We start from the raw sequence: 52232 nt of genomic DNA, 5'->3' as shown, positions 1-52232 counted from the left end.
GTGGCCTAGCATATTTATGTTTGGGAGAAAGTGGATGCAAAACATTATTGCGTTCAAGCAATCTGTTTCCAGTTCAACAACAATTTAGATGGTCAGAAATGGTCAGATACAGAAAATGTTACTGAGAAAAAAAAAGTCTGCCAACATCAAGTTTATCATTCTACAACATCTATAAAAAAAAGTATGTGGACACCCCTTCAAAGTAGTGGATTCGGCTATTTAATACTCCATATTAATGCCCATGATTTTGGAATGAGAAGTTCGACGAGCAGGTGTCCACATACATTTGGTCATGTGGTGTATTTCCTTTGGACACTGTCTTGGCCTAATTCCACTACTTCCAAAGTATACAGCAAATAAGGGCATTATTGTCACCGTAAAATGTGTGTGATGGGTGTTTTTCAGGCGGAGTTATTATGTTCGTTCACGCGTGCACCGTTTTATGACAGATCTGATTTAGTGTTTGCAACAGTTAGAAATGAGGCCCAGGCCTTTGGCTTTCTACAACATGCTGGATGGGTGCATAAACAAAAACAGCTGCCCAATTCGAGTACCAGAGGTAATGTGTTAAACGTACAATCTGCTATATTTACTTAATTCTAATAGTATTTCAATATGGATATATAATCCATTGATTCTGGAAGACTATGACTTATAAATGCCGAATGAGCTTAGTACAACTGTCTTACCCCATCATATCCCAAAAATCTGAGGTTGTTTTTCTCCGTTACTTGTAGGGGAGAGTGGGGTAAGTTGAGCCAAAGGGGTAAGCTGAGCCATCCTTGTTTCATGGAAACCATAAACAAAATGTAACATTTGACCAAATATTTCAGAAGAGGTCTTCATTTCATGGCGTCTTTGAAGGAAGAAACCACAAAAAGAGTGGTAAGAAAGTTAGGTAAAAAAAAAGGATATTCACCAAGTCAAATTAATTTGTTTAAGAGGTTTCAAGATGCTTTTATCTAAACCAAAGTGGATAATTTTAAGATTGTTCTATATGTTATTTCGGTTCTCTTATTTTTTTTAAATTGTATATAACTAGGCAAGCCCGTTAAGAACAATTTTTTATTTACAATGACAGCCTACTCTGGCTGGGCCAATTGTGTGCCGCCCTATGGGACTCCCAATCACGGCCGGTTGTGATACAGCCTGGAATTGAACCAGGGTCTGTAGTGACACCTCTAGCACTGAGATGTAGTTGCTTAGAACGCTGCGCCACTCGGGAGCGCGGGAGTCTCTATGAGCCTCTAAACCTAGCATGAAAGATAATTCTTTATTTTCTGTAGTTAAATAGGAAACAGCACGTTAATGTGCAGGGCTTAATGATGCTGATAGTTGTCGATGGTAAAATATGTAGCATGAAAACAACTGTGTTAGCAGTGGGCCTATGTGACCATTACATTGTTGCATGCTAGCTAACACACTTAAATACAGCAATCATATACCAAAGCACATCCCAGAAAGCCCCTCAATCCCTAACAGGTACCATATACCCACACATGTATAAATCAGCAACGTACAGCAAACTTGTACACATTGTAAAATATAAAAATAGAATACAGTATTCAGAACGTGACCTACCTCTTGCGTCACATTTTCATACTGGGGAGACCTGACGTTCGTGATCTCCCCGATCTGTAAGCGGGGCCAATAACAACACGCCTTATTGTCATCGGAATTGACCCAACCAATAAGAATGCTTGAACATTAAATACACATTTCTTTAGAGGCAAGTGGAAACATAACCCACCCTGTTACACATGCAACTTATTATACATTTTCTGTACACTCCTTTAGGGGTTTCCATATGGAAGTGCTATGAATGTTTTATGAAAACTATATGTAAAGTGGAGCCCTTGGGTTGTGTCCCAAATGCCACCTATTCCCATTTTAGTGCACTACTTTCGACTAGGGCCCATATGGGGCCTAAACCGATTTGGAATGCAACCTTGCCTTACTCTACAGTTTGTAATCGGTACTCCTGGGAGATAACCGAGCTGAAACTGTATTTACCCAGCATGTCTGTCAAAACTGGTGCCATCAAAACCACTTGGATTCTTAATACGGGAGACGTGTGCAGAATTTTAACAGTATGATTGCTCCCACCCACGATAGGCAGTGTACAGTTGCCAACGTGACTGACAGATCGCTGTGTCGAAACACACAAGCGATCCTACAAGCGATGATACAGGAGTTTGAATGCACACACACATACATACAAACACAGGAGAAGAATGGCACAGGAGGACGTGTGAGATATGAGATATATTGTTTCACACGTTGCCGAGCCTTTGAAGCTCTTGCTCCAGGCACTGTTGCATGCTGGGAGGATGGAGACATTCCTAAAAATCATCAGAGGGGGTCTCCCAGGGAGTCAGCGCTTGTTTGGTTGGTGTGTGTCACTGTGTGTGTGTGTGTGTGTGTGTGTGTGTGTGTGTGTGTGTGTGTGTGTGTGTGTGTGTGTGTGTGTGTGTGTGTGTGTGTGTGTGTGTGTGTGTGTGTGTGTGTGTGTTTTGAGGCAGTCCACCACCTTGCAATTTACAAAACCAACTCTACAGTAATCATTTGCTTAGTTTTAATAAGGAATGGAAATTGTAACCTGCTTAGGGGATGGCTGCCAATTCTGTCACCAAGGTCCAGAGCATTATCCAGTACCTTCCCCTCACCCCTACCTCCCTCCCAGAATCTCTCCTAATCCACTAAATTCTTTCCTCAGCTCACCCTTCCTAACCCAACATGTAATAATTACTCATTTCTACCCACCCCTCTTATGCAACGCATATTGAATTTAAGCCCGTCTTCAAACCTCCCTCTCCCTCAACCCTAAAGACCATCATTTAGGAGCCTGCTGAGTCATTAATTGGATTGTGTAGGGGTCTCCGAGCAAATTAGACTGTACCAACCCGCCACAGTTATAAAATGGCCAACCGCGTGACAGGACATGCTCTCAGCCAATCTCCATTGGAGCGTGGCTAATGGGATGTGTGCATTGATTTTGCTGTGTCGTGGTCGTTGCCTCAATACATTACGGTGATGAGCGTATCAGCACTGATCAAACATTCATCTAGAATATTTAGGATATTATGGCAATCACCACCATTTCAGAAGCCAATAGCGCCCATTTGACCAGGAAGGATGGAGAACATTGGATGGATGTTTGTTTTAGCTATGCACGGTATTGTCAATAGGGCCAGAGTAATGGAAGGTTAAGTCAGATGGATGACATCGATACTAACATCAATACTTTTTAAAGAGATACTTGCTGTCAAGGAATTGAACACACACCATAAAAATGAATTCCATTCCAAATTAAGAGCATGTTGACCTTGACCCCTTTTGATTGGTAGAAAAAGTCAGTTCATAGTTCATATTCTGCCCATGGTATAAAACGACTATTCCCAGACCAAAAATGGTTAACTATGAACTAGTACGGTGTCAATATTAGGAGGCATTCATAGGCAACTCCTGCTGAGAATGAAAGAACTTAGACTGAGACGTTCCTAATATGGAGACGGTAGTGGAGGATTCTCACACATTGTCTTGCTGACAGTCAGCTAGGCCCTACAGGACGTTAAGCCCTTTGGACCAGCTGGCAAACTCACTCAGCTCACCAGCCCTCTAGCACTAACGGACCTCCAGGGAAGCTCAATGTCAGCCGGAGGTCGCAATCATTGTTCAATACTACTGTATATAAAGTAGTATTTCCTTCCACATTTTGTGCCACATTTCTGCGGACTCCATCATTAACTTGTTCCAGGAACCAGCAGAACCTTTCAATATCTGAAAAGTATGCAATGCAGAGTAGCCCACTGTGTTACTGTAACTACAGATCTTCGAGATTAGATTATCCCACCCACACGATCTAACCATTACAAGATTGATAAAATATCTGATCCTATGTCAGTTGTTGGGGGGGGGGGGGGGGAGTGTCAATTGTTGCACAACACTACCTGAATGACATGCGGGGGAAAAGATTCCTCTGCATGTTCAGCCATACGTCCGGGCCAATCCTTGAAGTGCATTTATTTTACTCAAGCTCAGAATATTTGATACATTTTAAGACTTCAGAACTTGATAGACCAAATGAAATTGCTAATTTGCTACAAAATAATAACATTAAAAGGAGCCCCACTATCTTTAACCACGGATTGTAACAAAATGACTGATTCATGTTGCAAATTCAAATAATGAAACTTTAAATTATTAAGGCTTTTAGATGGTTGTGTTATATTTTTTCATCAGGATTTTCTAAAAACTCTACCCCTCTCTAACTTTGTGTTCTTGCCATGACATGCTTTCGTCCGTTGTCGTCTGACCCAGTGGGGAGTAAGTTAAAGTTGCCCCTGGAATCTGATCTAAGGTCAGTTTAGCTTATTTCCTGACAATGGTTAAGGTTAGGATTTGGGGAGGGTAAGCCGATTCTAGATCTGTGCCAAAAGGGAACTTCTACCTGGAGCCCCAGTAGTTAGGCTACTACCTCGATGCCCCCTTCCCTGGCAGAAGTAAGTCAAGTCTGAAACGGAAGGCCATGTACACTCTTAGCTATATTCTTAGAAAAAGGTGCTATCTAGAACCTAAAAGGGTTCTTCGGATGTCCCCATAGCAGAACCCTTTGAAGAACCCTTTTTGGTTCCAGGTAGAACCCTTTTGGTGCAGGTATAACCCTTTTGGGTTCCATGTAGAGCCCTTTCCACAAAGGGTCCTGCCTGAAACCACAAAGGGTTCTCCTATGTGGACAGCCGAAGAACCCTTTTAGAACCCTTTTTTGTAAGAGTGTACAACAGCTTATAACTCTGTTATCACATGCTTATGACTGCGTTACCCCCGTCTCACCAAGAAGGTTAAGGTAATGTTTTCCCACAACAGCAGATGGATCTGAGTAGAATGAGGCTCTCTCACATCTCATCTTCACAGTCTAAACACGAAGCCAATCCAAACACAATTAAAACCACGTAGTGTCAAGGGCCGTCCGCATCCATTAAAGTAACCTGTGCAGACTGCGAGGAAACGGACGGAAACGAAGGGTCCCATGCACCGTGCAAGGGTTTTCAGATGACCTGTGCAGCTGCGGGAAAAGCGCAGGCAGGCAAAACTCACTGAAGCGTGAAGAAGAAGGATGTCATCTTTTGGAGCCGAGAGGCAATTACCCGCCTTGCTCCAGAACACCGGAACTGTCCTTCTTACCTGGTTGTGTGCTCAGAGTTTCATGCTGTATATACACACACTTTTTCAGATGAGAGTCCAAAGCACTTCCTACGGGGAAGACCTGGTACATACAGAAAGCTTTTTGACAACCGGAAGGCCAAGGAGTTGATGGAGGTGGCCATTTTTTTTAAGCCAGCAGCATACCACCCTGCATACCACTGCTGGCTTGCTTCTGAAGCTAAGCAGGGTTGGTCCTGGTCAGTCCCTGGATGGGAGACCAGATGCTGCTGGAAGTGGTATTGGAGGGCCAGTAGGAGGCACTCTTTCCTCTGGTCTAATAAAATATCCCAATACCCCAGGGCAGTGATTGGGGACACTGCCCTGTGTAGGGTGCCGTCTTTCGGATGGGACGTTAAACGGGTGTCCTGACTCTCTGAGGTCATTAAAGATCCCATGGCACTTATCGTAAGAGTAGGGGTGTTAACCCCGGTGTCCTGGCTAAATTCCCAATCTGGCCCTCAAACCATCATGGTCACCTAATAATCCCCAGTTTACAATTGGCTCATTCATCCCCCTCCTCTCCCCTGTAACTATTCCCCAGGTCGTTGCTGCAAATGAGAACGTGTTCTCAGTCAACTTACCTGGTAAAATAACGGTAAAATAAAATAAAAAATAAATAAAAATTTTGGTTTGAAGATAAAAGATAAACAGACTTGTTAAAGTTATCAAAGCTGACTGAATTGTCCAGAGCAATGTCATACTTAGTGTAATTGAGTGTTGTGTCCACAGTCTTCCGACATTTGTGTAAATTGTTTGATATTTCATTGTCCCTGATACGTGTTCCAGAAATGCCAGACAAAATGTTTATACTGTATTTGAAATCCCTGTATATTAAATCCTTGTATAATAAATAAACTCAACAACATCATGATGCTGAAGAGGCAGAGAAGAGTCTCTCCACATCAGAACACCTCAAACACCAGCGGAGACCCACCGGGAAGAAATCTCACCACTACTCTGACTGTGGGAAGAGATTCACCTCTTCAACAGACCTTAAAAGACATCTGAGAATCAATACTGGAGAGAAATCTAATAAATAAATTGAGTTGATTTATTCTGACCACTATTGGGGCTGTTCTTTTGAAAGGTAAAGCGACCGTAATTTAAAATTTTAATTATTGACTCCTCCTCCTAATTTGTGTGGATGTGTGAAAAATTGGTAACGTAAACCTGTTTATGGCCTACAACAACTTTAAATAGTGTCAGTAACATAATAAACTGGAACACATCAGTTAGCAAATCCCCAAAGACTGTATCCTCACTGTGCTTGTAGCATTACTCACACACACACACACACACACACACACACACACACACACACACACACACACACACACACACACACACACACACACACACACACACACACACACACACATTTGACAAAAATCTAGAGGGGATTTACATTGGTCAAAGGATAGATACTGTAACTGTAACGATTGTTCTCCTCCTCCTCCTCCTCCCCGAAGAGGAGGAGTAGGGATTGGACCAAAGCGCAGCGTTGTTATATGACATACTGAAGTTTATTTTAAGTAAGACAAAACACAAAACACTTTAACAGACTACAAAACAAATAAACGATGTAGACAGACCTGGACTTGAGAACTTACAAAATGACGAAGAACGCACGAACAGGAACAGACTACATATACGAAACGACAAACGAAACAGTCCCGTGTGGTAGACATACAGACACGGAAGACAACCACCCACAACAAACAATGTGAAACAACCTACCTATATATGGTTCTCAATTAGAGGAAAACGTAAAACACCTGCCTCTGATTGAGAGCCATACAAGGTCAATTAAACCTGACACTTAACATAGAACAAACAACACAGACTGCCCACCCAGCTCACGTCCTGACCCACTAAACACAACTATACAAAAGGAAAACAAGGTCAGGAACGTGACAGTAACATCAAACACTAATCGTTTTACCGCTAAAGATACCCACATTTTATGGAGATTGAAATTGATTTCTTAGCCCAGATGCAAGGGACGAGACAAAGAAAGTAACCGATTTGTTTTGTGTGAAAAAAATGTCAGGTTTTACACACTTCTTTCGGTTTATTGCTGATTTACAGTTACGAACTCAAAGATGTAAATAATAGAGGGATAGTGCCTTTTGGGCAAAGACAATGTGTGAGTTACTGGAACATTCATGGGTTTATAATGAGTTCTATTAGCTCTTTGACTTCTGCAGTGTTTCAGCAGATGGGGGTTAGAGAGGGAATTGAAACATAACATTCATCTTACATGTGTTTAAGAATGAAAAGACAGAAAGCCCCATTCTGTTTTACTCTGTTCAGCTTGAAGGGCTGATCTAGGACTTCCATACCCATGTAACCTTTTTTCATTGTGATCTAAAAGGCCCTTAAATAACATTCCTACAAAACTTGTATACAAAATGTGGGGGAGAAAAATCAGGCAAGGGTTTTGGGGGACCACCCCCATTGCTATTCAAATCTCTTTTGCCAAATTGCCATTCAAAGCTAATTTCATACATTTCTACAGTATCTAATTGGGCAATAAACTATGACATCACTCGACAAAAGTGTTGGGGAGAAACATTTAACATTGAAATGTATGTGTGTGTGTCCCTAGACCCACGCAGACCTGGATTTAAATCATATTTGAAGTCATTTCAGATACTTTATCATCACGTCTCTGGATATGAATCAGATGCAGACACAGGAGGATAGTTCAATTCTCAGAATATTTATTATCACAAAGGGGCAAGCTAAAGGCAGGTCGAGGGCAGGCAGAGGTTCGTAAACCAGGTCAGAGTCAGGCAGGTACAGGACGGCAGGCAGGTTCAGGGTTGCCAGAATGGTCAGAACCGGGTAGACTAGAAAACAAAAACTTGAGAACAGTCGAAATGGGAAACATGCTGGTAAGACCTGACAAAACAAGTCGCACTGGCAACAGAAACAGAAAACAAAGGTATAAATACACAGGGGATAATAAGGGAAATGGGACACACCTGGTGGGGGGTGTAGACAAGCACAAGACAGGTGAAACAGTTCAGGGTGTGACACTTAATACGTGCATGACTGAGCTTGTCTGGCTTAATGGACCAATAGAATAGTCACAAAGCTGCAAACCCCACCCATCTAACACTCCAGGCTGACTAGGGAAAATGCTCAAAGTATTTGAGAGATGTCAAATAGTATTTGAACCCAGTTCTAGTCCCTAGTGGAAATTACGCCCATGCATCTCTCCCAATGAGAAGTATTTAATCCAACAGCTGCCACAAATTAGGGTGCATCTGCAGGTATGTAAATATATGCTAATGTGGGCCTCTTTCCTCTCCCGCTGCTTTGAAGTAAGCTAGAGCAAGTGGATGGCTGAGAGTTTGGACTAGTTAGCATCAGGAAGCATGTGCCTGGAGGCTGATGCAGGCACTGTCCCTCGAGTCCTAATGAGACAGATTTATATAATCAGTAATTCACATATACACTCAGTTAACAATATAAATAGCCCCCTTATATTTAATTCATGAAGCCAATCAATGAATAATTGTTATATGTTGCTTAAATTAGGTACATTTCCTATTAAGTACGTTTTTTACCAAAACGGATGATCATTTAAAACTTAATAAGACTTGTTTGTTGTCCCACAAGGCTTTGAGAATTGTTTGGGGAGTTATGTAGTACGTTTAATTCAATTTTAATTTAATTATGTGAAGTTTATCTCCAGGATTATAGTCTTATAGTCTGCATTTGATTTGGAGTTGAAGAAAACAGATACCTCCCTCAGTAGAGAAAGAGTAAGCATCTCACGCCAAGTACACAAGGAGAGAAAATGCCAGAAAAATGTGGACAAGTTTTATATCATGTGACAGCGTGAAATGCAAAGAACTGTGGGAAGATGTGTGTCCGCAGTGTAAATGCCTTTGGGTGCCAGATGCAATTTTACACTCATGAGTGGAATACTGAGGATTTTGGATGTGTGTGTGTGTGTGTGTTTGTGTTTGTGTGTGAGTATGTGTGTCTGTGTGCATCTACATGACCTCTTTGCAAAATAAACACCCACACACTATGAAATATAAGCTGAAGACATAAGAGTGGACATTCAAAGTAAAGGAAACCATGCTGAGAGAAACATATACGTAGGTAACGCTTCAGGCACGCTACTGTGAATATAAACCATGTAACACATTCATAAACAGCTTAAGACATACGAAGCACCAATAGAGTTTCAGTTTTGTTTTCGCAAAATAGATGCAAGGGCAGGCTTGCAAAACATGTTCTATATCTGATTTCCCCTATATGAATGACATTAAATAGCACAATCAAATGTCTGAACACATTACAAACACTCCCAAATCTAAATCCTATTACAACAGTATAACCCTTGAAAACATGATATATATTTTTATAAGTCCCCTTGTGACCTCTGATGGGTGAGAGGAAAGGATTGTGATATCGGGGTACATCTCAATAGTCTAAAGTGGCTTCCTCTTCTCATCTCCTTTCCTTCATCTGCACTGACGTGAAATAACTTAAAGGACAAAAAAGCACATTCCTGGTGGCAACCACAACATTGCTCCGATCTATCCTGTGTTTTGAGGTCAGTACCGAAAAAGGAGAGGAGGCCAGTTTTTAGATGCACCGCATGTTTCCACGTCACTGCTGGCACCTATTTAGTCCAGACCCATTGGGCCAAGTTGGAAAGGAAACTAGGGAAAGAACTACACTATAAGAATATTTGGACCTAGACATTGGTTTTGGGTGTGCTTCTGAGGATATCTATAGCGGAGTAAATTGGGCTAATTTGATTCATCCGTTTGCATTTCCAGAGCATTTTTTTTCATGACTTTTTAATGTTTCCATCCCATCTAAAACTTCTAAAAATAACACATTTGTGGGTCAGATGATACATTTGTAAGACTTCTGGTGTCTGGGAATCTTGGTCTGATTACTGACTCACGTGGTCTTTAAAATGAAAAATGAAGATTCTGATGACTAACTGTGTCACAGTTGTGCCAAGTTGGCTGGATGTCCATTCTTGATACACAGGGGAAACTGTTGAGCGTGAAAGTTTTGCCGTGCCTGACACAAACCAGTGCGCCTGGCACCGGCTAGCATACCCCGTTCAAAGCCACATACACAATTGACGGCTCAATTGTCTCAAATCCTTCTTTAACCTGTCTCCTCCCCTTCATCTACACTGATTGAAGTGGATTCAACAAGTGACATCATTAAGGGATCATAACTTTCACCTGGATTCACCCGGACAATATATGTCATGGAAAGAGCAGGCGTTCTTAATGTTTTATATACTCAGTGTACAATTTACAAATGAGCAAGTTTATTTCTGTAGCGTAGGAACTTTGAATGTTTGAATGAACACCTTTAATCCATATGAATACTTTACACTTAATCACAACAAAAGAATAATGGGATCGCAATATTGGCTTGTTGGCACTAGCCAACACCAAACACCTGCACAATGTTTGGTAATACACAGGTACAGTATTTGGCTGTGTATCATCGATTCTGTTTGATGCTCATCAACAGATGGACTTGTTCACATGTGTATGTTCCAACAATGGACCCATAGTAATGCATGCACGTTTGTGAGTCAAGCCAATCTGTCAATTAAGAAAAACAAAGCCTTCGAAAAACCCTGCCTGCTGGTAAGTCAGTGTTTACCAAAATGGGCTTGCAAAGCTTGGTCATGCTGCTCTTTGCACACAAAAAAAGCTATGATCATTTCTCTTCCATGTGCCTCAGAAATTGTGCTGGTAGGCCTCTTTCTTCGGTTCAAAAACATACATGTAAAGGGATTTTTTATAAAACGTAAGGGCTACATTTCCTATAGTCAAGCAAATGTGACTCGCTAACCAATATGGTAGTTAACTGTAGTACAGCAGGCTACATTAAACATCATTTTTCTTTCGGTGTTCTTTCTGTGAAGAAAAAGGTGACATGAACCATAGTGGTTACATGTTATAAATAACCACCAATGTTCCCAAGAAAAGAACCCCCCCCCCCCCCCCCCCCGCCACAACACTTTCACAAGCCACAGGTGATTACGGAAAGGAAAAAATATTATCTTCAAAGCGGAGAAATTTACGATGGGACTTGAAGTGCCCTTAAACATAAATGGCCATCGTCAGTAATGGACGGCCTCTCTCCATGGGGTTCACTCTGGGGTTGCTTCTCAAATAGCACCCTTTTCCCTACGGGCCCTAGTGAGAAGTATTGCCCTACATAGGGCATAGGGTTTCATTTGGGACACAGCCTGGGTATCTGCTGCAGCTCTCTACTTCTGTGCTCCTGACTGCCTTCTGTGCCCCCGAGTGGCTCATGCGAGTCCAGATAAACAAATTAGGCACGTGGTATAGCGTGTGGATTATACCACCAATACACATTTGACAGGACATATATATCCTTCTTATGTATACAAACACATGCAGACGCAAATATTTATCACAGAAAACAGGTAGCACAATTTTCTAGATGTTAGATGTTATATCAGCATCCACGACCACAGCACGGCAGATGGATACGGTACGCTTTTCTGACCGACCGTGACCATGGCCATTACTCTTGGTGGCACGGGACCCGGGCTCGCACCAGCTGGAAAATGGGCTTTTGGTTGGAGGCAGGCAGGGCCTTTAAAAGTAAGCCACATGGAGGGGAAATGAGGCACCAGTAACAGCTCTCCAGCTGGCAGGACCAATTTTTCACGGTAAAGGAAGAAATAGGTCAGAGCCAAGTAGTCGCCGATCTGTTGCTAAGAATATCTCTGGCCCCAGTGGACATTTTAGGACTCTTAGGTACTTTCTCTCCACAAGGTACAGGTGACTACTCTGTTGTGAGTTTCCAGTGTTTGCCCAGCCAATAAGACAGCCTAATGCTCACAAATAGGTGGAATTGGGAAAAGTCACCTTGAGTACTGTAATTGTCACAAAAAAACAAAAACTGTTGCATGTCAAAATGATTTCCATACACCGTACGTGTTGGACACATTCCAATTCTACCCCTACTCACAAAAGTTGTCACTGGGAAGATATGATTCATAGACTTATGATGTGCAATTTGAGCTGTTTCAGGTATCAGATATGTTGTGTTTGGATGGTGTTGAGTGCAATGTTGCACAAATTAACACCTTCAATTCTGTTGATATAATTACGCGAGCAAGAGAAATTCCAACCTTGTATCAAACAGTCATTAAAAGACTCCAAAATCCTCCAAAGGTATTTTTTCTCATTTTTCTCTCATTATTTCACCCAATTTATTGGAGGGTGAAGTCATATGTGTAATGCATGTTGTTGGCTGCTGTGGAACTGTCATATCGCCCTCGTAGTTTATTGCCTCTTTGAGATAATATGATTTGAGAACCTCACAATTTGCATTTGCGTCTCCCGTTTCATTACGGTAATGGAGTTAGCTCCACTTTGTGCACTTTGTGCATTGAAGAGAAGAAAGGGGTCTGGTGCCAGTTGCAATTAAAGGAAGTTAGACACAATTGGAAATGAGAAGCCACTCCTTGGAGTTTCCATAGCAATAACCAACGGCATAAGGCATTGCCGTTATAATCACTTGGAAATGAAATACAAACAAGCTGTTATTCCTTTTGATATGTTCTAACATCCCTAGTCCCATTATCCCTGTTAAAATATAATGACATTGTCAGTCAGAAAGCACTTTAGCTCTCGCTGAAAGCTTTCACAGAGTCATTGTGACTGATTATACATAATTGTATATTTTGAAGTGGTTTCGGCTGTGATGATGTTGCCCATGAGAAAAGCCATAAGAATATATCCAAACAAGTCTTAACGAAACATGTAATGGAACCAAAGTGTTATTTTTATTAGTGATTAAAATGATTTTTATTGTTATGGCACAGTCAAATTGACAGATTAAACAACACATTAAAACATTTAAGAGATACAATTAAGAGTTTACTAATGAAAAATAAGTGGTCACCTCAGTCAAACACCAATCCTGATTTCAGGGAGTATTTCTTAGAAAAAGGAAACTACAGTTAAGGTAAAAAGGGACTAAATGATTTCCCTGCAGAGAGAGAGAGAGAGAGAGAGAGAGGCTACAAAGCACAATTAACACACGTATCTACTTGGTGGAAAACACTTTCCATTTCTACTCGGATACAGACAGTGCATCACTACAGTGGGTATGGACGATAGGCTGTCTCTGCTTCACTGGTGTTTAGATAGTGTAATATAAGCATTCACGACAGGGAAAGTGGCTGGAGCCAATGACACGCGATCCAATAAACTGATGGCCGGTGGCAGTGGCTTTACTGACACCCCCCTCCAACCCCACTCAAGCCCCCCGCCTGTGCGCTCATATTTGGGAGTAATGCATCACATAACCTGTCCCCTGTGGGGTGTCTTAACAGTCTGATGTTAGGATTTATGCCAAGCGATCAAACATGCCTTATTAGCCTAGCGTAGCCTAGCGCTGGGGCTACGCTCCCCCACACCGGCTCAAAGACCTAGTGTGGCGCTAGCCCTCCCTCTCTCCTTCCCCATTTATTATTACATGCTTAATTATCCTAGCGAAGCGCTGGGGCTAGGCAGCTAGCTCCTTCACACACTGCTAGCCCTCCCTCTTGCCCATTTATTATTTACGCTTGACGATCCCTCTGTTAATTCTGGAAAAGAGGAGTCTTTCATCAATTATGAAATAGCCTGTCTGTCCAAAAGGAGAGATTGTGATGTTGAGGTTCAGGTAAAGGCTTGTAATGAGTCGGCATGAATTATCAGGCATAGAAATAGGATTTCTGGAACAGGCATCCTCATTTAAGTAAATGGTCATGTTAATGTTCCATGATTCTATTTCTAAGTTATTGATGACTCTATTTCTATGCTCCCCTATCGCTATTGTTATAAATTGTGTATAATTGCACCCACATTTTGTAGGGATGGTGGTATATTAAGTGCTCTGAGTATCTCGTCTCTCACCACTGTGATTCAGTGTTCCCTTAAAGAAATCAGTGCAAAGGTTCTGAAAGAGCAGCCAAGGCTTAGCCTTCCCCTTCTCCTCTCACACACATACGCATGCACACACACACAGGGAGCCGCTGGGGACGTGTGGATCACTCATTACGCTGGAGTGTGTGTGGGGGTGTGTGTTACTCGTCTCAGTGGAGTGTGTATGTGATTTGTATGTCTTTGAATCCCCCCCCCCAGAGCGTCTTTGCCCTCCCCTGATAAAAGGAGGATCTCAACATCTGAGGGGTTGGGTGGACTTCACAGCAGGGATCAGTCACTCTGAAGAAGAGGGACGGAGGGATTTAAAGAGCATGGGCCAGGAGTGGAAAAGAAGGGATGAAAAAAGAGAAGAGAACTTGATGTCAGGAGGCAGCTCACACATGACCATCACCATCGCTCCCTTACATCCTTGTCTCTCCTTCCCTCACTCTCTCTCTCTCCTCCTGCAGCTGTGGCTTTCTGAGCATGCCTCTTCGACATCCAACGGCTGAGCACACACGAGTGGGGGAAGGAAGAGAAGCAAGAGAGGGGCGAAAAGAGATTCCAGCAGACCTAGTTTGGGAAGGCACATACAAACAGCACCTCAAGTAGGAGCAAGGAGGGCAAATATTTAGAGATTTTCACATTAAAGGACATTTGAAACTGGGAGAGTTGACAATGCTGTGACAAAGTGATGGCCATTCGCAAGTCCTTTTCGGAGGGGGAAAGAAGATGAGAAAGGAGTGAAAAGAGCTTTTCGTTGATGGCTGTGTTTCTCAATGGGCAGTGGGGCACGTCCGGCATTCGATGGTTGACCGCACTCCGGTGGACATTCTAGGACACTCACCTAGAACGGATCGTCGATCAAAGGGACACATTCTTTTTATTGTTCCACCTGAATCTCCGCATTAGGAGCTTTCGGTCGTCAAGAGGAGAGCATCTTTGAAGTGAGAGCACTTGTTATTGAAGAAGACAAGAGGCGTGTTGTTTTTCAGGGATTCAACTTCAAAGATAAACTTTTCCACGTCCTTTCTTTTTGAGGTTGCACACACAGGTCCCTGTTCCCTTCTATGACTCAAAAGGGGTGTGCGGGGGATGATTTTGTGGGTCAACAGAAACATAGCGTTGGAATCGCAGTTGTTCGTTTCCTTTTGTCAACACAATATATTGGGAATATCACAGTGTTGGGAACGTGCGAGGATTACAATGGAGACGAAACCTATAATTTGTTGCAGTGGATATCCAATACTCACATAATGAACCCTATCCATCATGTTTTTTCCCTCCATGCCACTGTATGGAATTAGTGCTGGGGTTGGCAATTCCACATTGGCATCAAACCGGAAATGTAATGCTGCGAATCATTATGATTGATTATGACTGGAGACGTAAGTGTAAGTGCATTGCTGAATCCATTGCGCTTTTTGTTACTGCTTGGAAGAGCTCCGGGATAATTTTTTATGCGGCAACTTATCTACAATGTCCAACATCTAAAATGATATCAACCACTGACAGGATTACAAGAACATTAAAGTAATAAAAGATCAATTCCAAGTTACTGCAGACACTAAAGGACTACAAATCGATGATGTGGAGGCATTGTGTTTAGAATGTAGAGTTATAGAGTTAGGGCTAAAAATATTATATTTCGATTTTTATTAGGATCCCTAGGCAGCAATGCAGTTTCAAATTTAATCTGCTTGACTGTATCCCTGCTTCTTGAGTACTGAATTGAGGTTGAAGGATAACTATTCATATTTATGAGGGTGTTTTGGGGGAACTGATGGCAGGTCATGCAAGTGGACCTGACTTTGTACAAACAGGCATCTGATGGGACTACAACTATCTGAACCAAATGGTGGTATATACCTGATTCAACCAACAGGACTAAAATGAGCTGATGAACAGAGAGAGTTACCACAAATTTATTATAATACCCAACCCTCTTTGAACCCAGGCTTTTGCTTTGACGCACAACTTTCATTTATTTATTAACTTGTTTTTCTTGGACCTATATCTTTTTCTTGGAACTTCATTTTTGTTTGACCTTTGTTTCGTCTTTTGTCTTGGATCTTGGTTTCCCTCTTTTCCTGGACGTTCACCACCTGGTCAGTATGGTGCCACCACCACCCGCCAACAAGCTTCATGTGTGCTTGTCGGCTGTCTTGATCATGGGCAGCATGGCGCTGATGGACGCCTACTTGGTGGAGCAGAACCAGGGGCCCAGGAAGATCGGTGTGTGCATCATGGTCCTCGTGGGGGACATCTGCTTCCTCATCGTCCTACGCTACGTGGCTGTGTGGGTGGGTTCTGAGGTGCGAACCTCCAAGCGTGGCTACGCCATGATCCTATGGTTCTTCTACGTCTTTGTCCTGGAGATCAAGGTCTACTTCGTCTACCAGAACTACAAGGCCGAGGACGGAAAGGGGAGAAGTTTGGACGGTTGGACTGGCGGCGGCGGCGTGGATGGTGTGGCACGGAAAGCGCTGACATTGCTTCTGTCCATTTGCGTGCCCGTGGTCTACGTCACGTTGGTGGCCATCGACCACATGGAGTACGTGCGGCCGCAGAGGAAGAAGGAGGAGATCCGGTGTCGACTCTTCTGGGTGGTGGTGGACTTGCTCGATGTCCTGGACGTGCAGGCCAACCTATGGGAGCCTCAGAGGAGAGGGCTCCCCCTATGGGTGGAGGGACTCATGTTCTTCTACTGCTACATCCTGCTGCTGGTGCTGCCGTGCGTGTCGCTGAGCGAGATCAGCATGCAAGGGGTGAACATCGTGCCCCATAAGATGATGCTCTATCCGATTCTCAGCCTGGTGACTATTAACATCATCACTCTCTTCATTCGAGGTGGGAACATGATTTTCTATAGGGACTCCAGGGTGTCTGGGATACTGATGGGTAAAAATGTGATCGCCATTGTTCTCAAGACATGCAGTTTCGTCCAGTATCGGAGGCATCTCGGCGAGGTCCCGTCTCCCGCCCTTGGGGTTGAGATGCAGAAGAATTGCATTGTCCACGGCCCAAAAGTGACTATGCCTGTGCCCATGCCAATGCCCATGCCACCCCAAGTAGTGATTCAAGACTTCACAACGTTTCCCGAAGAGATGGTGTGTGTGAGTGACAGAGAGGTTGAGCAAACGTGACACAGGTCTGGGTGAGAAAGTAATAAAGATACATAACACATTATAAGCTTAATTATAGCACATTATAAAATACTCATTCATGCGTATAACAAGTTATTAAGCATGATGCCTGCAGGGTTTTAGTAAAGTGTCACTAGAACAGTTGACACAAGGAAGCAGTGTAGAGTCACGACAAGTAGGGTCACAAACATTTCCTTGGACCAGGGAGGAAATTACTATAGGGAGAAGTGAATGTGCCCCTCCCAATAATGATGATCTAATGAAGAACAAAAAACAAAAATGAAAGGTTAAAGGGATACTTATACTTGTTTAAGATATTGTGCAGAACAAAGTATGATGTACCTTTTAATTTGAGGATGATTTTTGTCTCTTTGTGTACCTGTAAAACTACCTAAAAATATAAATGTGAGGTGCTGGATACAGTAAATGAAAGATATTCCGCACACTCTACTGATCATTGCTGTGTTTATTATTCATTTTAGTATTGTAAAGAGGCAGTTCAATGAACAGTAGAGTACCTTCACTCTGACCGGTCCGCCTTTCCAAATTGTTTTCGTTCTCTAATGCTGTTTGAGTGTCAATGTGAACCATTTCTATTGAATGACTTGTCTTTGATAAATGAGCCCTGTATTGAAAGAGTTCAGGTTGTGGTTGTTATGTATTTTGCATTCGATTAACTTCTCTAGGATATGTGGGACGCTAATGTCCCACTTGGCCAAAAGCCAGTAAAAATGCAGAGCGCCAAATTCAAATATATTACTATAAAAATCAAACTTTCATGAAATCACACATGAAAGACACCAAATTACAGCTACACTTGTTGTGAATCCAGCCAACATGTCAGAATTCAAATAGGCTTTTCGGCAAAAGCAAATGATGCTATTATCTGAGGATAGCACAATAGTAAGCAAAGACAGAGAAGCATATTTCAACCATGCAGGCGCGACACAAAAGGCAGAAATAAAAATATAATTCATGCCTTACCTTTGACAAGCTTCTGTTGTTGGCACTCCAATATGTCCCATAAACATCACAAATGGTCCTTTTGTTCGATTAATTCCGTCGATATATATCCAAAATGTCCATTTATTTGGCACGTTTGATCCAGAAAAACACCGGTTCCAACTTGCTCAAACGTGACTACAAAATATCTCAAAGGTTACCTGTAAACTTTGCCAAAAAATGTCAAACTACTTTTGTAATACAACTTTAGGTATTTTTTAACGTTAATAATCGATACAATTGAAGACGGGATGATCTGTGTTCAATACAGGATTAAAACCAACTATAGCTAGCTTTCTGGTCACGCGCTTCTATCTAACAGGACACTTCATGTGACTCTTGTTCAAGATGGCCGTACTTCTTCATTACACAAAGGAATAACCTCAACCAATTTCTCAAGACTGTTGACATCCAGTGGAAGTGGTAGGAACTGCAAGCAGGTCCCTTAGAAATCTGGTTTCCCAATTAACTCTAATTGAAAAGAGAGTGACTTCAAAAAAAATAATTCTGAATGGTTTGTCCTCTGGGTTTCAACTGCTAAATAAGTTCTGTTATACTCACAGACATGATTCAAACAGTTTTAGAAACGTCAGAGTGTTTTCTATCCAACTCTACTAACAATATGCATATCTTCTGGGGATGAGTAGCTGGCAGTTGAATTTGGGTATGCTTTTCATCCAAATGTGAAAATGCCGCCCCCTATCCTAGAGAAGTTAAGCGATATGCGTAACACTGAAGAGCTTTAAAAGAAAAAATAGCAATTTAAAGCATTTCTTTTCCAATAATTTTGCTAAGTAAAGTTGCCTTTTTTCTTACACAATTTCTTACTGTTCACTGTGGTCAACAAAATAAGATTGAAGAACATACTTAAATGCGACTGGAATATGTGTGCTCAAAAATAGGCCTTTATCAAATATGTACTGAATATGAAAATGAGAGACGTCTGCTAACTTGTTCTGACATGCGCTTATGACGCTGAGCTTTTTAGGTAAGCTGTACGTGTATGATCGCAAAGACAGATATTTGTGTTGAAAGAAGACGTTTTATCAAAAGAGAGAGATTCTACACACATTCGTGTTCAGACAGAGAAATCACAAGACAACTTCTGTCCTGTGAAAACGACATATTTTTTAAAATAATTGAGGCATGGCTGTTCTCTTCACTTCATTCACCCTCAGAAGATGCGTTGACCTTTTTCAAAAGTAGAATTTCAGTATACATAAGAAAAACTATATCGAGTGCATAATTAACCCAAAGAGATTGGATTTGGCAATCAGTGCTCCCTCAAAAAATAAGGGCATGACGCCTCTGCATTCAGTGTTGGTCGAGAATATATTCCGACTCACAGTATGAGCTCCATGTTTGAGAAATGTAACTAATACACAATATCAAAATTCTGCTTACAGTTTTCTCAGAAAGACCATGCTGCATAATTGGTGTGGTATCCATGGCTACCAAATACCTTATGATGACTGTGATATCTGCAGTATGAGGAAGATAAGTTAACAATTACTTAAGTGTCACTAGCTAGATCATTACATTTCCTTCTGTATTGTTCTCTGATGTTGTTTTACAAATCAATTCAAATCAAATCTTATTTGTCACATACACATGGTTAGCAGATGTTAATGCGAGTGTAGCGAAGTGCTTGTGCTTCTAGTTCCGACAATGCAGTAATAACCAACAAGTAATCTAACCTAACAATTCCACAAGTACTACCTTATACACACAAGTGTAAAGGGATAAAGAATATGTACATAAAGATATATGAATGAGTGATGGTACAGAACGGCATAGGCAAGATGCAGTAGATGGTATAGAGTACAGTATATACATATGAGATGAGTAATGTAGGGTATATAAACATAAAGTGGCATAGTTTAAAGTGGCTAGTGATACATGTATTACATAAAGATGGCAAGATGCAGTAGATGATATAGAGTACAGTATATATATATACATATGAGATGAGTAATGTAGGGTATGTAAACATTATATTAAGTGGCATTGTTTAAAGTGGCTAGTGATACATTTTTACATAATTTCCATCAATTCCCATTATTAAAGTGGCTGGAGTTGAGTCAGTATGTTGGCAGCGGCCACTAAATGTTAGTGGTGGCTGTTTAACAGTCTGATGGCCTTGAGATAGAAGCTGTTTTTCAGTCTCTCGGTCCCTGCTTTGATGCACCTGTACTGACCTCGCCTTCTGGATGATAGCGGGGTGAACAGGCAGTGGCTCGGGTGGTTGTTGTCCTTGATGATCTTTATGGCCTTCCTGTGACATCGGGTGGTGCAGGTGTCCTGGAGGGCAGGTAGTTTGCCCCCGGTGATGCGTTGTGCAGGGCTCACTACCCTCTGGAGAGCCTTACGGTTGTGGGCGGAGCAGTTTCCGTACCAGGCGGTGATACAGCCCGACAGGATGCTCTCGATTGTGCATCTGTAGAAGTTTGTGAGTGGTTTTGGTGACAAGCCGAATTTCTTCAACTTCATGATGCTGCGGCTTCTTCACAACGCTGTCTGTGTGGGTGGACCAATTCAGTTTGTCCGTGATGTGTACACCAAGGAACTTAAAGCTTTCCACCTTCTCCACTACTGTCCCGTCGATGTGGATAGGGGGATGCTCCCTCTGCTGTTTCCTGAAGTCCACATTCATCTCCTTTGATTTGTTGACGTTGAGTGTGAGGTTATATTCCTGACACCATACTCTGAAGGGCCCTCACCTCCTCCCTGTAGGCCGTCTTGTCGTTGTTGGTAATCAAGCCTACCACTGTAGTGTCGTCCGCAAACTTGATGATTGAGTTGGAGGCGTGCATGGCCAAACAGTCGTGGGTGAACAGGGAGTACAGGGGAGGGCTCAGAACGCACCCTTGTGGGGCCCCAGTGTTGAGGATCCGCGGGGTGGAGATGTTGTTACCTACCCTCACCACCTGGGGGCGGCCCGTCAGGAAGTCCAGGTCCCAGTTGCACAGGGCAGGTTCGAAACCCAGGGTCTCGAGCTTGATGACGAGTTTAGAGGGTACAATGGTGTTAAATGCTGAGCTGTAGTCGATGAACAGCCTTCTCACATAGGTATTCCTCTTGCATAGATGGGTTAGGGCAGTGTGCAGTTTGGTTGCGATTGCGTCGTCTGTGGACCTATTGGGTCGGTAAGCAAATTGGAGTGGGTCTAGGGTGTCAGGTAGGGTGGAGGTGATATGGTCCTTGACTAGTCTCTCAAAGCACTTCATGATGACGGAAGTGAGTGCTACGGGGCGGTAGTCATTTAGCTCAGTTACCTTAGCTTTCTTGGGAACAGGAACAATGGTGGCCCTCTTGAAGCATGTGGGAACAGCAGACTGGGATAAGAATTGATTGAATATGTCCTTAAACACACCAGCCAGCTGGTCTGCGCATGCTCTGAGGACGTGGCTGGGAATGCCGTCTGGGCCTGCAGCCTTGCGAGGGTTAACACGTTTAAATGTTTTACTCACCTCGGCTGCAGTGAAGGAGAGCCCGCAGGTTTTGGTAGCGGGCCGTGTCAGTGGCACTGTATTGTCCTCAAAGCGAGCAAAAAAGTTATTTAGTCTGTCTGGGAGCAAGACATCGTGGTCCGCGACAGGGCTGGTTTTCTTTTTGTAATCCGTGATTGACTGTAGACCCTGCCACATACCTCTTGTATTACAATGCCTTTACATCAGCACTCTTCATTTACGGTTAGGCTTTGAACCCTTAAAAGCACATTATTTATAGAGTAAGTATTACAGTATGCAGGCAATGTTCAAACGAAATATTCCATCTCACAATTTATTCCTCACTTTTTGGACCCTAAGGGAAAATAATAAAATACAATAAACTTCATTTAAATATGATCAAGGACACAATGTACACTGCTGCTGGGCAGTTATTCCTGTTGTAGGAGGTGTCTGTTGCTGAGGTTGTCTATAAGGAATGGGTAAGTGAAATGGAATTCATTGAAAGTACATCAACCATTAATACAACGTAATTATGGAATGCAGTTAATATAGAGTGCAGTGGTCTTAAGGTCCTCTGATGGGTCAAATTCTGCACAGCATAGTGCTTCTCCCTGATGCTGCATACTCAATGTTAAAAAGGAAATGGACCCCTATTGCCACTCCCAATCCCATGGAGATGTCCTCCTGCTCTTCAGTGAGTAGCTCCTCTCTGTCCAGGAAGAGTTGGATGTGGCTTAGAGGGATTCCCCTCTATTGGTACGGTAGGTGATGGGAACTTAAAACACGGTAAGCCAACTTGGATCTTCTAAGAGGAGGTAGGGAAGGATCCAAATGGCCCGCAGTGACATTGAGACCTTAAAATGGAGGGGGTGTAATAAAGACGCTAGATTAGAATAAATACAATGAGAACGGCTGCATACTGTAAAGGGTACATAAGGATTGTCATGACGGATCATTGGGACCGAGGTTAAAGGAGCAGACCTAGTCAGTTGCATAATTAGAGACGGTCCTGTTATACTGCTGGAAATGTGATGGAATAACAATGTGAGAAAAGCATATACCAGCCTGCACATTATGGTCTGGGCAGGCACAATGATGCCCACCCTGTCTGGTCTCAACGAGGGGTACTTTTGAATGAGCGCTGTGCACACATCCACGTATTGCCGGGTAGTGGAGTACCTAAAGCATAAGAGAAACGTACAAGATTACATTTGGACTAACAATTCAAATGACATTGATTGTTGGTGTTGATTATCATCAAGTAAAAGTGTAGTATTTGCTATGCTATTAGCTGCAGTGATTATGACAAGATAATATAGAGAGGGAGAGTTTGGCGGACAGGTGTAACAGAACACACAATAATCACACTGTAAATACATTCATTCACCATTCAGTTACAAGTGGGGAAGATAAATAACAAAGAAGACACAATAATCACACTGCAAATACATCCAAATTCTTTATAGAGGCTAACCTGTTTGTAGATCCATAGTGTGCTATTTTTCACATTGTCTTGCTTTAATCTGAAATACAGAGGACAGTCCCAATACACCAGTGTGAAAGACATACATTAAACACATAAACATGAGTAACATTAGTTGATATCAAATGTAACATCTAATCGGTTTTCTTTTTCAATTTCTTTCTCAAGTTTAACATAACCTAGATTGGGAAATCTCTCTCTCTCTCTCTCTTACCTGTTTGTGGAGGCTGTGGAAAGATCGATGCTGTAGACGAGAAGCAGGTACAGGGAGTGAACATGAATAACGGGCCGGCCGAGGCATGGGCGTGGTAGCCTGACGATCCGCTTGAGGTGTGAAAGCCTGACGATCCTGCTGAGGCGTGTGAGCCCGACGAGCCGGCTGAAGCGTTGGAGCCTGATGGGCCAGATGAGGCATGACGTGGGATTGGAGCCCGATAAGCTGGCTGAGGCGTAGGAGCCAGGCGAGACGGCTGAGGCATGACGTGGGATGGGAGCCTGCCGACCCAACCGGGACAAGGAAACCTCTCGAGCCAGCTAAGGAACCCCCGGTTCCATTGGTGGCGGCATCCGGACCCGACATCACCAACAAAACAAAAAACAAAAACCTCCCTGATCCTTCGTATAGTGGTGTCAGCATTCTGTAAAGATCGACGCTGGAGACGAGAAGCAGGTACAGGGAGTGAACATTTAATAACCACGGACAGGAACCGAATACGTGTCTGGACAGGGGAAACGGAAACGACAATTAGGTTGACACACGGATGAAACAGACAGATATAGGAAAGGCAATCAAAACGTGAAGGAGTTCAGGTGAGTCCAATGAGCACAGATGCGCGTAATGATGGTGACATATGTGCGTAATGCAAGGCCGCCTGGCGCCCTCGAGCTCCAGAGAGGGAGAGCGGGAGCAGGCGTGACAGGCTGAGTTTCTCACTACGTCACAAATAGCACCGAAGCAGCCAGAGTAATTACAGACACCAACGTGAAATACCTAAATACTCATCATAAAACATTTCTGAAAAATACATGGTGTACAGCAAATGAAAGACAAGAATCTTGTGAATCCAGCCAATATTTCCGATTTCTTAAGTGTTTTACAGCGAAAACACAATATAGCATTATATTAGCTTACCACAATAGCCCGAAACACAAGCCATTTACCAGCAGCAAAAGTAACGATCGTAACAAACCAGCAAAAGATATATAATTTTTGACTAACCTTGATAAGCTTCATCAGATGACAGTCCTATAACATCAGGTTATACATACACTTATGTTTTGTTCGAAAATGTGCATATTTAAAGCTGAAATCAGTGGTTATACATTGTGCTATCGTAGCATCTTGTTCCCAGAACGTCCGGATATTTTTCTGACACTCACATATTCTGACCAAATAACTATTCATAAACATTACTAAAACATACATGTTGTATAGGAAATGATAGATACACTAGTTCTTAATGCAATCGCCGCGTTAGAATTCTAAAAATAACTTCATTACGACATGCAGTTTACGTTATGGCGAGAGAGTGCCCAAAATCTGGGTGCAAACTATTAGTAAACATGTTCTGACAGATATATGAAATATCATCATAAATGGGTCCTACTTTTGTTGAGCTTCCATCAGAATGTTGTACAAGGGGTCCTTTGTCGGGAACAATCGTTGTTTAGTTTTAGAATGGCATTTTTCCCTCTCAAATGAGCAAGCAAAACTAGCTAAGTGGCGCTAAGCTCTCCTTCGTCACCAAACGCAAAGAACGCAACACGTCTAAACGCAACACGTCTATTTTATCAAATAAAATCAAAGCCGGAGATATAAGACGTCTATAACGATTGCTTTTCAGAAGCCAATACTGGTGACCTTTATGCGCTTCCTGAACAAACAAATTCTGGGGTCATGTCATTCCAAGCTGCCCATAGAAAGAGATTGAGACCCCATTTCACCTCTCACAGCCTATTGACATCTAGTGGAAGGCGTATGAAGTGCATGTATTGTCATAAATCTCAAGCGAAATGATAGGGAGGGCCTGGAACAGAGCCTCGATTTTAGATTTTTCACTTTCTGACAGTAAGTTTGCTGCAAAATCAGTTCTGTTTTACTCACAGATATAATTCAAACGGTTTTAGAAACTTGAGAGTGTTTTCTATCCAATAGTAATAATAATATGCATATTGTACGAGCAAGAATAGAGTACGAGGCCGTTTAAATTGGGCACGATTTTCCCCCAAAGTGTAAATAGCGCCCTCTATCCTCAACAGGTTAAATGAGGACTAACATTTCTCAATAACAAAAGTTAGCTAACGTTAAATAAACTTGAACTAGCTAGTTAGTTAGCTAATGTTAGCTAAAACGTACCAACAATTATATAACAATTACCAGTTAACATAAACTAGCTTGGCTAGCTGATGGAAACCTTTTAGCCAGACATTGGCACACATTTCAGCAAATAAACGCTGGTTTCAAATAAACACCGGGTCTAAATGAATTACCATGAATTGGTTATGGGGTTTAATGTTTGATTTGTTACATTAAATAATTCAGTAATGACAACAAAAACAATAATGGCAATCATCCGTTTTCTTTTCTGATCTTTGCTTCTTAGTCAGATTTTTGATATGCTTCCAGACACCCAGGTACATATATTGAGAAACAAGCTCAATTTGGGCTCCATTTATAGTTAAAATATGCAGGTCCTCAGGGTCAACATTTTGTGACCTAGAGAACAGCATGAGCTTGGTTTAACTTGTATTCAACACTAATTTAAGATCTGTAAGTGATTTCTGAATTGAATCAAAGTGCTGAAGTTCACGAATGGCCTGCTACACTGAGGTGGCACAGGAATACAAAACTGTGTAATCAGCATAGAGATGAATGCTAGACAAATTAACAGTGTTTCCTATGTCATTAATATACAAATTGAACAATAATGGACCCAGAATCGAACACTGAGGAACACCTTTTTGAATTTCAAGAAATTCTGATTTAACCCCATCTATCAAGATGGCCTGAGTTCTGTCGCTAAGATCATTCTGAAACCATAAACAGGCTGTATATCCCATGGCCTACTCTTGATCATTTCTTCAGCAAAACAGAATGATCAACAATGTTGAATGCCTTTGACAGGTCAATAAACAAAGCAGCACAGCTCTTTTTAGCATCCAAGGCATTAACAAGATCATTAACAACTAGTGTGGTTGCTGTGGTAGTACTATGCCCAGGCCTAAATCCTAATCGGTTTATATTAAGAATAAAATTATCAGATAAAAAGGAACAAAGTTGTACATTAACCAAGGATTGAAGAATTTTAACTAAAGAAGGTAGACTTGAAATGGGGCAATTGTCACGTTCTGACCATAGTTCTTGTGTGTTTTCCTTGTTTTAGTGTTGGTCAGGACGTGAGCTGGGTGGGCATTCTATGTTTTGTGTTTCTATGTGGGGATTGTCAATTGGCCTGATATGATTCTCAATCAGAGGCAGGTGTTTGTCATTGTCTCTGATTGGGAACCATATTAAGGTAGCATGTTTTGTGTTGGGATTTGTGGGTGGTTGTCTTCTGTCTTTGTGTTCTCTGCACCAGATAGGACTGTTTTCGGTTTGCCACGTTTGTTATTTTGTATTTTTGTAAGTGTTCACGGTTTCGTCTATTAAACATGTTGAGCACTGGCTACGCTGCGTGTTGGTCCGATCCCTGCTACACCTCCTCTTCTCGTGAAGAGGAGGAAGGCTGCCGTTACAGCAATAGTTGTCAAGATCATTTGTATCCCCACCCTTATGGAGTGGCAGCACATATGCGGATTTCCAAGCTTTTGGAATACTTCCTGATAACAATGTTAAACAAAAATAAAAATGTGGGCTACTGAGCCAGCAATAAGGGGTGCTGCACACTTAAGCAGACCAGGATCCAAATGATCAGCCTCTGTGGATTGTTTTTGTCTAATGTTATTAACAAAGCATCCAGGACTTCTTTATCAGTACATTTCCAGAAAGAAAACTCCTGACAAGCATTTTCAGTATCATTCAATAGATTTTCACCATCTACATCCAAACTACTCTTTTCAAGAGCTGACTTTGAAATACATTCAAATATAAAGCCTGCAGAGATAAAATGGTGATTACTGTAAATGCATTAATGATATCAATTTTGTCAGTAATAAGGCCAGAATCTAAATTCATTTATTGGGGAGAAAAGATGATACAACCCTTCAGTGATTTAACAGCTTTCCAAAATTTAGCTGGGTTCCCTGTACATTCAGATATTGTATCAACATAATAATCAGATTGAGCTTTTTTAACTAGTTTTACACACAGATTTCTCAACCGTTTAAATGGTCCGCCCTGTTTTGATTTCAGTTTAGGTGTCATGAAGAAACGTATAACATTCTTCCAACAGAATTCTCTCCATGACCTTGAGTTGGTGGAGCTTTGTTGAGTCTCTAATATGTTCAACCATGTTTCATCAGTTATTTCAATGTTAAGTTCCTCCTCCCATTTATTTTTAATATAGTTTGTAGAATGTTTCTTTGAGGATTGAATACCCAAGTAGAGATTTTCTTTTTTTTTTTGTTACTCCCCAAGTTGTATGCATTAGTGAATACTTGGATTAAGTTAGGAGGTGCCCAATGGGTCAGTCACTTTTATCTCCCTTAAGAAATAATGTCGAACTTGTAGGTATCTGTAAAAATCTTGTTTATCCAAGCCATGTTATTTACTTAGGTCCTGGAAGTTATCTAGAGCCCCATTCCTTATAATTGTACTGAATGATGTGACGCCTTTCTGCGTCCATTGTTTAAATCTGCTGTCCTGAGTTGCAGGGATGAAGCTGGGGTCATATGCGGGCCAACTCAGCAGTTTGATCTCTCTGTCTAAATTATTTTTCTTAACTACCCTAAACCATGTCTTCAGAGAGAAATTAATCCACTGATTTTGTCTGTTGTATATTTTTATTACCATGTCCTTATTTCCCAAAACTGACTGTATGGGTATCTCTGTCAAAGTAGTCTCGATGTCTTTCCATTTGGATTCGTATTCTGAATTGCACCAACAAACCAGGGGTCTCAATTGGGCTGACACATAATAATCTTTTAGGTTTGGTAAGGCCATACCCCCACAGTTTTTTGGTAATTGTAATGTTGTATATCTAGTTCTTGGTCTCTTACTGTTCCAGATAAACCTTGATATCCGTTTATCCCATTCCCTAAACTGTTTAGGTGGGATTTCTATGGGCAGTGATTGGAACAAATACAATAACCTCGGCAGGATGTTCATTTTGATTGTTTCAATTCTACTACTAAGATCTAAGGGAAGTGAGTTCCACCTGTCTAGGTCATCATATATTTTCTTGTTGATGTGATCGTAATTCATGCAATAAAGTTTGGGTGTATCTTTTGGTAGATATACTCCAATATATTTAATGGATGAAGAGGTCCAGTGGAAGGTATACCTACTCCTCAGCTCTTCCTGTGAGGTATAATTATATACTATGGCTTGGATCTTGTGTACGTTAAGCACATTACCTGCATATGTTCCAAATGTTTGTAAAACATCCATCAATCTAGGTGCACTTGAGCCTGGGTCTTTAAGGAATAACATAACGTCATCAGCATGCATGAATATCTTATGTTCACTGCCTCTTATTGTTATTCCCTCTAAGGTTGGGTCCTGTCTTATTGCCTGTGCTAATGGTTCAAGGTACAAGGAGAAGAGCGTGGGTGAAAGATTACAGCGTTGTCTTGCCCCTCGCTCTAATTTTATTGTTCGTGTCAAATGTCCATTCATCTTTATTCTAGCGGTCGGACATGAATACAGTGTTTTGATGCACTGTATCACTTCTTTGTTGAAACCAAATCTTTCCATAACTTGGAATAGGTAATCCCATCCCACTGAATCAAATGCTTTTTCTGCATCTAGACTGATTAATATTACACTTGTCTTATTCTGAGTAATGTGGTCCATGACATGTAGTGTTCTCCTTATATTGTCCTGTGTCTGCCTATTTTGTATGAAACCAGTTGGATCTCCGTCAATCAATTCTGGGATTATGTTCTCCATTCCTTTGGCTATTATTGATGCATATAGTTCATAATCTGTTTTGAGAATTGTGATAGGTCTATATGAACTGCATTCCTTCTTATCTTTACCCTCTTTTGGGATTACAGATATGATGGCCTCTCTCCATGACGGTGGGAGACCCCCTTCCCGCAGAGTCCAGTTAAAACAGGCCTTAAGTAGAGGTGTTAGTTGTTCTCTGAAGGACTTGAACCATTCTGAAGGGAAGCCATCAGTGCCTGGAGACTTGTTGACTTTTTATATTGCTTTATTAATTTCTTCGGTGGATATTTCTAAAGTTAGTCTATCATTTTGCTCTCTCCCAATTGAGGGGAGATCAAGTGAGTTCAAAAAGTGCTCTATTGTCTGTGCATCTGCCTTCTCTGGTTGCTTGTACAGATTTGTGTAATATGATTCAAATGCATTCTGTATTTCATCTAATTTGCATGTGATCTTCTTTGTTCTGGGGTCTTTTATTCTGAAAATGGTATTCTGTGCTTGTTGTTTCCTGAGTCTCCATGCTAGTAATTTGGTTGCCTTTGAGCCTGCTTCATAATATCGTTGTTTCAGGAACCTAAGCTTTTTCTCTACTTCGTCTCTATAAATCTGGTCAATTTCCTGTTTTACCTTTTGAATCTCTCGTGATATACAGTAAGAGGGTCTTTGTATTGACTATGAGATCGTTCTAAGTTCCTTAGGGTTTCCTGTAATTTCAGGAGTTTCTGTGCTTTAATCTTTTTCTTGAGAGATGATGTGGCTATGATCTTTCCTCTTTCCTTAGCTGCATCCCACAATGTAGCAGGAGATACTTCCCCGTTATCATTATTCTCCAGATAGATACTTAATTCTGTCTTTATTGATTCGTTGAATGCTGGGTCATTCAGCATGCTTGTATTAAGTCTCCATATAGTATTTCATGGTTTGCTATCAAGGTGTAGAGTTAGGTAAACTCCATTATGATCTGATAAGTCGCTCTGCCCGATCCTACAATCCTTAAGCCTGTGTCTATCTGCACTGTACATAAAAAAGTAGTCTAACCTGGAGTATTCAGTGTGGCGGGCTGAGTAAAAAGTATATTCCTTATCGGTCTTGTGGGTGTCACGCCATACATCGAGCAGTCCTAGATCCTGCAGTATCCTATTGATCTTTTTAGCAACTAGACTAATTTTCCTATTTTGATTTGTGCTGTCCAATTTTGAGTTTAGAACTGTGTTAAAATCCCCTCCACAGATAAGAGTGCCAGTGGTTTCTGTGGCAATTAAATCAAACACCTTCCTATAGAAGACCATGTCACACCCTGGGGGTGCGTATACATTAAATAATGTAACTTCCTTGTTATCCAGTTTACATTTAACAAGTATAAATCTACCCTCCTTGTCTTTTATTTCTGACATAAACTCAAAATTAACTGAATTTGGGATCAAGATTGCAACTCCCCTTCTACGCATTTTGTAAGAAGAACAAAAAGTGTTCCTATATCCCATTTTCTTGAGTTTCTCGTGTTCAGGTGTGGATAAGTGAGTTTCCTGACAGAATAGTATGTCAACTCTCTCCCGTTTCATCTTTGCTATTACCTTACTTCTCTTGATGGCACTCCCCAGTCCGTTGACATTGAGACTTATGACCTCAAATTCCCGATGATGCATCGATTATAAATAAAAAAAACTGTGCACCATATCTGCCTGCTTATCATGAGCCTAAAAATGAACAAAAAATCAAGAACGATAATAAAGTAAACCAAAGTGGGAAAATACTTTGGTATTTGGACTCCCATGTCAGAGGACTGTCTCTTGCCTCTGGGGTTTGGGCCCCTCACTCAGATATGAAAATGCGTGACGTAGTCACAACAAGACCTGGTGGAACCGAAAATAATAAGGGCGCCTGTTTCGTCGCTTATATACATCGGTTAATTACAAGTGAAAACTATATCGGTCATGCGTGCATATCCTGAATCCTCCCCTTGATATGCCCTTCTGTCGCCCCGTTGTCAATGTGTCATTAATCCTTAGCTAATATATATGTTATTAATGTGACGCTACTTAGTGTGTTCATAAAGAACACATACTTTTGGCTACTCACCCTTGTTCAGCATAGGGGATAATAGGGGAGATATTTTACCTATTGCAATGTCAACCGTAACAACCCAAAGTCTTAATACACTAAGAATTATTCCTTCAAAGTATGGATTTTGTGGTAACAAATTGTGGTAGTACATTCCTTCTAATTGGGTAATAAGATGTAGATAATAACTATTGTAATTACCAGTAGTTACCATTTACAAGACAATTACCTTATTACAAGTATAGGCAACTCTGCAATTTCACACATTTTTTAATGAAAGATGCAATAAAGTGGTGTCACAGCTGGAAAATGCTATTACCTGTTTCCATTTTGTTCTACTGTTGTATCCTGTCCTAATCTCACAACTTAATAAGAACATGGCTTGTTACCCAGAAAGAGTTTGTATATGCACAACATTTCATAAGCTTTACATTTCAAAAGGAGGAATCAAGACGTTTCTGACAGAATCGTTTCGCTAACAACCTCCTTTTAACCAAATTCTGGAAGTTCTAGTCAACTTAATGTTAAAGCCTTGCGACCTTGATGTTAAAACTCCATTGACTGTCTTGCAATGTTAGAAGACAAACCAGCGCAGAGCCTGTGGTCTAGTGGTAACTCCAAGACACTACTAAACATGTGTAACTCTTGATACTTTTTTGTTCTCACTGTTACTTTTTCACTGTTATAATTTGCATGAGTTATGTTACGGGTCTCGTTGCCACCCCCCCTAGACTGTCGAGCCAAAGGGATTCGTAACAATCACAATACAACATGTCAACCATACAACATTGCTACCATAAATTCTGATCATCATCATTTATCCACTATCTTGACCAATAATTTATCCTGTATCAGGACTTAAAATATCAGGACAAAGTATATATTTATGAATAAAACACATATTCTTCAGAATGTGGATGAGTTCTTCTCAGTACCAAAGTGTCAATCATTGATACGTGGATGATGGATTGATTGAAGTAATGTTAGCAATTACATCAGAGGGGATAGCTGATTCCATATGAAGATCCGTGCATCTCTATTCTGGTCTACTCCTCACCCAAATATATGTGGATTAAATTTAGTTTAAAAAATGCTTTATGGAAAATATATTTGCCAAAAACCTTTTCAATAAAGATCCCAATTATAAGTGACTACCTTATAAAAACCTATTGTTGTAAGACCAGTATTTGCCTACCACAATTACGAATAAATGAATATAAATATTTCTGGTCCAAGTCTGAACCATAATGCTAATCAACAGGAGAGATGGAGTTTGCCATGTTGCACCCTCTGCCATCACCCTCTACTAACCTCCCCCTTTCACTCTACTGAAGTTCAGACAGAGACAGACAAGGAGAGGTTGGAGCAGGGGGCTGCCACACTGGGTGTCCGTGGAACAATTGTTGTGGGGGTTAAGTGCCTTGCTCAAGGGCACAACAGCAGGCAGCTCACTTCCAGATTTTTCCCATCAGACCCAGGATTTGAACTGGGAACTCTCCGGTTGCTTGCTCGCCCTTTCAAACTGCTAGGCTACCTGTCACCCTAGACAGAAAGCTTGTTGTATCCCCATTAATTTCAATGGAGGAATGCAGGCTTCAACTGTCTAAACAAAATTATTTTGAGAGATAAAAACACATTTTAAGGCTTATGCTACGTTGAAGATACCCATTATGATGCTATAGTACTCACTCAAGCCTACTGTACTAGCCCACTTTAACCAACTATAATAACTCCACACCTACAAACCACCCCCAAATAATTCACTTTAATTAACTAACCCATAGCCTATGACAACCCTATTCCTACCTTTACTACTGCAGTCACTACCACTACTATTTCACAACCATAAATACTTCAAAACTAGCGAGCACACATATTTTCTTTAGGAAATTTCATTTTCTAGTATTTAATAATTTTTTAAAATAATTTTTGTTTACTTGTATGTGCTGTTCAGCTTCTCGCTTTTAGCTGCCAAATACAGCCTATCACAGATATTCAAGGTTTAAAAAGGTTTCTAAAGTTTGTAATGGCCACTTAAAAATGTCAGGCTTGATTTGCCCTAACTAAAAATGTATCAACCGCTACAAAGATGTTCATAAATTATAATCCACATTTTCTGTTACTGCAGGATTATTTTCCTGCTGTGAGAAAATTGACAAATTAAGACCCTGCATCTGTACATGTAATAATAATAATAATAAACTACTCCAACAACATACTAATAAGTTATCAAATACTACTAAGTGGCCAACACAAAGCAAAAAAGTCCCAAAACTCTTTATTTTCCCCAAAAACATTAGGCATTGAATAATGTAATTTTTAAAATGTACCATATGTATTTAAAGTATACTATAAAAGTGTATTTTGATGCACTTCTTAAGGTTTCACCGACTACTGCCCAACTTCCCATTGAAATGAATAGACCCCTTAGCACAATCTGCACCTCTTCTATAAATGGGTGTATGTGTGCCTTATACCACAGAGTTTTCTTCTACTCATACCCAGATTGTGTTGAATAGTCTACCAGCTGGACACACCAAATTATTCCAATGTGAAACACTTGGTAATATTTGGTTGAGACTTTGATCATGGAGATTACAACCTACACTGAACAAACAACATGTAAAGTGTTGGTCCCATGTTTCATGAGCTGAAATACAGTGGCAAGAAAAAGTATGTGAACCCTTTGGAAATTCCTGGATTTCTGCATAAATTGGTCATCAAATTTGATCTGATCTTCATCTAGGTCACAACAATGGACAAACACAATCTGCTTAAACTAATAACACACAAACAATAATATGTTTATGTCTTAATTGAACACATTGTGTAAACATTCACAGTGCAGGGTGGAAAAAATATGTGAACCTTTGGATTTAATGACTGGTTGACCCTCCTTTGGCAGCAATAAACTCAACCAAATGTTTTCTGTAGTTGAGGATCAGACCTGTACACCGATCAGGAGGAATTTTGGGCCATTCCTCTTTACAAAACTGTTTCAGTTCAGCAATAATCTTGGGATGTCTGGTGTGAACTGCTCTCTTGAGGTCATGCCACAGCATCTCAATCGGGTTAAGGCCAGAAGGAGTATTTTCTTCTGTTGAAGCCATTCTGTTGTTGATTTACTTCGGTGTTTTGGGTCGTTGTCCTGTTGTGTCACCCAACTTCTGCTGAGCTTCAATTGGTGGACAGATAGCCTTACACCTCCTGCAAAATGTCTTGATAAACTTGGGAATTCATTTTTCCGTCAATGATAGCAAGCTGTCCAGGCCCTGAGGCAGCAAAGCAGCCCCAAACCATGATGCTCCCTCCACCATACTTTACAGTTGGGATGAGGTTTTGATGTTGGTGTGCTGTGCCTTTTTTTTCTACATAATGTTGTGTGTTCCTTCCAAACAACTCAACTGTAGTTTCATCTGTCCACAGAATATTTTGTCAGAAGCGCTGTGGAACATCCAGGTGCTCTTTTGCGAACTTCAGACACGTAGCAATGTTATTTTTGGACAGCAGTGGCTTCTTCTGTGGTGTCCTCCCATGAACACCATTCTTGTTTAGTGTTTTACGTATCGTAGACTCGTCAACAGAGATGTTAGCGTGTTCCAGAGATTTCTGTAAGTTTTTAGCTGACACTCTAGGATTCTTCTTAACCTCATTGAGCATTCTGCACTGTGCTCTTGCAGTCATCTTTGCAGGACGGCCTCTCCTAGGGAGAAAGCAACAATGCTTTTTGGTAGACAATTTCTCTTACCGTGGACAGATGAACATCAAGACTTTTAGAGATACTTTTGTAACCCTTTCCAGCTTCATGCAAGTCAACAATTCTTCATCTTAGGTGCTCTGAGATGTCTTTTTTTCGAGGCATGGTTCACATCAGGCAATGCTTCTTGTGAATAGCAAACTCAAATTTTGTGAGTGTTTTTTTATAGGGCAAGGCAACATCTCCAATAAACAACATCTCCAATCTCGTCTCATTGATTGGACTCCAGGTTAGCTGACTCCAATAAGGTTTTGGAGAAGTCATTAGCCTAGGGGTTCACATACTTTTTCCAACCTACACTGAATGTTTAAATTATGTATGTCTTCAATATAGATAAGAAAAATTCAATTATTTATGTGTGTCACACCCTGGCCTGAGTTATCTTTGTTTTCATTATTATTTTAGTTAGGTCAGGGTGTGACATGGGGAAGTTTGTGTGTTTTTGTATTGTCTAGGGTGTTGTATGTTTTAGGGGGTTTAGTAGAGTAGATGGTTTAGTGTTCAGTGTAGGTATCTAGGAAAGTCTATGGTTGCCTGAATTGGGTCTCAATTAGAGACAGCTGGTTATTGTTGTCTCTGATTGGGAGCCATATTTAAGGCAACCATAGGCTTTAGCTGTTTTGTGGGGAATTGTCTATGTCTAAGTTGAATGTAAGTAGTTTGTGTGTGCACTTGCGTTTGTAGCTTCACGGTCGTTTGTTATTTTGTTAGTTTGTATAAGTGTTACGTCTTCGTATAAAAAAGATGTATTCATATCATGCTGCGCCTTGGTCCTATCTCTCATATCAAGACGAACGTGACGATGTGCTATTAGTTTAAGCACACTTTGTTTTTCTATTGTTGTGACTTAGATGATCAGATCAAATTTTATGAACAATTTATGCAGAAATCCAGGTAATTCCGAAGGGTGCACATACTTTTTCTTGCCACTGTAAAAGATCCCAGAATTGTTTCATATGCACAAAAAGCTTATTTTGCTCAAATGTAAATGCTGTGCGCAAATTTGTTTACATCCCTGTTAGTGAGCATTTCTCCTTTGCCAAGATAATCCATCCACCTGACAGGTGTGGCATATCAAGAAGCTGATTATACAGCATGATCCTCACACAGGTGCATTTTGTGCTGGGGACAATAAAAACCCATTCTGAAAGGTACATTTTTATCAACACAATGCCACATTCCCACCAGACCTGTTGCCAGATAATTGAATTTTCATTTCTCTCCCAAAAGCCACCACCAACGTCGTTTTAGAGAATTTGTCAGTGTGTTCAACTGGCCTCACAACCGCAGACCACTTGTATGGCTTTGTGTGGGCGAGTGATTTGCTGATGTCAACATTGAAACAGAGTGTCCATGGTGGCTATGGGGTTATGGTATGGGCCTGCATAAGCTACGGACAACGAACATAATTGCATTTTATCAATGGCAATTTGATTGCTCAGAGATACCGTAATGAGATCCTGAGGAGTTCTACGGCGCAGTCGCATGGACGATGAGGAGGGAGGGTGGTGGCTTGCCTCTTACTGAAGGCCTCCCGGAGGCTTGGTCTGTTATTCCTGGCCGGATCCTATGGTGCGTCCATCGAGGGCTTGAATCTGCAGAGGGATGGGAAATTTCACACAGGGGATTTGTAATTCTCCGGTGAAGTATTGATCAATTAAATTATCCACGAAGGCTTGAATCTGGTGCTGACGGTTGTCCCAGTGTAGGGTTGCAGGTAGTGACAGACGGTGACTGGGTAGCCGGCGGTGACTGCACAGCTCGTCAGGTTCTTCCCTTGTCCTGGCGAGCCCTTCCGTTTCCCGTCAGCTCTGGGCATGTCATAAGCTTCATTATTTTGAGCCATTGCTCTTTTAGCTCTGCCATTCGATCTGAAACTAATTTACAAAGAACTGTTCAGCAGCTCAGAAGCAAGTAATGTTGCTACTGTCAGTTTAGTTTCCCCCCAGATAATAACACCCTTTCCATCCCATGGGGAGGAAAATGTAGCCATTACCCCCACAAATCCAGACATGATCCGGAGGTGTCTCCATGCCTTTGCCTATATTTGACATATTTACCCTAGTTATCAATTGTTGCCCATCCAGTACATCAAAACTACTGGTATCTGTTTTTAGGCCTGTGTAAGACAGGCAATTAGTGGTGTTTCCTACATCCACATTCCCTGAGTTGCAGATACAAACAGGGGGAGTTATTGTGGGTTTTAATTCTGTCAACACAACATCTCCCTTATTATTTAGGGGCTTTATGGATGTGGAGCTGGGTTCATGGAAAATCATTACCCGTGTGCCACATGTGTTCCCCCTCGCCTGTAATCCCATGTATGTCACTGCTTTCACCCATGTATTATTCTCCACATCCCCATCCACAAAGGGAACGGGTAGGATTTGGAGAGCAATAAATACCCTGCATATGGTTTTCCATGGTTGACATTTTGTTGTTTCACAACCATAGTGTGTGTGTATGATGGTTTCCTCGACATCTGATGACTCTTCAGGTTCTTTGGCTGAACCCTCTGTTGGTTCTTCTGGCCTTTGGTCTCGGCCTGCTCCTGTCCTTTGGCTCGGGCCTTCTTCCTCCTTCAGATGTTCTCGGGGCCCTGCTCTCCCTCCAGTCGCTCATCCATGGCTTCCACTCTGGGAGATTCTTACAGTGGGAGAGATGATGCCTGCCAGACCTCTCCGCTACCCGCATCCTTTTGGTCTTTTGGGTAACCACATCTCCTATGAGATGGGTCCCATTGTCTGCAGAAAAACCTCAGGCACTCCGAACCTGAGTATAAATTCCCTAACTAGCAATTTTGCAACTGTTCGCGAATCACAGTTGGTAGTGGGATGGTTCCACCCACCTGGTAAACCTGTCAATTATCACCAGGCAGTATCTCTTTCTTTCTTTTCGCTCTACCATGTCTATGAAATGCATAACTAGGTGGACAAAAGATCCTTTTGGAGTGGGGAACTTCCCTGGCTGCAGAGTTCCCTTGTCTATGTTAAATAACAAACATGCCGTGCAACGATAAATGCACTGTTTTACGCGCTGATTCAAATTTTGGGTCAAATTTTCAAACATTCTCCTCCTCCTCCATTCTCCTCTCATATCCCCCTTTGACGAATGGCTCACTTCATGAGCCAATCTGCAAATATTATAGAACATGGTTGATGGTGAACAGGGCATGCCAGACAAAAGATGTAGCCATAAGCCAGACCCAGGACAGAGAGCACACCCTCTCTCCCTACACACTGATTGATTGAGAATATCAGCCTGCTGCTGTTTCTCAAGATCAGTAGTTTCAGATGACGCAAACGACAAAAAAATAAAAAATGCATGTGTGTGACAACGGGAAACAGCCAATTTGGCCGCCTCATCAGCTATGCTGTTACCAATTCTAGCATAATCACACCAACCCGTGCATGCCTCAACCTTAACCTTAACCTTAACCTTAACAATAGCCAATGTGTTAGGTTATCACATAGCTTCAATCAACTGTTCAACATAAGGTCTGTTTTTAATAGGTGAGCCTGTGGTATTAGTAAACTCTCTTGCTCTCCAAATCCCACACCGTGACAAACAAACCCCAATACCATACGCTGAGTAGCCAGTAAAGGCCTTCCCTTCCCCCAATTCACAAGCTGTGGTCAGAACTAATAAATCTGTATGTTGCGTTGATAAATGGTCTGGTAGGGGTCATATAACCTCAATATCAGCTCCCACATCTACGACATCAAATCCTACATGTTTCTTCCCTGTGCTTTGATCTATATAGGCAGAACCATCAACGAACAGCACCATGTCAGAGTCAAGCAGAGGTTCATCAAACAGGTCTTTGTCCGGTACACATTCCTGGGCTGTCCAGATGTCCCTGTTATTGTTACTGATGATTTTCTCAGGGAAGCTCCAACAACTCGTCCAGGATGGCATGCACCAACTACCCACGGGTCCAGCATTGAGTGTTTGTCCAGTCACGAGGGGCTCTGGTGGGCCCATATCCTCTTCCAGTCCATGGTTGTGGGTCTGTGGTTGTGGTGAGCCTGTAGAAACAACTGTCCAGACATGCCATTTCTCAAAAGTGAATGGAAATTCCACAGCAGGAAACTTCTCTTGCATATATTCAACAGGCGTGACAGGCTTCATTGCTCCTATCTCCTCATTCTGGTTTGACTGTGCTATGGTGCTCCGGCTTTTTATTTAGATAGTCTGCATGTAATGTGTTTTCCAATTTCTATAAGGTTATCCTAAAGTGTGTGTAATATGTAGGAATATGCCTATATAATTTCTCCTCTATCTCCTTTCAGTGTGTGTTAAATAACAGTGGGTGATACTGTAATCCTAATTCTACTCTCACTTAATCCAGGCAATAGTAAATGGTTCTACTAAACTCAAAATATATTTCACACACGGGCCTCAGAGACAATCACATGCTAGACTTCAGTTCCTAATATTATATCTTAAGGGTGTGGAGTAACAGTAATACTTTATACACCAGTGCCCCCTGGTGGTCATAGAATCACAAAATAACTTTTTATGAAAATGTCTCCAAGACTGTCCTATGTGTAGGAGTGTGTCACTAACAAATACGTTCAACCTTTTATTCAAATAATTTCTTTCCTACTCCAAATTTTTATTCCACCATTGGGCCATTACCCAAACCCCGCCATAATCCACAGACAAACAAACAATGAAACATACAACGCACTATTCATAAACAACTCAACTCGTTATAAAATAACTAGGAAACGGGTACCTCTAAGAAATAAAAATCATCAAGCTTTCCTTTCATTCATCCTATACCTAGGGGTCTTATAACCCCTCCCCTTCTATTAATACAACACAAACATAATGAATTATTCTAATACATCAAACATTTGGTACAGCCCCAATCATGACCCCTAGGTGAACCTCTAACGCCAGGTATCAATTGATACAATATAAAGTAATGCATAGACTTCACTACTCCAAAACCTAACTATATATATATAACTGCATTTTTGTAAATGTTCGGTGGGAGGCAGATACCTGGCCTAGAGTGTTTTCTCTGCCAAGATAAGCCAATATTATGAGTTCCCATTAAGCGGACCTTCTAATCCTGAAACGACAGTTACACCTGAACTGGCGCTCCAGGCCAGAACACCTCGTTTTTAAAATGTTGTTTTGCGATCCATCTGTGTGTGTGAAAGCCCTTACAGTGTTGTGGTCTTTGTGATTACAGAGGTTGTGGTCAGACGGTTGTGGACTTCAAAGGCCCATTGGGAACATTGTCAAATTTAAACAGTGGTGAAGTTAATTCATTTATATATTTACCACTTTCTTTATCTTACAAAGTTTTTGGTTTACTGGGAAGTAATGAATGATATTGGCTTACTTTGTTTGAGAACTCACTGCAGGCCTGACATTAGTTACACCAGGTTTTCCGGGCCAGAATACGCTCTAGGCCAGGTGTATCATTTGCATCATACTTCAGATCCCCCTTCCTCTGGGTATTGGCTCTCTGGGGTAAGTAAATATAATTATTTTCTAAGAAATTCCAAGGACTATTTAGTCAGTGGCATCCTTCTGAATTACAAGATGAATTACTCTATACACACTAAGGATTAATACCAGAAACTGTGATCCTAAGATTTACTGACCAAGTTCCCTCCCATTTCCTGTAAAAAAGAATTTCTAACAAAATGGCTAATTGAGGAAATAGATATTCACAAAAAGCAAGATCAAGGGCTTACCATGTGTATTTGTGGTCTCTAAGTCAAGTGAAAGGTGCAATGTGTAACATTTAAGTAATTTCCCCTCAACGTTTTAATCTGATTTACAGTGTTAATGCCTTTCTGAGTTAAGTAGGGGTGACCAGGGCTAATCGTAACACTTTGAATTTCTCCAAACATAAGCAAGCAAAAGTGATAAATCTCACTCAGTACATGGCTATTTAGGTTCTCTCACTGCTTGAAAGGTTTCAAAAAGTTTTCAAATATCTCTCTATTTGCTTGTTTCATGGACAAATGTTTTTTTAAGGGTGAAAGTAGTTTTTTTTACACCAGCTGTATATACAGTGGGGAGAACAAGTATTTGATACACTGCCGATTTAGCAGGTTTTCCTACTTAAAAGCATGTCGAGGTCTGTAATTTTTATCATAGGTACACTTCAACTGTGAGAGACGGAATCTAAAACAAATCCAGAAAATCACATTGTATGATTTTTAAGTAATGAATTTGCATTTTATTGCATGACATAAGTATTTGATACATCAGAAAAGCAGAACTTAATATTTGGTACAGAAACCTTTGTTTGCAATTACAGAGATCATACGTTTCCTGTAGTTCTTGACCAGGTTTGCACACACTGCAGCAGGGATTTTGGCCCACTCCTCCATACAGACCTTCTCCAGATCCTTCAGGTTTCGGGGCCGTCGCTGGGCAATACGGACTTTCAGCTCCCTCCAAAGATGTTCTATTGGGTTCAGTTCTGGAGACTGGCTAGGCCACTCCAGGACCTTGAGATGCTTCTTACGGAGCCACTCCGTAGTTGCCCTAGCTGTGTGTTTTGGGTCGTTGTCATGCTGGAAGACCCAGCCACGACCCATCTTCAATGCTCTTACTGAGGGAAGGAGGTTGTTGGCCAAGATCTCGCGATACATGGCCCCATCCATCCTCCCCTCAATACGGTGCAGTCGTCCTGTCCCCTTTGCAGAAAAGCATTCCCAAAGAATGATGTTTCCACCTCCATGCTTCATGGTTGGGATGGTGTTCTTGGGGTTGTACTCATCCTTCTTCTTCCTCCAAACATGGCGAGTGGAGTTTAGACCTAAAAGCTCTATTTTTGTCTCATCAGACCACATGACCTTCTCCCATTCCTCCTCTGGATCATGCAGATGGTCATTGGCAAACTTCAGACGGGCCTGGACATGCGCTGGCTTGAGCAGGGGGACCTTGCGTGCGCTGCAGGATTTTAATCCATGACAGCGTAGTGTGTTACTAATGGTTTTCTTTGAGACTGTGGTCCCAGCTCTCTTCAGGTCATTGACCAGGTCCTGCCGTGTAGTTCTGGGCTGTTCCCTCACCTTCCTCATGAGCATTGATGCCCCACAAGGTGAGATCTTGCATGGAGCCCCAGACCGAGGGTGATTGACCGTCATCTTGAACTTCTTCCATTTTCTAATAATTGCGCCAACAGTTGTTGCCTTCTCACCAAGCTGCTTGCCTATTGTCCTGTAGCCCATCCCAGCCTTGTGCAGGTCTACAATTTTATCCCTGATGTCCTTACACAGCTCTCCGGTCTTGGCCATTGTGGAGAGGTTGGAGTCTGTTTGATTGAGTGTGTGGACAGGTGTCTTTTATACAGGTAACGAGTTCAAACAGGTGCAGTTAATACAGGTAATGAGTGGAGAACAGGAGGGCTTCTTAAAGAAAAACTAACAGGTCTGTGAGAGCCGGAATTCTTACTGGTTGGTAGGTGATCAAATACTTATGTCATGCAATAAAATGCAAATTAATTACTTAAAAATCATACAATGTGATTTTCTGGATTTTTGTTTTAGATTCTGTCTCTCACAGTTGAAATGTACCTATGATAAAAATTACAGACCTCTACATGCTTTGTAAGTAGGAAAACCTGCTAAATCGGCAGTGTATCAAATACTTGTTCTCCCCACTGTATATTATACTGTCCTCAGCATTAATGTCCAAGAATTCCAACTAGCATAATTTTTATCACTATATTTTGGCTAAACATTGGCATGATTGACATATCATATCAAAGGTCAAGAGCCGAGCGCCTCCGAAACACGACCCTGCCAAGCCACACTGCTCGCTTAACCAGCCGCACCAATGTGTTGGAGAAAACACTGTACAGTTGTTGAGCAAATTCAGCGTGCATGTGCCTGGTCCGCCACAAGGAATTGCTGGAGCGCAACGGCACAAGCACATCCCATACGGCCAAACCCTCCCGTAACCAGGACGACACTGGGTCAATTGTTGCGCCGCCTCAAGTGTCTCCCGATCATGACACAGCCTGGGATCAAACCCGGGTCTGTAGTGATGCCTCTAACACTGTAATGCAGTGCCTTAGACCGCTGCACCATTTGGGAGGCCCACAAATACTAACTTTAAATAGCCTTGGGGTCGTACTTAAGAAGTTGTAACAAAATATGATCTGGGCACCATCAGACTATTCAAGATGTTTTGAGAGGAACCGAATGCCCAATTCACTGTACATGGTTACGTACATAAATACTAATATTTCTTGGAAAGTCATTAAATATATCTAATAATTTAATCATTAATTTGTTAAGTTAACGGAGTTCATTATTTAAATTGTTTTGATGTTAAATTTGACCCCAGCTACTGTTACAATTGCCCCTGGCACAGTGGCATGTGTAAGGTCAAGACCTTTTGGATTAAATCAATATTAGTTGATAGTAGTTCCTATGAAGGATTAAGAGACAGATGTAAGTTTCTTATTTTAAATTACTGGCCTACTTTCTAGAGGTCTCTGAGCAACAGAGTAAAAGACAAAAAAAGTACAATTGTCTCCGGTCTCCCATACAGCTGTACAACTACATCATCTTAACGCTAAAAGTAAGGACCTATGGTACCATTGTTTATGTTTTTGTTGTGATTTGATACTTTGTGTGTAAACAAATGCATTTAGGTAACAATTTGGGACCATACCTGTGAACTTTTACTTAGACCATGGTTTAAACCATTGGTTTAAAATGGCTAGTCGCTAGCTTTTCTCATAAGCCAACCTGACCAACTTAGCCACGATGCTGAGGATGGCCAGCTGAGCAGATAAGTATATCCGGTAACAAAATAACAAATCAACCTATCAGAGACTAAACGGTAGAGCCACCATCCAATTCTACATGTGTAACACGGTTATATTGGTGATTCCCCTTGCCACTTTATTGTTAAGCCAATGGGTTTTTGGTTTTAGTTTTGTCTTGCCTTCATCTACTCAACATGGCATCTTATTGGCTGGTTTGCGTAGCTTACTTACGAGGGAGGATGTGTCACGCTCTGGCCTTAGTATTCTTTGTTTTCTTTATGTTTTTTAGTTAGGTCAGGGTATGACATGGGGAATGTATGTGTTTTTGTAGTGTCTAGTGTAGTTGTCTAGTTATGTCTATGGCTGCCTAGATTGGTTCTCAATTAGAGGCAGCTGTGCTTCATTGTCTCTGAGAGCCATATTTAAGGCAGTCATAGGCATTGGGGTTTTGTGGGTAATTGTCTGTGTCTAGGTTGCATGTTTGCACTTAGTCTTTGATAGCTTCACGGTCGTCTGTTTGTTGTTTTGTTTCCTTCTAATAAAGAGAAGATGTATTTTTCACACGCTGCGCCTTGGTCCTCTCTCTCTCTCCCATAGAAGTTTGTGACAGGATGTTTCAGTTAGAATCGTCCCAGTGAACAAGCACCAAACCAGCGGTAAGTTGTTGGTTGCAAAGCTCTGTAGGTCAAAAGTAATTTTTATACTTATTTAAATGTACAATTTATATCAATTTGTTTGTAAATGTTATTCACACAAGATGCAGCGTTTTTTGGTGAATATTTGCTGTGCATTTTGTTGTAGTAAATTCCAGCTAATACTAGCTAGAAACTTACTGTGTCTGGTGGGGGGGTTCGTATATTTTGTACAGTGCATGAGTGCAGATCTGGATGGTGAGCCGTGCATTGCATGCCATGAATTTTGTGCTGTTCCTATCAGAATAAAGCTCCATGACTGGTGCTACAAGTTGGAGTTCGTGTCGATGATTGATTGTACACAACGCAAGAAGAGTACTGTTACACATGTTCAACAGGTCAATTTGACAACCAGAGGCAGAATGTTAAACCATCCAACAGCTTGGTTTAATTTGTTCCCCGTGGTCTAAGTGGAGTGTGCTAGTATATTTGAGTATGATGCTTCCTTTACTAGGCCACTGATGTCATTCACTGATGTACTTTCCCTAATAAAAGTAGGAGGATTATATAACACAACTTTGTATTCAAACATAATAAAAGTCAAAGTTGAAGACTCTCGTGGTTGTCAAATATCAGTAATTAACCCACTATTGCTATCCTGGATTTGTGGTGTGATCCATTAAAGTGACCTACTCCACTATCGGCATATGGTGGCTGTGAGTTCGAAACCCACTCAGGGCAAGATTCTTTTAAAGGAGAAAACCCTCCACTGCTTGTCCTCAAGTGAAATAGCACAAATTTCACAGAGTAGCCGATTTATCAAAATGCTTATAAAACCGTGTACACATCTGTAATTTCACCTATATTCATTGTAGTGACAAATATTTCTGTATTAGGCCTGTCTTATATCCTGTATTTTGGTCTGAGTGACTCTAAGATGCTTGTTTCATATTATTCATTTACCGCTTCCGAGTGGCGCAGCAGTGTAAGGTATTGCATCTCAGTGCAAGAGGTGTCCTCCAGTCCTTGGTTTGATTCCAGGCTGTATCACATCTGTCTGTGATTGGGAGGCACACAATTGGCCCAGTGTCGTCCGAGTTAAAGTAGGATTTGGATAGGGGTTTTACTTGACTCATCGCACTGTAGCGACTCTTTGTGGTGGGCCAGGCGCCTGCAGGCTGACCTCTGTTGTCAGGTGAACGGTGTTTACTCTGACACATTGGTGCCAGCGGGTGGGTGTTAAGAAGCACGGTTTGGTGGGTCTTGTTTCGTAGGATGCATGACTCTACCTTCGCCTCCTGGGCCCGTTGGAGCGTTACATTGCAGCGATGAGACAAAGGGGTAAAATAAAAAAAATGAGAACTCACTTTTTGCAAATCTATCCAACTAGCCATTTTGATGCAACATGATTACATTGATAAAGTCAGTTAAATTACGAGGAAACGCTAATGTTGATTCAGCCTTTTTTTTGCCTGGAGGGAGAGAATACACTCCAGGGTGTGTAACTGTGGTTATTGTCATGGCTGCAGTGTAATTTTGTTTGATATTCAACTGTGAGAGGTGTGGCAGTAAGCAGCATAAAGAGTATAAGACAGCACTTCAAGGGGTAGAGAGACACTCAAGGGGTAGAGGTCCAGAAGACGTCAAGACAACCAGGTATCAATCAGTCAGCATATTCCTACTATCAGAGGTACGTTTGCTTTTTAAAAATTTTTTTTTTTGTTGTCATTTAGCAGACGCTCTTATCCAGAGCGACTTACAGTAGAGTGCTTTCACTGAGCATATTCTCAGATGTATATAGGTGTATACGGGTGGACAGGAGTGTATACAGGTGTGTGTGGCTGGACTGGTTGTTGCATACAAGAGTATATTGGTGGACAACTGTATAATGTGACATGCTAAAAACACGGTTTATCTCATTTTCTAGAGGATGATGATCAGTGTGTGTGTGTGTGTGTTAACATGTCGTGCTCTATGTGCCTTAGTAAAGGATGAAGATCCAGAGTATGTTACTGCTGTTCGCTCTAGTGGGTGTCCTGTTAGCAAGCTCCCTCAATGAAGATAACTCTGAGGAAGGTATGTCTATTGTGTGCATGTGTATGTGTGTACTACTAATCCTGGTTTTAATCTGAAATAATTTCATATGTTGACAAATCTTCCCCAAGAGGATAGTGCCATGGAGAAGGTGGAGAATGGACTGGTGAATGCCATTGCAGAAGATGAAGCACAACGTATGTACATATAGCTGCTATCTACTGTGTGTATCTTTCTATCTCTGAGCCCATCTATCTGAACATCATGCATGCCAAGGAGAAGTTACTAGAGGTTTATAAAAAGGCTAATTCCATGTCTCCTGTTGATTTAGCATCATGGTTCAGTCATCATCATGGATGATGAGGTACCAGAATGGGGTCACGGACGATTCTTTCCTGGTCTCCATATGGAATCAACATAACTAACATTACTCTACAAAGCCCTACATTCATCCATTCATGATGGCAATGTTGTATTGTGATCCTCCAATAAAATAGGCCTTTCACACATACATGTCTGGCAGTGTTTTTCATTCAGTGTTACAATGTTAACATGACCATACAATTCGGGTTGAGGTCAAGGTGATTATGGGGGCCAGGTCATCTGATGCAGCACTCCATCACTCTCCTTTGTCAAATAGCCCTTACCCAGCCCGGAGGTGGGTTTTGGGTAATTGTCCTGTTGAAAAACAAATGACAGTCCCCTTAACCTCAAACCAGATGGGATGGCGTGTCACTGCAGAATGCTGTGGTAGCCATGCTGGTTAAGTGTGCCTTGAATTCTAAATAAATCACTATCAGTGTCACCAGCAAAGCACCATCACACCTCCTCCTCCATACTTTACATGTGTGTATTTTTTATTTATTTAACTAGGCAGGTAAGTTGAGAACAAATTCTTACTTTCAATGACGGCCTAGGAACAGTGGGTTAACTGCCTTGCTCAGGGGCAGAACGGCAGATTTTTACCTTGTCAGCTCAGGGATTCGATTGTGCAACCTATCGGTTACTTGTCCAACACTCTAACCAGTAGGCTACCTGCCGTCCCATTACATATGTAATCATGTAGTAACCAAAGTGTTAAACAAATCAAAATATATTTTAAATTTGAGATTCTTCTAAGCCACCCTTTGCCTTGATGACAGCTTTGCACACTTTTGGCTTTCTCTCAACGAGCTTCCTGAGGAAGGCATTTCAATTAACAGGTAAGCCTTGCTAAGAGTTCATTTGTGGAATTTCTGGACAGTCAATGCGGAAAATGTCAAGAACATTGAACGTTTCTGCAAGTGCAGTCGCCAGCAGAGGAAAGGCAGACCCAGAGTTACCTCCACTGCAGAGGATAAGTTCATTAGAGTTACCGACCTCAGAAATTGCAGCCCAAATAAATGCTTCACAGAGTTCAAGTAACAGACACATCTCAACATCAACTGTTCAGAGAATAATGTGTGAATCAGGCCTTCATGGTCAAACTGCTGCAAAAGAAAACACTACTAAAGGACACCAATAAGAAGAAGAGACTTGCTTGCGCCAGGAAATACGAGCAATGGACATTAGACCGGTGGAAATCTGTCCTTTGGTCAGATGAGTCCAAATTTGAGAGTTTTGGTTCCATCCTCCGTATCTTTGTGAGACGCAGAGTAGGTGAACGGATGATCTCCGCATGTGTGGTTCCCACCCGAGTGGCGCTACGGTCTAAGGCACTGCATCTCAGTGCTAGAGGCGTCACTACAGACACCCTGGTTTGATTCCAGGCCGTATCACAACCAAGCTGTGATTAGGAGTCCCATAAGGCGGTGCACAATTGGCCTAGCATCGTCCGGGTTTGGCCGGGGTAGGCCGTCATTGAAAATAACAATTTGTTCTTAACTGACTTGCCTAGTTAAATAAAGGTACAATTAATGTGTGATTTCATAGTTTTGATGTCTTCACTACTATTTTACAATGTAGAAAATAGCAAAAATAAAGAAAAACCCTTGAATGAGTAGGTGTGTCCAAACTTTTGACTGGTACTGTGTACATATTTTATAGTAATTCAATTGCTGAGAAATTTTGTTTTACAAGTAATACTTATTGGCACCCCTGTTTTCAATAATGAAACTGAGCCTTTTTCTAAAATGTTTTGAGATTGTATAACACATTGGAAAGAATCTTAGAACATTCCTTTGTCTGCGCTTATCCAGTATAATAAAGAGATGCTCTGCCTTCTTAACAACACTATCAACAAGACAGGTCCTACAGGCCCAAGTTTTGTCGCACCTTGACTACTGTTCAGTTGTATTGTCAGGTGCCACAGAAAAGGACTTAAGAAAATTGCAATTGGCTCAGAACAGGGCAGCACGACTGGCCCTTGGATGAAGATATCCCTCTATAGTGGTGTGGGGGCTGTGCTTTGGCAAACTGGGTGGGGTTATATCCTGCCTGTTTGGTCCTGTCCGGGGGTATTGTCGGACGGGGCCACCCCTGGATTACTGAACTCTGCCTGTCCCTGAGCCTGCCTACCATCCTGTACCTTTGCTCCTACTCTGGATTATCAACCCCTGCCTGCCTTGACCTGTCGTTTGCTTGCCCCTGTTATAATAAACATTGTTACTTCACTCAGACTGCACTTAGGTCTTACCTTGATCCCTGATATGAGGTACCTATTATTGGAGCTAAAGCACAGAGAGAGAATCTGGCCGCACATTTTAATTCACGGGCAATAAAGATAAAACACCAGGTAAAAAACACAGGTGTCATTTTAGATTCTGATCTCCAATAGATTAACACCTGAGGAACATTGCCAAGGTACAGACATTTCTATCTCAGGCTGATACAGAGAGACTCATGCTTTTATTTCAATTCAATCTGGTCTACTCAAGAAAGCCATTGAAAGCCAACTGCAAAACATACAGAATGCTGCAATACGGGTACTGACCAAGACCAGACGGAGAGCACATATTACATCCGTTTTAAAGTCTCTGCACTGGCTGCCTGTGAGTTTTAGATTACATTTTTTAATTATTCTATTCGTTTTTAAATGAATCCACAATTGTTCACCCCAATGAATGTCAAACTTGCTTTTGAGTTATGCACCCAGTAGGTCCCGCAGGCCATCTGGAACTGGCCTTTCAAACTATCCCAAAGCCTAGGACCAAGAGTCACAGAGAGGCAGCCTTTAGTTACTATGCCCCCAGCCTATGGAATAGCCTGCCAGAGAACCTGAGGGGGCTGAAACTGTGAACATATTTAAAAGAGATCTTTAAACACACCTTTGTAGCTTTGCTTTTCCTTAGGGTGCTTTTTTAGTCTCAGTTTTATTGTTATTCTTTTTCTTTATCCTCTTATGTTTGTTTTGTAAGAATTTCTGTTTTTATTTTCATGGTTTTTATTTGTTATTTTTTCTGTGAATTGCGTTGCATTCATATCTGAAATGTGCCATATAAATCAAGCTTGATTTGATTTGGTTAGACACATCCAGATACTCATCCAGATGACTTTTTTAGGGATGGGAGAGATTCTCAGAATATTGTGGACAGGTTATTGGGACAGTATTACACCCAGTCTGAAATAATTGGGTAACAAAGGTAGGCTGTAATGATGAGAGTATACGACTATTGACTATAAAAGTGTGCTGTTTTCTGTTGATTTATACAGCTTGTGTCATAAGGGGAGGTTCAAGGCAGTTTGGATTAATTTGCATACAAGGATGAGCCCAGGAATCTGGTGACAATGTGGAGGCAGTGGGCAGATAAGAAACATATTTTATGACCATGTGTAGACACAACAAATCCCAATCAAATAGTGATGACGACAACCACATGTTTATGGAAGGTTTAACCATTGCTTCTGTGCTCTCTGCTGTACTTTTTGGCATGTTAGGACATTACGTATGTCACTGTCCTTCAATAATCCAAAATGTAAATAATGATCTATGTGTTTAATATTCATTAACATATCACATGTTTTTTTTCTCCAATAAATGTAAAGAAATACAGCGTATTAATAGACACATAGAGGACATTCGTATGGGTTGGGAGTGATCATTCAGTGATCAAAGAGCATTGTCTTCTTCAAAATGGTTTGCAAATGGCTAAGGGCAACATCGCCGGCATCCACTGGTCACAATGAATGACACCAAATATTTGAGTCCGCATATGAAGACCATGACCAGACCGAGACCAGTTTAAATAGAGAAAAACAAGATCTAGACCGAGACACAGACCAACCAAAGACTAAGGTCTTGTCTGAGATTCTGAGCCAAGACTAATATTTAAATCAGGACATTGGTCCCAAGATCCAGACCCAGTGAGTTGAGACCATGATGAGTTGAAGACAGAATATATGTGGTCTCGAGTGGTCTCAGTTCCACCAGAGCAATAGTTCTCTTGAGTATAGTATAGTTCAGTACAGTATAGTTTAGTTCAGTACAGTATTTTACATTTAATTAGGATCCCCATTAGCTGACGCCTTGATGTCACATCTTCCTGGGGTCCAACACAGCACTAAAAAGACATTACAAACAATTACAATTTACATGACCAAAATCGGTAACCTTTTACAGTAAGTTGCCCCTATTTCTATGTAACCACACAGTAAACAATTGTAATAACAACATAGCAGTTATAGCTATTACTACATAATTACATAGCAATAGGGTTGTAGCGGTATCAGCTATTACACAATTGGAAAAAGCAAAGTAATTACACATCCACTTGCTGAAGGTTATTCCACATGTGTAACTCCTGACGTTATTACACATTCTCTTGTTTCACCATGTAACTAATGTTCTCTTTCAATTATTCGTTTCGATAGCTCACATGTGGGGGTTTGCTAGGACTGCTTATTCTCTCGGAAATAGCTATAAAATGTGTCTGTTGGAGACAGACAGGTAGAGTGTCGAATGAGTTGAGACCCTCACTTTCATAAAAGAAGCTACTCTCCCACCCTCTGGTTATTCTCACTTCTCTTCTTCACCAAGAGTATCACTACTCTACCTCTCCTCATATCGACTGGATACCGGTTTTCCTGCTTACGTGCTTACAAGTGAACTATGGAGGATATCGCTGTCGATAATAGGTCTTCAGGCCCTGTTGAGAGATTGAGTACTAACCGGAAGGTTTTTGTTTTGTGTAGAAATTCCTTTTGTAGTTCTCAGTCTCCGTTGATAACTAGTGTCACTGCTAGCTATTGAGACTCAGTTAGGCCACGCTGCAAGGCTAGCTTATCTAGCTCGCTGAGAGTTTATCTAACCTCACTAGAATACCCTACCTGCAACACGGTAGCATTCCTAGCTCCCTTCTCCTGTCTAGTTTAACCTACATTCACCCGTTGTTAACCTGTTGGGGATGGGGGCGCTGTTTAGACTATTTATGCTAATTTGGCTAATTTTTTAAACGGCTTCCCACAAAATCCTTGATCGTACAATATGCATATTATTATTATTATTGGATAGAAAACAGTCTATAGTTTCTATAGGAGTTGAAATTTTGTCTCTAAGTGGAACAGAGCCCATTCTACAGCAATTTCCCTGACATGGAGTCAGATTTGAGAAATGTTGGCCACTCTTCTGAAGTCAGTTAAAAGGGCACTGTCATTGCTATGACTATACGGACACTTCTTACGTCTTCCCCTGGATGCCTTTACGTGATGACGATTCCAATGGGGTCGATTGCGCGTTCACAGGCCCTACAAATGAAAAAACCCTGAAGCTAGTCATTCTTTTGGAGCTGCGT

The 52232-nt window shown here is 41.4% G+C and overlaps 1 protein-coding gene and 1 long non-coding RNA gene across 2 annotated transcripts; both read left to right on the top strand.

Moving 5' to 3' along the window:
- The first annotated feature begins 14244 nt into the window (after positions 1-14244).
- LOC129839141 (transmembrane protein 121-like) lies at positions 14245-17942 on the top strand. The gene has a single exon (XM_055906419.1). It carries the CDS (start codon positions 16271-16273, stop codon positions 17300-17302), a length of 1032 nt encoding a protein of 343 aa, XP_055762394.1. The 5' UTR covers positions 14245-16270; the 3' UTR covers positions 17303-17942.
- Positions 17943-46087: 28145 nt separating this feature from the next.
- Positions 46088-47035, top strand: LOC129834419 (uncharacterized). The gene is made up of 4 exons (XR_008756251.1): positions 46088-46180; positions 46476-46566; positions 46656-46721; positions 46856-47035. It is a non-coding gene; the product is annotated as an uncharacterized LOC129834419 (long non-coding RNA).
- The last annotated feature ends 5197 nt before the right edge of the window (positions 47036-52232 follow it).

Source organism: Salvelinus fontinalis, chromosome 3 (assembly GCF_029448725.1).
Source record: "Salvelinus fontinalis isolate EN_2023a chromosome 3, ASM2944872v1, whole genome shotgun sequence".
In the NCBI taxonomy this organism is placed as follows: domain Eukaryota; kingdom Metazoa; phylum Chordata; class Actinopteri; order Salmoniformes; family Salmonidae; genus Salvelinus; species Salvelinus fontinalis.
The sequence above is the reverse complement of the archived record's forward strand: the minus strand, read 5'-3'. Positions and strand labels throughout refer to the sequence as shown.

What these genes read in the sequence shown, in the direction of transcription:
- LOC129839141 (XM_055906419.1), top strand. Translation starts at nt 16,271, where the DNA reads ATGGTGCCACCACCACCCGCCAACAAGCTTCATGTGTGCTTGTCGGCT.